Source organism: Triticum urartu, chromosome 7 (assembly GCF_003073215.2).
Source record: "Triticum urartu cultivar G1812 chromosome 7, Tu2.1, whole genome shotgun sequence".
Lineage (NCBI taxonomy): Eukaryota > Viridiplantae > Streptophyta > Magnoliopsida > Poales > Poaceae > Triticum > Triticum urartu.
Genome location: NC_053028.1, coordinates 734,779 through 804,757, shown reverse-complemented (window position 1 = coordinate 804,757; position 69,979 = coordinate 734,779). Strand labels below are relative to the sequence as shown.

Below are 69,979 nucleotides of genomic sequence, written 5' to 3'. Positions count from 1 at the left end.
TTCTCTCGGGACACCCGACATGTCAGAAGGATTCCATGCAAAGATGTCCCGGTTCTCACGGATGAACTCGATGAGCGCGCTTTCCTATTTTGGATCCAAGTTAGCACTGATAATGAACTGTTTGGATGAGTTGCCAGGCACAAAATCAACCATCTTGGTGTCATCAGCTGACTTGAATTTCAACACCGGTTCATGCTCCGTAGTTGGCTTCTTCAAAGACGTCATATCTGCCAGGTTAACAATATCTTTATAAAACTTCAACTCCTCTGTCGCACAAGCAGACTCAGCATAAGCGGCATCACCTTCTTCACATTCCAGGGCTATTTTCCGGCTTCCATGTACTGTGATGGTGCCTTTATAACCCGACATCTTGAGCTGCAGATACACATAACACGGTCGAGCCATGAACTTGGCATAAGCCGGCCGTCCAAACAGAGCATGATACATGCTTTTGATTTTAACCACCTCAAAAGTTAACTTCTCAGCTCTGGAATCATATTCATCCCCAAAGGCTACTTCCAGTTCAATCTTACAAACTGGGTATGCCGACTTACCTGGCACAACACCATGAAAAACAGTGTTGGATTGTTTAAGACTCTTATTAGTCAACCCCATCCAATGAAACGTCTCATAATAGAGGATGTTGATACTACTGCCTCCATCCATCAGCACCTTAGTGAACTTATATCCACCCACCTGAGGTGCCACCACTAAGGCCAAGTGACCCGGATTATCAATCCGGGGAGGGTGATCTTCCCTACTCCACACAATAGGTTGTTCTGACCACCTCAAATAACGTGGAATCGCCGGCTCAACAGCATTGACAGCCCTCTTATGAAGCTTCTGGTCCCTTTTGCATAAACTAGTGGTAAATACATGGTATTGCCCACTATTCAACTGCTTTGGATTACTCTGATACCCGGACTGTTGATGTTGTTGCTGCTGATTACTTTGGTCGGGTTGCTGATTATAACCACCCTGGTTACCCGGATGGCCCTGACCGTGAAAACTGCCTCCGCCTGAACCAGTGCCCGGGCCATGAAAGCTGCCTCCGCCTGAACCACCGCCAGGCCCGTGGCTACCATCAAAAATGTTGGAATTTTTAAATGCCTTCATGATCGTACAGTCCTTCCACAGATGGGTGGTTGGCTTCTCCTGGGTGCCATGTCTTGGACAAGGTTCATTCAGTAGTTGCTCGAGGGTGGAACCTGACCCGCCTGACCGAGGGGGTTGCCTACCCTTGCGTCATTGGTTGTTTCCCTATGCATTGGTGTTAGCCACAAACTCGTCAGCCTTACGTTTATTACCTCCTTGATTTGTCGGGTTATACTGGTGACCCTTGCCGTTGCCGTTCTTCCTTCACTTCCTTGTTTTTTCTTCATCAGACACGGATTCCTTGGTACTGTCAAAATCAGCATATTTGACCAGGGCCGCCATCAACTGGCCCATGTCATTGCAGTCACGCTTGAGCCGCCCCAGCTTCTGCTTCAGAGGTTCAAAACGGCAATTCTTCTCCAACATTAAGACTGCCGAGACGGCATCCATCTTATCAGATGAATGTATTATCTCCTTGACCCAGCACACCCAATGGGTCGTGGACTCACCTTCCTCTTGCTTACAATTAGTCGGGTCCACGATTGACATAGGTTGTTTACATGTGTCCTTGAAGTTCTGAATGAACCGGGCCTTTAATTCCGCCCATGAGCCGATGGAATTAGGGGGCAATCCTTTCAACCAAGTGCGAGCCATTCCATCCAACATCATAGTGAAATACTTAGCCATTGCTGCATCGCTGACTTCCAACAGTTCCATCGCCATCTCATAACTTTCAATCCAGGCCCCAGGCTGCAAGTCGGCCGTGTAATTAGGCACCTTACGAGGCCCCTTGAAGTCTTTTTGGCAAGCGCTCATTCCGTATAGCTGGCACCAGGCAAGGGACACCTCCTGTTCTTGTGGCTACTCCTGCCTCAATAGAGGTTGCCGGATAAGCCGGAAAAGCCTGATGAGCCGCCTGCTCAGCTGCCAGTTGAACCGCCCACTCAGCCTCTTGATGGATCCTCTCCTGATCCGCCAAGTTAAGGGCTCCACCCTGTGCCGGCTCATGCCTGTGCGGTTGGTTACGGCGTTGAGTGTTGCTCGACATAGCGGCTGAGTCCATATGCCTGCTATAGCTCGGGCTCCGGCTTGGGCGAGGGGTTGAATGGATTCTATCTCGACTGTAAGAGTATGCATCCTGCTGCGCCAGAGCCGTCTGAATAAGTTCTCTCACCCTTCGTGTTTCGATTGCTGTCGGAGAGTCGCCTTCCATTGGGAGAGCCGCCAAACGAGCCGACGCTGCAATGAGATTCTCCAAAGGATTGGAAAAGTGACCCGATGGTGTTGGTCTATAATGAGGCGGAGCGGTATTCATACGGGGTGGTTCCATGGCCCGCGGCTAAACCGGCGCCCTGGCCTCGGGTGTCGTGATCCAGTTTGCCTCCGGCGGGTTACTTGGACCAGCCCCGGGTGTGTGGAAAAGGTTCCTAGGATCGTACGTCAGAGGCAGACGCGACTGAGTTTTCTGGTGCCTTCTCCTCATGACCTCGTTTGACGCGTTCAGATCCACCGAGAGCCGGAAAGTCTCCGCTTGAAGCTGCTGAGCACGAGCGTCCAAAGCCGCCCGCTCCACGGCCATCCTGACCTCTTCTGCTGCTAAATTTTCCTTGGCATGTGCCATCTCTTCGCGTACCCGTGCCACCTCTGCGTCATGCTGAGCCTTATCCACCGACTCCACCACAACAGTCAACAAAGCCGTCAACTTATCCATGAGGTCCATTAGTATCTGAGCCGGGGCGCGCGCGGGGTCTCCTGACCCGGCCCCTGCCGACCTGGTGGTTACTGCTGCCGCAGCCGTAGAGTTCTGCCCGGGTTGAGTGCCAGCCATGAAAACTCCGGCTCGATTCGGCGGCTCAGAGAGGTCCGGAATACTGCTGCCATCGGAACAGCCCCCAAGCACGCCATCTTGTAGCTGATACAAAGATTCTGTCTCGCCTGAGGACGACTCGCCGTCGGAACAGATGGTCGTCTCACCGCTATCCACGGATCCTTCAGAAAACTCACCTCCATGGATGCAACCCACGAAGGCACGCTTTACGGCGGGTTGGGCCCGAGCGGATCTCACGCACTGCGTCGTCTCGAGGATGTTGGTGCAGACGTCCGGCTCAGGGCCCGATTCGCCGATCCGGCCGATGAAGACATGAATTCCGCCGAAGGGGACCCGGTACCCGTACTCAATTGAGCCGGCCTCGGGGCCCCAGCCTTCATCGTCGATGTAGAGCTTTCCGCGACGACTCTTGGTCATCCGGCCCACAGCATATCCCTTGAGCCCTTCGAAGTTGCCCTTCAAGAACTCAAATCCACCGTGCGCTGGCCCCACGGTGGGCGCCAACTGTCCTGAAATTGTCACGGCAGATGTCCTAGCAAAAGGACTTAGTCGTAGGGCCATTGCAACTAGGAAGCTTAAAGGGGTTAATCGGAACAAATGACATGAGAGGTTTTATACTAGTTCGGCCCCTTTACAATGAAGGTAAAAGCCTACGTTTAGTTGTGTTGGAATTGCTGGGGTTTCGATGACTAGGGAGCGAATACGCTTTGCCTGGCTTCGAGTTGTTTCTTTTCCTAAGAAGCCGCCGGGTCATCCCCTTGTATACACGGGTTGACGTCTGGCGGCCTATAGAGTCCCGGCCGGTTCATAAACGTGTCCGGCTTGATGACTTCTTTATATGTCTTTCTTTACAAGTCTTTCTTTACATACGTCGGTTTACAATATTGGGCCTTAAACCGCCTCTAAGCTTAGGCCTTCTACAAATCTTAATAAACTATCGCCTTGAATGTTACTGGGCTTCTTTTGTAACCCGCCATTAGAGTTGACCCGGCCCCTCCTGAACGGGTCTTACCTGGTAGCTATATTCCCAACACAAGGGTTAAAGAGCTAGCATGGGGGTTGGGGAAGTCGACCTGTTCTAGTCAGTAGTACGAAGTAGTGTATGTAGTAGTCAAAACATTTTCTCATAAAAGAAAGTGTCAAACATGTATGGGAGGAGATTTTTTTTCCCGCGAGCAGGGTCGGCAACTAATATTGAGTGGAGCAGAAGACATGACATCTGCCACTAGAGCATCCTTTTCATCAAACAACATTATGTATGTTCAAAACTTGCAGGGCATTGACTTTGACTTGATTATTAAATTTACAGAGGTTTGACGTTCATTTTCTACTATATAAGTAGAGGAGAGGAGCGTCAGTGCGTCACCATCGTGCTGGTCAAGGGATCCCAAATCAAACTCCCTGAATCTTAATGCTAGTGTTTCAGACCTTTGTATAGTGGTTTGGTTGGAGCCTTTTGCATTCCGTCGGTCATGCAAGTAATTGAACCTGATTGGAATGATTAGTCTATTCACCCAAGCTTCAGAGAACACACTGAATCTTAAAAGGGGTTGCAACAGGGAGGTGAGTAGCAGCAACAACAAGAGGCGTTGGTGAAAAGAACAGGAGCACCAAAGGTCTATGGATATGAAGCCGCCTTGTTGCAGAACAAGAGCAGCAAGGACGATGATCAATAGGAGCGGTAGTGTAAAAAATCGAGCCGCCTCGCCTCCATACTTCTGCTATGTCACTATGTGCTCTGCTGCGCCCCACATCACATGCAAATCTAATAAAAAAATAACAACAAATCAAGCCGTCTCGCTGTCCTAGGGAGCAAAACGAGCACAACGGGGAGCTTCCAGTCCTGGGCTGTCGTTGGTGCTGAATCCGAGGAGATGGGAGGGGGTTTCCAGTCCTGGGCGTACCTAGGCATCGACGTGGCCATCAAAGAGGTGCGACGAGAGGCGGAGCTAGCGCGTTGGCGTTGAGACCCAGCCCGTCGAGGTCGTGGCGCATGGTGAGCAGGCGCACAGGCATGTCAGCGAAGCGCGGGACTGTGGCGCAGGCGTCCTCCATCTCCCCGCTGCGGCCGGGTGGCCGGGTGGGTGAGCGCATCTCTTCAGGCTGGTGTGCCTTGCGGGCCAAATCCACGGCAAGGGAGATTCATGCGGTGGTGCGGGGATGAAGACGAGCGAAGGGGAGGAATAGCCACGCGATCGAGATCAGACGTCGCTCGGGTGGTTAGGTAGTTTTAGTAATCTGCCACACGGTTGTCATATATATATTTCGTACTTTAAAATATGTCTACATGCATCCGTATGTTGTAGTCCATTTAAAACGTTTAAAAAGATTTATATTTAAAAACAAAGGGAGTACATCAAACGGAAACGGGAGGAAATTTCCGTTGACTTGGATTGCTTTTCCGGCCAGAGAGAGAGACCAGCCAAGAGTCAAAAGGAGAATGGCCGGCATCCTTCTCCGGATTCACACGTGCATCCATCCTAGCTCAGTTGTAGCCAATCATCTCATACACATCAGTATCTTATCTAGTACTATTGTATCCTTTTTGACGCGATGGTGACTTTCTTTTTTCTTTTTTTGCTTTGTTGAAGGATGGTGACTATTGCCAGAATGCATGAGTAGGACGGAGCAACCAAGCCAACCGCCAACCGGCCCACGGATCCCTGCCGGCTGCCGCAAAAACTATGGACGGACCAAGTCGTTCTAACTTCTAAATCCAATCTTCTAAGCTAAACATCACATACGAGGATTGACTAGTAGCATGCATACGCCTCCATTTTGATTTGACTCTCCATGTGTAGAATAGTTATATATATATATGTTGTGCACGGCAAAAAATTTTTATGAAAAGGCCTAAGACCGTATATTAAGTATCACAAATTTTTACAAACACACCCTTATAGTACTGCGGTATGGCTGGGTTCAGGCTTGAATGAGATTGTAAAACTGGTGTTGTCTGCTTTGCTGCCTTAAGTAATAGAATCCCCTTCACCCCGCAGAAAAAACCTTATAAAAAATGAAAATCACGTCCATATCAGGACAGTGCATCCTAGCTATAACGGCCGTTGTTGTCGGATGTTGGAATGCCCTTAGCCTCCCGAGTAGTTGCGCAAATCAATATGATGTAGATGCAAAGCTGAAAGAGAAGCAATAATTCCTATAAAAAGGTTGAACTTTGATATGTTATACTAACCACAACGGCAAGAATTAGGAGGAGCCGATCGCCTCGTCCCTACGAGAGGTCGTGAAGTATGACATGCCAGCAATATGTCTAGTTGGCATTGCATGGGTTTACGTGATACTTGCTATGATACCCCCGCTATGAGAAGTTTTGGAAGTATGAATTGTTATGAATACATAAGCGTACAACTAGGAGATAATTAAGTTGGGATTGGTGGGGAGGGGGGCACTAGCCGCCCGCCCCCTCTCATATCTCTGCCATACTGTTTTCTAGAATATCTCCACTACTTTTAAAAGCTTGAGTTGTGTTGGATTCATATAACAACTATTCCGGCTGTTTGGTTACCCAATCAGGGTAAGAGGTGACGAATTAACAAATCGTTGCTCTCTGTCCAGGCTCTGAATGCCTAGGAAAAAACAGGCATTCGGCACCTCTGATACAAACACTGAACGCCTTCAATCTGGAGAATTTTAGCTAACCAGTTGCGGCTAAAATGGAAGATAATAAACAGTTAACTTCATGTCATTAGAGTAGTTACCTAGGGTTGGGTTAGAAGGTAAGATTCACTGACATTTTAGTGGAACGGAAGACATGACACCCTTTTCATCGAATGATATTACGCAGGTACAAAACTTGCATGGCAAGAAATATATTTTTTATAAAAAAAACTTTCAATCAATTTATCTTCAATTATGATAGCACAACGAACATTAAAAATAATAAAAATTACATCCAGATTTATAGACCATTTAATATTATGACCAGGAATAATAACCGAGCTTTGGACTTTGACTTGATTAACATCAAAAGGAAACGGGAGGAAACTTTAGTTAGTACACTTTACCTGCTTGGGTTTGACTTGGATTGTTGTTCCGGCCAGAGAGATAGATCAGCCAGAGTCAAAGGGAGAATGGTCGGCATCCTTCTCCGGATTCATTCCTGAATTCACACGTGTATCCATCCTAGCTCAGTTGCAGCCAATCATCTCATACACATCAATATCTTATCTACTAGTCATTTTGGACGCGATAGTGACTATTTTGTTTTTTGTTTTGTTGAAGTGTACGATTAAGGGTGGCAATTTTACCCATGGGTATGGGTACCCGCGGATACCGTCCCCGCATGGGTAGGGTATGGACACAATTTTATACCCATGGGTAGTACCCATACCTACCCGTTAAGTCATGGGTAGGGTATGGGTATAGCCTTTTACCCATGGATATATCCATACCCTACTCATTTATACTAACATGTGAGTTTTACCCGTGATTCACAAATGTACCTATGTTAAAATTGTGTCATGAGCTTATGAACCTATGTTAAAGTTGTCACCAATTGTCAATTTGAATTGAGATAATTATGATGTACTCATCTAACTGTTATTGAGTTGAGATCAATATTTTTTGTCAAATGTGCTATAGATGAATGTAAAATTGCGAATAAGTTGTGTATTATTTGATCTACCCGTTGGGTACCCAATGGGTATGGCTACCCATCGGATACGGGTACGGGTAAAGGTCCATACCCATGGGTACGGGTATGGGTAGAATTTTGTACCCATTGATTACACGGGTATGGGTATGATATTGCTCTACTCGCCCCATCCCCTACCCATATTGCCATCCTTATGTACGATGGTGACTATATTTCTAAGCAACCAAGCTACCCGCCAACCGGCCCACGGATCCCTGCCGGCTGCCGCAAAAACTATGGACGGACCAAGTCATTCTAAGGCCCTGTTTGGTTCGGCTGTGGATTTCTAAAAGCAACTGTGAAAAATCTGCTGTGGAAAAACAGCTGTGAAAAATCTGATGTGAAAAAGATGTAGGTCATTTGACAAACCAGCTGATACAGCTATTTCAGATTTTTGGCCCGCAGTGGAATCAGATTTTGGAAAGCACATCCTGAGCTGCTTTCGCTTTTGGTTCAGATTTTGGCAGCAGATTTCTGGAATCGGATTCTGCTGGGTTCGTCCTTTGGTTCAGATTCTGCTGCGCTGCAGCGGAATCTGTCGATAAAAGCTGAACCAAACAGGGCCTAAACATCGACTGCATGTCGCATACAAGGATTGACTAGTGGCATGCACCTCGTTTTGATCATAAATTTAGCAAACAAGACCGACTGCGACTATGAGATTAGTTTGTTGCTATTGCTTTCTTCATGACTTATACATGTTCCTATGACTATGAGATTATGCAACTCCCGTTTACCGGAGGAACATTTTGTGTGCCACCAAACATCACAACGTAACTGGGTGATTATAAAGGTGCTCTACAGGTTAATGATGTGATCCCGTTAATCAAATGACAACTCATGTCTATGGTTAGGAAACTTAACCATCTTTGATCAACGAGCTAGTCAAGTAGAGGCATACTAGTGACACTCTGTTTGTCTATGTATTTACACAAATATTGTGTTTCCGGTTAATACAATTCTAGCATGAATAATAAACATTTATCATGATATAAGGAAATAAATAATAACTTTATTATTGCCTCTAGGGCATATTTCCTTCACTCGGAGGGAAGCCGGCTGGAAGCGGTGGGGACGAGGGAGACAGAGGAAAGGAGTCCGACCTCAGATCTGACGAGGAGGGGAAGACCTCTGCGCCGCCGCTGCCACCCGCCGTCGTCTCACCCCCCGTGTGGTCGAGGCCATCGGCCAGAGAACACCCGCGACCGATGCCAGCCGAGATGGCGCCGCCGCCTCGCCAAGGAGGGCCGCCGCCCCAGATCTGAGGTCCTCCTCGAGGGAAGGAGCGACCGAGGCCTCGCCGGCGGCCGCGCGAGCGAATCCGGCGGCTTTCTCAGGTGGCGGCGAGGGAGGGAGTGGTAAGGGAGCGGCGGCGCGAGGGGGAAACCATAGACGCGGCCCGTGTCACCCGAAGCGGACGACGCGGGGGCCGAGGGGGAGTCACCTCTTCGGCTCCGAGAAGTTAATGGGAGTGGTTACAAGAAGCACATAATTTAAGGAGGACGTTACTAAAAATCTAACAAACAATCAGCATCATTTCCCTACAGGATCCAATGGCTTCTCTGCTACTAATCATATGGCCATGGACTAGTCTGATGAAACAGTAAGGATCAATAGTCTGATTCCTAGTGGTTCCCTTAACAGAATTGTGCATAGTTATGATGATCATCCAATGCATAATCAATATATAGGCATTACGTTTGTGATAAGAGAAAATTGCTTCTATACCATCGACAACCTCTGCAATGGCTTATTTGCCATCCAACAAAGCTTTAGTGCTTATATACCAAACACAAACAAAATCTATTGCTTATTTGCCATCGCCGTTAGTCTCCCGTTACCAAGTCTCTGTTTTCTTGTCAGTTTTCTTGCAAAATCCAATTTTACCCTCGCTGCAAATTAAAAAAAAAAGACAACTCGCCCCGCACCTGACTCTCCAAGACCACGACTCAACGCACGCACACCTGACCCTCCCCATCCCCACGCACGCAAGCGCAGCGGCAATGGCAGAACCGCCGCCGGCGCCACCATCGCCCCTGCCGCCGCTCCCTCAACCCCCGTTGTTGCCGCAGAATCTCGACGCCGCTGCGCCTCAAGGCTACTCGCCCACCGCATCTTCGACCCTATCCAGGCGACGCTTAATGGCGGAACCGCCGCCGGCGCTTCCCCAGCCCCTGCCGCATGGTCCCGCCGCCGCCGCGCCTCTATCCCTCTCGTCTACCGCGTCTTTGATGGCCTCCGCAAACGGGCTAGCAGCGGCAACCTCTCCCAGGGGCCATGTCACCCAGAACCCTAGGATTGGGGGTTCCGGCGAGGTGGAGAGTAGGGCAGTGGCGCCTACGGCCGATGCTCTTCCCAAGATCAACTCTTCTGTGGGCGCACTCGCAGCAGCCCCTCCGCCCCAGATTTCCATGCCCGACGAGGAGGAAGGCATGGCAGACGAATGCGGCTCAACCTCTCTCTCTGCTATTTGTGCTAGGTAATTTCTCGGGCTCTCTCTCTTTTTATGCAGTTTTTGGTAGGAGAATACACAATTGACATGGTTTGCATCATCCACAGGATGATCCAGTCTTGTACTTACACAATAGAGGTCAAGGTTTGTGGCAGTGAATCAAAAATCAATGGAGATTCAACTTTTAGTTGGCAGATTATTGAGGGTACTAGGACAAGTATGAAGGATTTGCTGGCTTGTATTGCTGGAACTTCTTCTTTTGCTTTATGCTCAGAGGATAATATAATTCTTGAGTATATTGATTCCATTAGTGGCAAAAATATCTCTGTGTCAGATGATGAAGAATGCATGAAAATGTTTGACTGTTTTGAGAAGAATAGGGGTGGTCATTTGATCATCAACTATTCTGAGAGAAGTGATAATGTTGATGTTCCATGTACTCCTTCGAACCAGACACCATCTATAGCACTACCTAGTCAACCAAGTAATGTCATGGATGAAGCTAGTGTATGCCTAACAGACACATATCTTAACAATCCCCATGAAGAATATGAACATGTTGGTGTAGATGAGGAGGACCAATACTCAATTAGCAGTGTTGGTTCCGATAGTGATGATGAGGTCGGAGAAAAAGATATACCAAATACTGATTATGTTGAGGATAGCAGCGATGATGAGGAATGGGTTGCGGAAGATGCTAGACCGGATGCTATTCCAGAAATTGCCTATGACAAAGAAAACCCGCCAATGCATGTTGGCGCAAAGTACCCCAACATTGAAGAGCTTAGGTTGGCAATTTCTACATACGCTGTGAAGAAAGAGTTCGAATTTAAGGTTGAAAAAAGTGAACCTACTCGATTCAGGGCTTATTGTCGCCGGGCGAACAAGACGGGCTGTAAATGGAGAATTCATGTTGGGAGGTTGGATGACCGAGAAACTATGGAGGTATTTTAGTTGCATAATTTTGTTCAATGATGTTTTGTTATGAAATGCAGTTGAATGACACTAGTTTTTCCCATTGTTTATTTAATGCAGGTCAAAGTTCATGTGCAGGAGCACACATGTTCTAGCACAAAGAAGAAAAAGAAGCAGAAAAATGCTTCAAAGGCATGGGTATGTGAGAAAGTCATGGACTGGGTAAAAGAGGATCCTAGTGTTCGGCCGATGGAATTACGCAGGAGGCTACATGACAAGTACAAGATCAAGGTACAATATACAAAAGTATTTCGTGGCAAAGGGCTAGCAATGGCTAAGTTGTTTGGTAATTGGGATGATTCTTTTGACAAGCTATATGCTTGGAAAGCTGAGGTTGAGAAGAGGTCTCCTGGAAGTATAGTTGCGATTGACCACATGGAGTATGACCAGAAAAAATATTTCATACGAATGTTTGTTGGGCTGAAGCCTTTGTGCGATGGGTTCTTGGCTGGCTGCAGACCTTACTTGGCGATAGATAGCACTCATTTGACAGGCAAGTATAGAGGCCAATTAGCTACTGCTTGTGCTATTGACGGGCACAATTGGTTGTACCCTGTAGTCTATGGAGTTATCGACTCGGAAACTACTGAAAGTTGGGTGTGGTTTATGGATAAGCTTCGTGATGCTATTGGCTCTCCCCCCGGTCTAGCTATATGTTCAGATGCAGGAAAAGGGATTGACACTGCAATCGAACAGGTATTTGGGTATGCTGAACATAGAGAATGCATGCGACACTTGGTTGTGAACTTCAAGAAAAAATTCCATGGTAAAGTTTTTGATGATCATTTGTGGCCAGCTGCTTATTCATGGACTCCTCGAGGGTTTGACTATCACATGGCAGCCATAGAGGAGAAAAAGGCTGTTGCAATAGCATACTTAAACAAGTACCACACCAGGCTATGGTCAAGGAGCAAATATTCAACCTCCTCAAAAGTGGATTATGTTACAAATAATTTGGCCGAGTGTTTCAACAACTGGATCCGCAAGCACAAAGGTTTAATGTTGTTTCAGCTCATGGACAAGATAAGGAGAAAGATTACGGTTAAGTTTGAGAAGAGGAGAAGGGTAGCTAGAAAATTTCAAGGTCGGCGTATACTTCCAAGTGTCATGAAGGAGTTGAATGACATAAGCAGGGGGCTGGACATTGAATATGAGAGAATAGATGACATGGTTGCAGAAGTGAGTGAGAGTGTTGTGCTAGGTGGCAAGCGCCACGTCACTGATCTAGCAAACAGGACATGCACATGCAGGGCATTTCAAGTCTCCGGGAAGCCTTGCAAACATGCAATTAGCTTTATTACTGGAATTAGGGGGGTCACAATAGAAGACTTCGTTGATGATTGTTACAGCGTTGCCAAGTTTGCTGCAGCTTATGCTCCTATTCTTCCTGGCCTAACTGACATGTCTCAATGGCCAAGTGTGAACAAAGAATTCTTCTTGAACCCCCCAATCCTTAGGAGGGCCCCTGGGAGGCCAAAGGTACAGAGGCACAAAAGTGGTGCTGAAAATAGCAAGGGAAAGGGAAAGAAAGGCCAGCACCAATGTCCAATTTGCAAAGCTTATGGACATAGATGGCAAAGCTGCAAAGATGCTGCTCCTGAAGCACTAGAAGCCTATGCAGAAGTAGCAAAGCAGAAAAGGTACTTTCTATTTCAATATGAGATTTATGTTCCACCTTACTCTTGTCTTAATTAAGCTATAATATGTGAAACTCATGTAGGGACAAAAGAAAGAAGAAACCCATTACAAAAGCTATTTGTACAACAACAGATCAAGCAACTGATGGTACACTACCTCTACTTCTGTGTCCAAGTGAAAATGAAACTGCACTAGCTCTACTTTCAAGTCCAAGTGATGCAATTGAAGGCGATGTTGCCAAGTCGACCTCATCGAAGACTACCTCTAAATCTAGAAGGTATGAAAACTGCACCAAATTTACTTATATTCTGTGAGTGTACCATTGTACGTAATCAACTTTTTTGATGTAGATCAAAGGTGATATCCGCTGCGCCTGACAGCCCTGCAATGGGAACTCGAAGCAAGAAGAGAGCTGCGCCTAACAACCAAGCAATGGCCAGTCGAAGCAAAAAAAAGTTGAAACTGTGAAATGCTCTAAAATCTTGCGTATTATTTCTGTATCGCAGCTCTTCATGTGTATGCTATTTTATTTAGAGACTTGCTTGTGTGAACAACATATTTTGGTTGTGGTATTTTGGTTCTGGACGATGCAAACTTGGTACTGATTGTGTGAGAATTAATATGGTGTTTCATGAATGTCTTCTAAATGATGTGAATTTTCTTGAGTATATTACTCTGTTGCTGGATTTTTTTATATCCTGGAATTGTTAGATAATCACTATAATTTTGCTGGAATGCTGAAAATAGAGGAGGAATGTTGTCAAATTTTTTTCTGGACATGTTCTACAGTTGTTTGCTTATTTGCCATTGAGGGCAAGATGGTCATTTTGGGCACTTAACGGATTGAGTTAACACTAGACTAACTGCTAGTGGTATATAGGCAATAGATTTTGTTTGTGTTTGGTATATAAGCACTGAAGCTTTGTTGGATGGCAAATAAGCCATTGCAGAGGTTGTCGATGGTATAGAAGCAATTTTCTCTTGTGATAAATAGACCGTAATCCAACTACATCTACTACTATTACTCCACCCCAAGGCCTCTATCCATCACGCATATGAAAGTATTAAGTTCATACAAATAGAGTAACACATTAAGCAAGATGACATTGTTACTATTGATGATCAAGACTGCAAAGGCATCGACTCCTTTGCTTGTTATTGGATAACTTCCTTTTTTATAAGTGCGCTTTGTACAAAAAAAGGTGACACGAGTGAATATGCAAGAATGTTGAGAGCTGTCTTGATGACACTAAATGTTCTAAAATATTTGGAGTCTTCAGGAGTTAGCAATGTGCTGTTTCTTTTTTGGTTTCTTGCTTTATATGTATATAAATGGAATGATAAGTTATGTACTTTGTCACTCACGTAAAGAATAAAGAATAACACATGTCAGTAGAGCATGTTTGATTCTTCGTTGCTGTTTACCGGTGCAACAAAGCACGCCTTTTGGTTCTAGTTAAGTACAATGTTAAGAGCTGTCTTGATGGTACTAAATGTTCTAAAATGATTGGTGTCTTTAGGAGTTAGCAATGTGCAGTTTCTTTTTTGGTTTCTTGCTTTGTATGTATATAAATAGAATGAGAAGTTATGTACTTTGTCACTCATGTAAAGAATGAAGATTAAACACATGTCAGTAGAGCATGTTTGAATCTTCGTTGCCGTTCGCACGCCTTTTGCTTCTAGTTAAGTAGCATGTTGGCTTTATTGTTTGCATGCATGGATACACCATTAGATATCTCTCTGCACAACATGACATTGCCAAATAATTTATTTAGGACAGTAAAATCAAACCATTTCCCAACCCTCTCATGCATCCTCACGCACGAGCCGTCGGATTTTGTGTTTGGAACGTCCATGCCCGTTCGATCTGAGTTTACATCGTGAATTGAGCCCGATGTCCTAATGGGTTGCTACTCCCATAGCATTTTTGGAATCAAGTGGTTAATATGAGTATGCGATTGTACCGTTGACCCGTTAAGCAGTTTTTTGGCGAGACCCCCACACCCATCAATCCTATTTGGTTTGTGTGGGATTCCGGACATCCGAACTGGTCTGTGGATATTTGGTGACTCCCGTTGGATTGATGACCAAACGGTCTTGCAGACTATTCGGTCCGGATTTTTAGGGGGGCAGAAATGGTGTGCCTTGTTGGAGTTTCCCTAACCCGCGATGCCATCTATGTATGTATCGGCGCATTGAATGCGGAGCCCAAGTGCGAGTGTCTCTCCCGCACAAGATGGGCAACCGTCGCGGGGTGGCCGGCTGTTATCTGAACACGTTCGCGCCCATACCGACGAGGCAAGCGACGATAAGGATGTTGGATAAGTTGTGCCGTTGCGGAATCGGTTGCCGAGGGTTGGTCCCATTGTCGGGCGGGAAAGAAAAACACAACAACACCTCTGCGATGCGGGGCCATAATGGGTGATGCTAGTCCTGATTTTCTGACTAGTTCTCGCCCGTCCATCATTATTTGACTATACACAGCAACATGATCTTTGTAAAACTGAATAACACAAGATAGTTTGGCAACCGTAAAACAGAACTTGAAGTTGGATGGAAAGGAGGATTGTTGATGGAGGAGGGTGGTACGAGGGGTGACTGGTTGAGCCAACGCGGCGTGGGTGGGGTTGTGAATGAATGAGCAAATAAACAAAACCACACGTGATGCACAACACAATAAGCAAAGGGAAATCGCAATAGTATCACTGCTGCCTGCCGGCCATCTACCTACCTCACCATACCATACCGGGAGGAAGAGAGGAGAGGAGACCACGCCGCACACTCCATTAATACCTCCCTCCCTACCTCCGTGCTCCGCCCAGACACCACACCACACACCACCGAAACCTCGTGCTTCTCGCCCCCAACCACCCGCGCGCCGGCAGCGAGAGCTAGGAGGACTAAGATGGCGGACGGCGGAGGGGAGCCGGACCAGCTGGCGGGGGAGAGGGCCACGGCGCAGTTCGACGTCGACGGCATGAAGGTCGCCTGGGCCGGCTCCCGCCACGCCGTCGAGGTCGCCGACCGCATGGCCCGACTCGTCGCATCCGACCCCGTGAGCAGCACCAACACCCCCCAATTCCGCCCATCTCCCTCCGTTCCCCTCCATGGACGGGCATGATAGATAGATCTCACTTCTCCAGATTGGATTCGACTAGATGCGTGCGCTGCTTCCCCCACCTACCCCCTCCCCAGCCCCGGGATGGGATACCAAGCAGCGACTAGTATTCAGTGCTACTACAATTATTCAGCAGTTCGTCACCCTGCCTGCTTTGTTAACCCCCTTCGATTTGACCTGTAGAGATTATGCAAAATAACATTGGACGGGTTGATCCAGTCCAGCCCACCGCGCTACCGGAGGCAGGATTCATTCAGTCACGCCGTGCCCGATCCCTTTCCTTTCTCCGACCCGATTCGGTTGCTTGGTCGTACTAGTATATTGAAGAGGGGACAAGCTCTGCAGCGCACAAGAATTCTCTGTCTCTCTGTAGCACCCCCTAGTTACTTATATTACCACGCAGCTAGTTTTAGCAAAACTACTGGCTGTCAACTTCACCCATGATCGCACACAGCTTTGGATGCTCCACCTCCCTGCCCCCCTGCTTGTGATTCGCACCAGGAATATGCTCAAGGGTTCCACTCATCCTCAACTTTTTAATTCAGTACCCCCTTCTGATTGGCGCTTCATGACTTACACCAAGTAGCTTTCATGAGCATGCTCATTCGGTTACCAGGATACGTATGCCGTGCTTCTCCTCTTGGAAGCTTGACAGTCCACTCATTGTATGGCCAGCCAATGGTCAGACACTGCCACAACTACCTATTAATTTCGGTTTTCCCAAAGACTGTTCTTAGCAAACGTTAACACTGAACCAAACTGTCGCCTAGTTTTGGATTATGCACTGTACGCGGGGTGGATGTTTCTACCAGGTTGTAGTATGTTTTGTTCACATGATGATAACGGCTAGCAGGATTGGTTTGCTTATATTGATGAATTCCTTTCCAGGTGTTCCGCAAGGATACCAGGACGATGCTCTCCAGGAAGGAGCTGTTCAAGGACACGCTCAAGAAGGCGGCGCACGCGTGGAAGCGCATTGTCGAGCTGCGTCTCACAGGTCCTGAGCATGCCCAACACCAACCCCCAAGCTTTCTCCAGCACTTATTTGTTCTATGTATGTATGTACTCTTGACTGATATACTTTCATGATCTTTTTTCTGGATTAACAGAGGAGGAAGCAAACTTACTGAGGCTGTACGTTGACCAACCTGGTTATGTTGATCTCCATTGGGTATGCTATTGATTCCTTACACCCTCATTCCTCAATGCATACAGTGTTCACACATTTGGCTGTTCTTCACCTGTGTTATGCATTATGTGCTGCGGATGTGCTCAAGCCTACAGATTGCTTCTCACATAGATGTAGAAATCCTTTGCCACTCCGGCCTTTCTAGAAGTAGTTTATTTTAGAAAAACATACCACATTGGTCAACAAATAGATTCTGTTTGTGCAGGCTTCATCCGCATTTTTGAATTCTGATAAGTTTATCCTCAGTGCGCTTCAAACATCTTTGATTTTATGGCTGCAACTAATATAATATAAATTATTTATGACTGCAGGGCATGTTTGTTCCTGCCATAAAAGGGCAAGGGACTGAGGAACAACAGAAGAAGTGGTTACCTATGGCGTACAAGTTCCAAATAATCGGATGCTATGCTCAGACTGAACTTGGTCATGGTTCAAATGTTCAGGGTCTTGAGACAACTGCCACATTTGATCCAAGTACCGATGAGTTTGTGATGCACAGCCCGACTCTGACCTCTAGCAAGGTAGACATTTTGTAAACCTGCTTATATAATTTACTTATTTATTTTAGGACTTGCCTCCTTAGTATATATTTTCTTAGCAATCCAAAATTCCCCAAGGGCCTCCTTTTGCATGGTTAATGATTTCCCCTCTCCAATGTGCAGTGGTGGCCTGGTGGCTTGGGAAAAGCCTCCACTCATGCAGTTGTCTATGCTCGTCTCATAACGGAAGGAAAAGACTATGGCATACATGGTAAAGCCTTGCATTTTATGGTGGCGCTTAAGTGGGCTTTTCCTTTGTGAACTGTAACTCATGGACATACATATTTCAGGCTTCATTGTGCAATTGCGAAGCTTAGATGACCACTCTCCACTCCCTGGCGTCACTCTTGGTGATATCGGTGGAAAATTTGGCAGCGGGGCATATAACAGCATGGATAATGGTGTTCTGCGCTTCGACCATGTGCGCATTCCAAGGGATCAAATGTTGATGAGGTTGGTCCGTTGGCATGCTTTTTGTTTTGCCGCTTTACGTGTTTGCCAAACATATCCTGTTTGTTTGATGTAATTCCTCCTAAAATATGCCATGGCTATTTCTTCTAGGCTTTCCCAAGTTACAAGGGAGGGAAAGTATGTGCACTCAGATGTACCAAAGCAGCTGCTATACGGGACAATGGTGTATGTCCGTCAGACAATTGTCGCAGATGCTTCCAAGGCTTTGTCTCGTGCTGTTTGCATTGCTGTAAGGTATAGTGCTATCCGGAAGCAGTTCGGTTCCCAAGATGGTGGCCCTGAGACTCAGGTACTACAGTCAGCCTTTCTGATTGTCATTCTCAAGTAATCTGTTACTCTGGCCAACACTCGGAACTAGAAGTAAAAGAAATTGGATAAATTGGCAAGACAACTTCCCACTACCAACAAGTGGCTAATGTATTTACACTGTATACAGGTCCTCAATTACAAGACTCAACAGAGCAGGCTCTTCCCTTTGCTGGCTTCAGCTTATGCATATAGATTTGTGGGTCAGTGGCTGAAGTGGCTATACACGGATGTCACACAGAAGCTGGAAGCTAAGGATTACTCAACGCTGCCAGAGGCTCATGCCTGTACTGCTGGGCTCAAGTCCGTGACAACATCTGCAACAGCTGTATGTATAACCAATTATAATCCAGTAAAATAACGCCTTTAACAATTGTTATACTTGTTAACTGGTTTATACTGATCGTGCAAATGGATGGAGCCTTCTGCTTTATCAGTTCATCTATATCTCATATTTTCTTATGGCATGTCAACCAAAAACTTAGCTCATAATTTCTCCATTCTTCCATTTAGCTTGGTTGGAGCTTGTAAAGTAACACACTGTCCAGTGGCAGCTTAGAAATATTTTGGATTCACATGCATAGTTTAGCATGCATTTCACGACTTATTGTTCTGTAATGGTAAAGCTAGTCTCTCTGTTATGCAGGATGCGATTGAAGAATGCCGAAAGCTCTGTGGCGGACATGGTTACCTGAACAGCAGCGGGCTTCCAGAACTGTTTGCGGTCTATGTTCCTGCCTGCACCTATGAAGGAGACAATGTCGTTTTGCTCTTGCAGGTTAGTGTGATGTTTCTTAGTTCCAATTCACTGCACCTGATCCGTTTCTTGGTTCAGTATTGGCCAGTAGTGTAATCACAACCTTTGGTGCTCTCTGCAGGTTGCAAGGTTCTTGATGAAGACCGTTGCTCAGGTGGCCACTGGGAAGCAACCTGTCGGCACCATAGCTTACATGGGCAACATACAGCACTTGATGCAATGCAAAAGCGCTGTAAATACAGGTACACAGCTAGATCTTCAGGCAGACTCGTTATTATAACATAACTTCTGCAACTGTATGAGACGTTTTGTCTGGAGCTTCTTTTCGGTGAAGCGATTGTCCCTGTGATTGATCGTCGTACTGATTCATGCATCAATGATTCTCCGCAGCCGAAGACTGGCTTAACCCTGCTGCCATAAAGGAGGTGTTTGAAGCCAGGGCCCTGAGGATGGCGGTGAACTGTGCCCAGAACATCAGCAAGGCGCCAAGCCAAGAAGAAGGTCGGTGTTGCACGTACTCATCAGTAATTAGAAACATGAATGCATGGGTGCTGTTGTAGCATCTCTCGGTGAATTACTTGGTTGCAGTCAGTGACAGAGATGATCTGGTGCCTTGCAGGTTTCTCCGAGCTGTCCCCTGATTTGCTCGAGGCTGCCGTGGCTCATGTCCAGCTGATCATTGTCACCAAGTGAGTAGTCGGTCTTACGCCGGATCTGCTGTATATCCAGTTCTCTGGAACAACCCAATCGTTCATTTCATTCATCTTCTGCCTCCCCCTATGCGTCGTAGGTTCATCGAGAAGCTGCAGGAGGACATCCCTGGCCCCGGGGTGAAGGAGCAGCTCCAGAAGCTGTGCAGCATCTATGCGCTCCACCTCCTGCACAAGCACCTGGGCGACTTCCTGTCGACGGGGTGCGTCACGGCCAGGCAGGGTGCGCTGGCCAACGAGCTGCTCGGGAAGCTCTATGCCCAGGTAAGGATCAAGGCCAAGCGATCGACTGTCTCTGCCTCCGTGTGGCAGCAACGCGTCAGACATACACAATTGATGAAGCTTTTCCACGGACTGAACTGGAGTGAACTGAATGTTGTGCAGGTGCGGCCTAACGCGGTGGCGCTGGTGGACGCGTTCGACTACACGGACCACTACCTGGGATCGGTGCTGGGGCGGTACGACGGGGACGTGTACCCGGCGCTGTACGAGGAGGCGTGGAAGGACCCCCTGAACGAGACGGTGGTGCCGGACGGGTACCAGGAGCACCTCCGGCCGCTGCTCAAGCAGCAGCTCAAGCTGTCCAGGCTATGAGACGATAGATCCTTCATCCCTGGATCATCCACGTTGGACTGTGGATGTGAAGCAGTAATAATTATCACAAGGAAAGAGGCGATTGGTTGTTGTTTGACTTGGCAAGGCAAGAGGGGCACACAGACAGACGCTGTTATTAGTTGAAAGAAGAATAAAAAGGATTGTACTCACTCCCTCCTGGGTAATTAGCAGCATTATATTGGGCGGTATTAGTACGGTTGCTGTGGTTGTCATTTTGGTTAATGCATGTTTAGCCAGTGCCAGTGTTATTGAGATACTTATCAGTAGCAAGTGTGTGGATGGATTCTTTTCTAGAATGTACAAGGAGGAAAATGGGGAGAATAATGGATGAAATGGTTTATCTTAAATTTCCTTGTTTTTTCTATCTAGGTGCATTCATGTTGCACACAGACACTGTTGTTAGTAGAAGAGAAGAATAAAAGATGATTGTACTCCCTCCTGGGTAATTAGCATTATATTGGGCAGCATTATTGAGATACTTATCAGTAGCAAGTGTGTGGATGGATTCTTTTCTAGTAGCATGTACAAGGATGAAAATGGGGAGAATAATGGATGAACATTTTTACAAATATGGAAATATTTTTTAAAATCATGAATATTTTTTATATTTACAAATATTTTCAAAAAACCGAGAACGGTTTTTAAACATTGTTTTTTGAATCGGCGAATAATTCTAGGATTTACAAACATTTTTTTTTAAATTGGTGGATTTTTTAATTCATGAAGATCTTTTTAAATGCATGCAAATTTTCTGAATCAGCAATCATTTTATGAACCAATAAACATGTTTGTAATTCAAAAACTATTTTTAAAATTTAGGACATATTTAAAAATTAATGAACATTTTTCGAATTAGCAAACATTTTGTTCAGTTTCATTAATATTTTTTTAATACACGGATTGTTTTCAAAATCATGGACAATTTTTAGAATATGCAAACATTTTTAGAATAAGACCCGGCATCTTTTGAATTCACAATCTTTTTATATTTTCCTGAATAATTTATTTCAAAATTCTATGTTTTTTTAGTTTCAAATGTTTTTTGAAGTTCCAAATTATTTAAAGTAGAAAAAACAAAAATGGAACAGAAAAGTTTTTTAAAAAAGAAACTAAAAAACAGGTGCCCGCGCATGGGCCGGCCCAAATGGGTGCACTGTGTTATCTCCAGCGCGGCAGAGTGCAGTATAGTAGGTTCCTATGCTTTGGCCGGCCCAGGCATGGGGCTCGCTGCAAAACATTTTTTTTCTTACTTATAGGTGGCATTGCTGGATAATATTTTGCAACTTTTGAGGCAATTTTAATGATGCGTCACCAGAAGCAATAACCCATTTATTATTACTAGCAAAAAAGCCCATGTGTTGCAACGGAAGAAAAAAAATAACACATGCCTCTAACCCAATAATCATGACTTAAGATTTGAATAGGTCGACGTTATTTATTTCAACATGACATGAGTGCCTACACAATCACAGCGCGTTTGAATGTGGCAATCCTAATCTCGGCACAAGATCAAAGATTTGATTTTCTTTGCCCCTTGCGAGGTTTTTCCATCACGTGCATATGTTGTTATGGTTTCTTTCGTCTCCAATCTAGTTTTGCTGAGTTGTTCATTTTCTATCTGGATCTGCGCAAAATAACAGGTGCCGATGCCGCTGCTGCGCGAGGTAATTATAAGGTTGTGCCACGCCCCTATATAAATATAGGTACCTTCTCTCTCGAGAGGGGAGATCGATTCATTCACACCCACTAACACATCTGCACCCACTCTCCTGAGAAACCACCATACACCCAGCCAGCTGAACCGCCAGTCGACTTCATCTGCTTGGACCAACTCCGACGCTATATTGGATCGAGTTGTAGTGGGAGGCCAACCTGAGAAGAGAGAGGGGAAAAGATAGGGGATGACAGGTGGGTTCCACGAAGTCAACTGTTCACTAGGGTGCGATGACTGGTGGGCCCTAAGTCCACGTTAACTGCTCTGTCAGGCGGTGTGAAAATTTGGCGCCACGTCATCCTTACTTGTGGGTCCTTTTTCACGTAAATTCATCAGGTCTGACGAGTGTCAAACGCCATGAGAAGTTCAACAACAGTTGCACGAGGAAAGTGAGAAGCTGACAAGAGCAAGGTTAGGTTCAAGACCAAGAAATACACTAGTCTACACTCAGCACTGCTTGATTGACTTTCTCCGAGTACACTCTAGTTTTTATTATTCTTTGCAAATTTGCGCTGTTTTAGACCGCCACAAAGCATGCAATTAATTGAATCCAAATCTCTTCTCTGAAGCTGGATGCACATGTTGCTTGCAAGAATAATTGGATATATATTTTTTCAAAGCACGGATTCGATGTCGCAGTCGAGACGTTTGGACTTGTGCTTGATCATCCGGAGCCTGGATCCTGCCCGCACCACCTCAACGCCGGACTCCATCCCGAATTCTGCCATGATGTCGAACCTCCTATGGATGCAGAACCTGCCGTCCCCGAGGTACGCCACGCTGTTGATCCCCGTGAGCCACTCTGGCAGCGGTTCATCTATGTCAAGCCACGCGTGCCGCAACACCGGAGCTCCGTTCATCTTGAGGCCGGAGGCAATATCCATGGCGCAGAAGCGGTAGGGATCGTGGAGCTCGATTCCGAACAGGAGGTCGTCACCGAGCTCGGGGACGTGCACACCCTGGGAGAAGAAGGGCAGCCTCCAGTCGCCGGCCTTGGTCCACTCGCCGGTGCCCGTGTCGAAGCGGTAGGTGCCGACGGTGTCACGAACGGTACAATAGGAGACGTAGATGGTGCCGCCGCCGCCGTCCTTGCCGTGGAGCAGCGCGTGGCACCCGACGAAAGAGTCGTGGTGGACGGGCGGCGGAGGGAGCGGGCGCCAGTGCCAGGCGTGGTCTTCCTTGCCGGCGTAGGGGCTCGGGTTAGGGTTGGGGTTGTCGTAGACGAGGGCCTCGAACCTGCTGGGAGTGGGACTGCGGCTGTGGAAGACGTGATCCAGGATGTAGAGCGTGCCGGCGCGGGCGAGGTCGCCGGCGCCACGGGCGACGGAGAAAGAGATGGGGCGGCGGCAGCCCTTGGGGCCAATGAGGCCGGGCATCATCTCGACGGTGTCGGCGTCGGCGTCGTAGAGCGCGGTGTGGCCGGAGTCGTCGATGCAGAGGACGTTTCCCTCGCCGCCGCCGCCGCCGCCGCCGTAGAAGGGCATGTAGTTGAGCCTCGTGAAGGACGGGCGCGAAGATGGCTTGAGCCTGAGTTTCGACGGGGGTAATCGCAAGACGTCCTCCGCCGCCGCCGCCGCCGCCGTGTTGTTCTCCTTCTTCTTGTTGCTGGCGGCGGCATGGTGCTGTGCTTCCGCGGCTGATGGGTAGAAGAGATTGGTCTTGAGCTTGATGCGACTGAATAAATAGCTATCCGCCGTCACCACGTTCACAAACCGCCGGGCCTTCATCTTCTTCCTTCACACAATCTCCAGAAAGAAGCCATGCATGGGATCGTACGGGATCTAGCAATTGCTAGTTAGGTCTAGCCGGCCCTAATATTTGTTCTTGATCTTTTTTGAGGAGGCCGTAATAAATAATCTGAGTTATTTATAGGACGGTTGTAGTGTGTTCTCTCTCTCTTTTTTTTTTTGATGGTATAGTGTGTTCTCTCTTGCACCGTAGCATATGGGCCGGCCCGTGGATGTACAACTAATAATTGCAACGAGAATTACATAACGAGGGTCTTCCCTCAAAAAAGGAAAAAAGGTCTTCGTATAGACGAAACCCTAGCCTCAAAATATATGGTAATCAGGTCTATATTCATACCATTAGATGTTCGCAGAATCATGCAAATTCCTGCTAATCTTCAAGCCTTTGAAGACTTCATCGCGTGGCATCCAGATCGATATCGTCAAAATGCATGATGGGGCTCTTTCACAGTTCGGTCAGCGTATCATGTTCAGTAGATACAAAAATACAGGGCCCATGCAAACACTATGGCGCAGCCAAGAGGGTCCCAAATCCCGGCTATATGGAGTTCTTTATGGAAATTACAAATCCCACGTAAAGTCCGAATTTTTTGTTGGAGGGTCCTGCATGGAATTATCCCTCTAAAAGCTATACTTACTAATAGACATATTGGATCTAATGGAGCTTGTCCAATCTGTCATCAAGCTGCTGAGGATGTTCGGCACCTCCTGTTCGAATGTACGCATGCCAAGGAGTTGTGGAGCAAGCTGGGAATGCTCGATACTATTAATGAAGCTATCATCATTGACCGTTCAGGCTCGGCCATCATGGAATATCTATTGCTACTACAGGCAATATCGTCACATTAAAAACCACAATTGGATATGAAGCAGATTCTTGCTGTAGTGTGTTGGCACTTATGGTGGATCAGAAGGCAAATTACTCATGATGAAGCTACTCCACCCCCTACAAGATGGCCCGTTTCTGTTTTAGCAATTGCGAGTAATTACCAATGTTCGTGTGTGCGGAAGCCTGAAGGAGGAGAACATAAATGGGTCAGACCCTGAGCCAAAATTCATCAAACTTAATGTTGACGCAGCATATCATGAAGATGAGGGTGCGGGTTCTACTTTTGCACTGCTAAGGGATGGACATGGTAATCTGTTGGCGACTCAATGTGTCTATGCCCCCTATGCTGCAAACGTGGTAACTATGGAGGCAATGGCGATGTGCGATGGATTAATTCTTGCAAACAACTTGGGACTTCACCGTGTAGAAGCGGAGTCAGATTTTCTCATCGTTGTAGATTTCTGCAGTGGTGAGTCACGTTGGTGGGATGCTGCTTCAACAATTTTCGCGGAATGTGTGGATATTAGTGTTTCTATTGGGAAGGTTAAGTTTAAACTTTTTTTTGGTCCGCTAATCAAGCGGCTCATGAGCTAGCTCAGTATTGCTTTTGTAATAAAATTTCGAGTAGCTGGTCTGAGGAGCCCCCGGGTTGCCTCACAGCGAAATTAGTGGACGATGTACTGATTATTTGATCTTAATAAAGCTAGCCATGATGGTCTTCTCTCAAAAAATGTCAGGCTACTGGAGATTATAACAGAAAGATAGTTGTGGGTCTACGGTAACTGAAGGCAAAACAAGGATAGATGAACAAAGATTGCTAGGGATCTGAACAGAAGAGAGACTGGAAATTTCAGTGGCTTCCGAAATATTCTGTAAGCTAATATAAGAGTGTTTAGATAACTAAAGTAGTGATCTAAATGCTTTTATATTAGTTTACGGAGGGAGTAGATTTCACGCAAACAAAAATGTTGGAGTTGGAAAACAACAAAGAAGATGTCCCTCGTGCACACTTGAAAGTGCAACTATCCCTGGGTGGTTTTGGTAATAATTAACAACATATAGCTCATTGAACTAATGCCATTTCAAGATAAATATTTCAGGAAAGTTTAATGATTGGCATGACATGGATTAGGATTGTGGACCTCTCAAAATGCTAAGGACAAAAGATTGGCTCATGCTCTAAAGTCCAAGACTCTACATTTTCTATTTTAGTGATCCAAGATCACAATGAGTCTATAGGAAAGCCAATATTATTAAAAGGGGATGATGTGTTACTTAATGGCTTGCTTGCTCAAAATGCTTAGTGATATGCTCCAAAAGCCCTCAACCACTTTCTCATATCCACATATGTCCCAAACCAAAAGTCAAACTCGGCCCCACCGATTTGATCCATCCGGCGCCACCGAGTTCATTTGACATAGCCACTGCCAGAAACCCTAGTAACTTCGGTCTCACCGATAGGGATCTCGGTCTCACCGAGATGGGGTTACAAACTCTCTGTTTCCCTTCGTAACATTTCGGTCTAACCGAGATGAGCGATCGATCCCACCGAGTCTGCAATGCAAACTCTCTGTTTCTTTTTTGTAACGCTTCGGTCCCACCGAAACGAGCGAATCGGTCCCACCGAGTTTGCCTGACCAACTCTCTGGTTAGCTTATTACCAAAGTCGGTCCAACCGAGTTTGTGTAATCGGTCCAACCGAGATTACGTTATGCCCTAACCCTAATGATATCGGCCCCACCGAGTTGACATGTCGGTCCCACCGAAATTGCCTAACGGTCACATTATGTACTGAATCGGTCCGACCGAGTTTTCTGATTCGGTCCCACCGAGTTTGGTATATTGTGTGTAATGGTTAGATTTTGTGTGGAGGCTATATATACCCCTCCACCCTCTCCTCATTCATGAGGGAAGCCATCAGAACGTGCCTACATTTCCACTACCCATTTTTTGAGAGAGAGCCACGTACTCATGTGTTGAGACCAAGATATTCCAATCCAACCATATGAATCTTGATCTCTAGCCTTCCCCAAGTTGCTTTCCACTCAAATCATCTTTCTACCAAATCCAATCCTATGAGAGTGAGTTGATTGTTGGGGAGACTATCATTTGAAGCACAAGAGCAAGGAGTTCATCATCAACACACCATCTATTACCTTTTGGAAAGTGGTGTCTCCTAGATTGGTTAGGTGTCACTTGGGAGCCTCCGACAAGATTGTGGAGTGAACCAATGAGTTTGTAAGGGCAAGGAGATCGCCTACTTCGTGAAGATCTATCCTAGTGAGGCAAGTACTTCGTGGGAGATGGCCATGGTGGGATAGACAAGGTTGCTTCTTCATGGACGCTTCGTGGGTGGAGCCCTCCGTGGACTCGCGCAGCCGTTACCCTTCGTGGGTTGAAGTCTTCATCAACGTGGATGTAGGATAGCACCACCTATCGGAACCACGCCAAAAACATCCGTGTCTCCAATTGTGTTTGCACACTCCAATCCCATCCCTTTACATTCTTGCAAGTTGCATGCTTTACTTTCCGCTGCTCATATACTCTTTGCATGCTTGCTTGAATTGTGTTAGATTGCTTGACTTGTGCTAAGAACTAAAAGTTGTTAAAATCTGCCAAGAACTAAAATTGGGAAAATGTTAAATTTTTATTTGGTCAAGTAGTCTAATCACCCCCCTCCCTCTAGACATACTTTCGATCCTACAACACTCCCCAGCTCCTGCGACGCGTCGCTCCGGCGCCCGCAGCCACCCACCACGTCGCCGCCAGCTGCGGCCTCCTCAGCCTCGCCGGTTTCCCTCCCCAAGGTTCGCTAGCGAGGAGCTGGTGCGGTCGCTCTTTCCGCAGCTCTCCTAGGCGTCGCCAGATCCAGCCTTGCCGCTCAGGTTGGCTGCTGGATCCAGCTCCCCCTTCGTCCCGGATTCGCAGCCGGTGGAGAATTCCTGTGAATTTGCTGCTGCCCCGGTCATGTCGGCTTCCACTCCCAGGGTCACCTTCGCCATCAATGCGACGCTGCTGGGTCTGCTCCTCTGATGTGATCTGAGTTCATCAATGTTAGATCAAAACTTGAGTGTTCTTAGTTGGAATGTGCGAGGCTCAAAATGTCCTGATCGTCGCGCAACCATCTACGAGACTGTCAATGCTACTCCCTATCATATCATTTGTTTTCAAGAAACCAAGCTCGAGCAGGTCGACCCTTTCACTGCTTCCTACCTAGGAGGACACAGATTGAAGAACTTCGCACATCGTCCGACAACAGGCACCCGCGGCGGCATTCTACTTCTCTGGGATGAGAACTTTGTCTCCGTCCAGGACGTGTCTTTCGGTGCCTTTTTCCTCTCTGCCAAAGTCACCATCGCTTCATCAAGCACTTCATCCAAGCTAACATCTGTGTATGGCCCGACTCGAAGCAACCTGTAACGACCCGAACCTGATAAGATTCGATGTCTCTATGCTTACCGTGCTAGTCCCTGGATCAACTCGCTAGCACACACATGAATATCAAATAACAAGTGCATCATTTACTATAACGTATGATCCAGAATTTATAATGTATTACAAACTCATAGTACATAACTATCTTTACTCAATAATAACAGCGGAAATGTAGCATAAGCAAATGAGTCCCGTCAATGCCCACTGGCGAAAATGCTGAGTGAAGACTCGCGACCCTACTGTATCTCACTGGTCATCTGAAAATCCTGCAACATGATAAGTTGCAGCCACAAAGGGTCAATACATTGAATGTATTGACAAATTACACATAATGATAAAACAAACCTACATCCACAAGCAAAGTATGACAAACAAAACACTCAAGTTGGTTTCGCGTAAAACTACCTTCACCTACCTCCACGACATAGGCAAGGTGCACACAACACAGATGATAAAGATCTTCAAGATGTCTCAAGTGCGCTCAGCCCTGGCGCATTCTCTAGGGACAATAGAGCGCTCAGCCAGTGACGCATTCACGTGAGAAAAAGTCCCGACAACTCAAGTGCGCTCAGTCATGGCGCATTCTCTAGGGACAATAGAGCGCTCAGCCATCGACGCATTCACCTGAGCAAAAGTCCCAAGCCTACAGCTATAAAGACTCACCACTTCCACGCGTCACTCGACACATACCCACGTCTACCATAGCAAGTTGATCACACAACACAATCAATATCAGAATATGACAACAGAGAACATACAAATCAAACCAAGCACATGTCATAGCATAAAAATCACACATGCATAGTAGAATATAGGATGAGAAAAATCAAAAGTGCAAACTTGCCTTGAATGATGTTGAAGTACTCTAACGATTAATTCTGATTCGCTTCGCACTCTGGACAATCTATATGATTAACGAAGGCATCGATAAATAAACCGTACTCACGTAACAATCACAATAAAGCCAACAACAAAAAATTCAAATAAAAACTTAACTAGCAGAACATACCAGTAGGTATATATTATCTAAATGCTAGTAGGATCACAATGCAAAAAGAATCAACTAATTTGGATCAACAGTTTGAAAGATATGGCCTCCGGAAGTTTGAATTCAAATTTAAACAAACTCAAATTTGAATAGCTCAAAAATGTGAAGTTGATATGAAATCTAAAAACAAAAATTGTGCCGAAACAGCTTTCCTGGAAGAACTGCTGCGGCTGCTGTGGATGTGCCACGTGGCAAGCTGTGAGTGGTCGTAGGGTGTTTGCTGTTAGTCTTAAGCAAAGAACGGTCGCTATTTAGAGGAAAACAGTTCGGATTTAAGAAAAAAATAGATCTAATCTTGGCCCTCGGAGAGAGATCGGACGGTGCGTGTTGACTCACCGGAGAACAGAGCAAGGTGGTCACCGGACTTGAGGAAGATGACGGCCCGAGCGGCTCGAGGTTGTTGCCGGCGGCCGTTCCGGTGGCCCTTGGAGTCAGTGAAGGGGGCGGAGAGGTACCGATCGACGAGGGGGTCGAGGTGGTCCTGGTGATCGTCGGGGACGGTGGGTTGAAGCAGGTCGAAGCGGGGTGTCCGTTGTTGGTGGCGGTGGTGATCTTCGGGTCGGGGTTGCGGGCGTCGTCCTGGTGCTCCCCTGCGTGCTTTAGAAGGTAAGGGGCGGAGAGCTAGAAGAAGGAAAAAAACAAAAGGGCTCCGGAATGGCTGCGGATGTGTGAGGAAATGGGCCGGCCTGTTAGCGGCTACTGCGCTGCTGTGTAGCGCGCGTGAGCGAGGGACAGCTGGGCCGCTGTGCACCGAGGCCTGATGCACAGTAAACCTAGGAAGTAATATTTATATTTATATACTACATACAGAACATACATTTGACTAAAATCAAATACCTAGTGACTTCCTAAAAATACCACATCATACACTAAAACATGATTACTACTATATAAAACAGTGAACATTTTTAAAACACAACTGCATTTTTGGAAAATAATTTTATGCAACAAAAGCACATAAAGAGCAATATAATAACAACTATAAACTAAATTTAAGTTTCTATAAAGACAAAATAATTTAGGTAGACACCAGAATATATTCTTAGTGTTTCCAAACATAATTAATAGGGGAGAAGTCATATTATCTCCACTCCAAATATATTGCCTTGAGTTGGAAAACACTTTAAATATTCAGAAAATTAAATAAGCATAGAAATCATGATGAAAAGAATGATCCTATTAACATTCCAGATTTTAAAATTTTGGGATGTTACACAACCTCAAAGACACATTCTTCCAGGAGCTGACTCAGGAGAAGCCCCCCCAGTGGAGACAAATGGTTGGTCACCGGTGACTTTAACCAAATATATAGAGCTAGAGACAAAAACCGTGCAAATGTTGATCGGAGTCGAATTGTCCATTTCCGCAATGCGCTCAATGCGTGTGAACTTAAAGAGATACACCTTCAAAACCGAAAATTTACTTGGAGCAATGAGCGAAATGATCCAACTATGAGCAAGCTCGACTCGTTCTTCTACAATGAGGATTGGGACATCGAATTTGGCACACATCTTTTGCGTGCCCTTTCATCTTCTTTCTCTCACCATTGCCCACTTCTCCTTGCCAATGATAAAGGGCCGCCGAGAAACAAGTGCTTCCTCTTTGAAAACTTTTGGACCAAAATGTCTGCTCCAAGATATCGTCCGAGGAGTTTGGGGCAGAGAGGTGAAGCATGTGGACCCCTACCACATTCTCTTCCACAAGATGAAAATGACGAGCCAAGCGCTTAAAAAATGGAGCAAGACGATTTTCGCGCATTCAAAGATGCAAGTCCACATGGCTCTGGAGGTAATTCTCCGTCTGGATGAGGCCCAAGAATCCCGACCTCTCAGTGCTGATGAGCGTGATCTTCGTAGGAGGCTCAAGCGCAAGGTGATTAGTCTGTCTATGCTTGAGCGTGCCCGGAAAAGGCGGAAAAGGCAATGTTCGAGAATCGCCAACCTCAAAGATGGAGATGCCAACACCCACTTTTTTCATCCGTGTCAATCATAGAAGAAGAAAGAACTTCATTCACCGCCTCAAGCACAATAGTGGATGGGTCACCGATCATGATCACAAGAAGTCTGTCATCTAAAACCACTTCCTGGAGGTAACAAAAAGGGGTCCACCTTGCAACATTGACATTAATTGGAGTACTATTCCGGTCCCTGCATGTGACCTCTCGAATCTTGGGGCTGCCTTCACTGAGGAAGAGGTTAAGAGGGCAATCTGGGATCTCCAAAGTGACAAAGCGCCAGGGCAGGATGGCTTCACCGGTGCCTTCTTCAAGGACTGTTGGGAGATCATCAAAGGAGACATTATGGTCGCGGTCAACCACTTCTCCAACCTGCACACTGCCAACCTCCATTGACTCAACTCGGTGAACATCGCCCTCATCCCTAAGAAGGATGGTGCGGAGTGCATCTCAGATTTTTGGCCCATTAGTCTCATCCACGCCATTGCTAAGATTTATCGCTAAGATGATGGCCACACATCTTGCCCCGTACATGCAAAGCCTCCCAAAGCGCTTTTATAAAGAAGAGAAGTAGCCATGATAATTTCATATATGTCAGAAACTTGGTGAGGAAGCTTCACCGCCGAAAACCCCCAACTTTGCTCTTCAAGCTCGACATCAATAAAGCTTTTGATTTGGTGTGATGGGACTTCCTCCTTGATCTTCTGCGACACCTCGGCTTCCCAAGCAGATTTCGGGAGTGGGTTTCAGCCCTCCTTTTCACGGCCACATTGAGAGTCTTGATCAATGGAGTGATGGGTGACCTGCTGAAGCATGGTCGTGGCCTACGACATGGAGACCCCCTGTCTCCCCTTTTGTTCGTCCCGGCGATTGACCCTCTACACCACCTCCTAAACAAGGCCACTGCTCAGGGACACCTCCAACCGCTTTGTGGAAGAGCCACAGCCATCCGTGCATCGCTATATGCCGACGATGCGGCCATATTTGTCAAGCCCATTAAAGAAGACGTTCAATTCCTTGCATCCACCCTAGCCTCCTTTGGGGAGGTCACCGGCCTCGTCACTAACTGCACCAAAAGCCTTGTGGCCCCTATTCGTTGCGACGATGTTGATCTTGATGATATTCTCCATGCTTCCCCGGCTGTTCGCACCTCGTTCCCAATGAGATACCTTGGACTGCCGTTGTCTGTTAAGCGTCTCAAGCGGATTCATTTTCAGCACCACGAGGATAGGGTGGCCCGCAAGCTCCCCCCTTGGCAAAGCAGACATGTCGCCATTGCGGGTCGGGCCGTTCTTGTTAAGGCAGTCCTCACTGCTATTGCCATATATCACCTTACGCCTCTCGACATCCCGGTGGATGTTCTGAAGAAATTTGATAGTCTACGACGCGCCTATCTTTGGGTGGGCACAAATACAGTTTCTGGTGAAAAATGCAAAATAACTGGGACCTTATTTGCAAGCCGAAGAAGAACGGTGGCCTGGGCGTGTTAAATTTGGGCAAATTTGCTAAGGCTCTCCGGCTCAGGTGGCTTTGGTTGGAGTGAAAGGAGCCCACACAACCATGGATTGGTATGGGCATGCCATGCACGGATGGTGATTGGGCCTTTTTTGCGGCTGCCACCCGCGTCACCATGGGCAATGGACAAACGGCAAAATTTTGGAACTCCTCTTGGCTACAGGGCTTGAGACCCCATGACATCGCACCTTGTATCTTTGACCTCTCCCGAAAGAAAAATTGCTCCGTCCAGCAAGCTCTACACAACAATCTGTGGATCTCTAACATCGACATTTCCAATGGCCTTTCCCTTGGTCACATCCAAGAGTTTGCAAATCTTTGGGGAAAGCTGAGTTCTGTAACCCTTGAGGAGGGGAGGGAGGATTCAATTGTATGGAAGTTCACTAAAAATGGTATGTACTCTGCCTCTTCGGCATACAAGGCACAGTTTGAAGGGCTTACTACTTCGTATCTGGTGCAATCAGTCTGGAAGGTGTGGGCTCCCCCATGGTGCAATTTTTTTGCTTGGCTCGTTCTGCAAAATAGGATCTGGACGTCTGATCGCTTAATTAGGCGGGGTTGGCCCAATTGTGGTGTATGCCCTCATGCAAACAATGTCGATTCACTCTTCGGGTGTGGAATGATATTATTCCGTGGCTTGGAATGCACCACGTCAACACGGCCACTTGGACGACGACGGTCTCGGTGAGAGACTGGTGGACCAGCACCATACGCATTCGGGTTGGATCTCCCAAGGCGTTGGCCTCTCTGATGATGCTCATCTCATGGTAGATTTGGACCGAACGCAATGCTAGAGTCTTCCATAACACGGCTGTCCCTTCGATGGTTCTCATTTCCAAGATTAAAGAGGAGGTGTCTCTTTGGACTTTGGCCGGTGCGAAGCAGTTGGGTATTGTAATGCCGCGAGAGTAGTTCTCTCTTGTTTTGCCGCTTTGCGGCTTTGTTCTAAAACTTTTTCCTTATTCAATGAAATGGCAAATCTGTTGCCTTGTTTTAAAAATAAAATGTTGGAGTTGGCAGAGACCATCATCCTTGTCTGGCGAGCCTTGTCGGAGTTGGAAATAGCCGCGCCATCCGTCGCGTGGGCTTTTGCATTTTTCTTTGAGCATCAGTACAGACACAAACGCTCATATACACACGCATACACTCACCTCTATGATGGGAATTTCTTTCAACACAAAATATCCACATCTGAAAAATCATCACACGTACTCGTATATATCCTGAAACAAGATGGATAAAAATACAGAAGATTGTAAGAATATTTCTGGCTAATCAATAAAGCTCACGGTTCCTTAAAAAAAAAACTCACCCGCAAAAAAAAACTCACATATGCAAGGGAGTTTGGGGTTTAATTACAGATCCAGCACGCATAATAAACATCCAAACGTTCATCGGGTAGAAAACAACAGTGCACTGCCGCGCGCGTTGAATTTCCAGTCGCATCGATGTCTCCATGGCACACATTAGTTTCAGGATACATATCGATAGGCAGGCATGTAATCTTGAGCTCGGTCGAGCAGCATGCCCATGGGCGACAGAACATACGTAGATATCCATAATAATTTTTTTAACAAAAAAATCAGATATATTATAAAAATTCATTGGGAGTACAAAACACCTCAAACATAATAAAAATTACATCGAGGTCCATGGACCACCGAACAATCATTGCCGCCGTCAGAATGAGCCGCCGAGATATCGGAGCCGGCCTGACGTTGTCGATGACAGTTAGAAAGTCTGTGTGCATGTGCCCCTACGGACCAACGCCCTGGAAACGCAATCGTCCCCGTTGAATCCTTGAATAGATCCGAAGAACACCACACCAAATATCGCCGGTACGTACGCACGACGAGAAACCCTAACCTCGCCGCTTCGAGGAGCTGGCAGGAATCTACGTCGGAGCTTCGTCTAATCCGTCCCAACGAACGAACTTGAAAAGGATCGAAGTCCGGAAGACTGACTCGAAGAAGAAGCGCCGCCATTCGTCCAAACGCCGCCTCTGGTCTGGCGGCCCTCTAATCTGATTTACCTTGCACCTATATGAGTATTTCATGAAAGCAAGCTGCACTACTAGAATCTGTGCCTTTACCGAGTGCCCCAAAAAAATCGACAAAGGCCCCAAAAAAACGGGTAACAATTTTGACGAGTATTGTACTCGGCATACACCCTTCCGGAAAATCAATTTTTGCCGAGTACCATTCATCAGGCGCTCGGCAAAGTTTTCACCGAGTATCAAACCTGGTGCACGGCAGAAAAAAGCAACTGGACGGAACGGAGCCAACGGTGCTGTTTTTGCCAAGTTCTCTGGCGTGTGCGCTCCATGCGAAAGGATTGCAGTTTTCAAAGTTTTATTCTTTATCTTTCTTCTTTTTTCCAAAACGGAGTCAAAATGGTCGGCATGTCTATTCATAGCAAGAGGTTAGGTCTTTCAAAACTATAAGTCGTTCTTCCATATAGTTTTGCTAATTTTTAGGGCAGAGCTATCACACACTTACTGTTCAAATTTGATTTACTTCAGTGAAATCAACATAAATTCATTTAAATGTAAGAAAGCATCTAGAAATGTTGAAAATCCACAAAACTAGGGAATTATCCCATCAAATAGGGTCTACTTTTTGTGAAAATGGGAGTCCTGCCATTTTGCATCCTGTTTTTTGTACCTGCATGCTTCACACAAACTACCTGTTTTGGACATTTAGAAAATGATAAACAAATTTTCTGTACAAAAAAAAGTTGAAAACTCTATTTGGAAACATTGTTTGTAATGTCAATATGCACCTATGTGTCTAATTCGGGCACATTCATAATAAACTATGCAACGAATATGACATCACCTTGGCCATTTGACTAGAAAACCATGAATGTCCTTACACGATAACAGGTTTTTTTTTCTTTCAAATTTGTCATGTTGAAAGTTTGGTATTTTTCCTCGGAACTACTAGACATAAAAGGACTCCGCATGGGGAGGATTGCGTTTTTCAAACTTGTACTCTTTTCCTTTCATTTTTTTTCTTCCAAAACATGGTCGAAAGCAAGGGGTAGAATCTTTCGAAACTCTAAGTGGTCCTTCCGTACATTGAATACCAAAAGTAAAAAAAAGAAAAAGGAAAGGCAACGCTAAAATAGATGAATGTAATTACATCACTAGTTGGAGGTGGTTTGTGACAAAAAAGAAGGAAAAAAAAGAGATCAGGTTGGATGGATTTGGCGGTTAAATCAACAACATAAAACTCCTCCCGCCCCAATCCCATCCCCCTTCTTATCCTCTCCTTCCTTGTCGCCATGGCCGCGGCCACCGGCATGGCCACCACCGTCGCCATGGCTCCCCTCCTCTCCCCCGCCGCCGCCTCCAGTCACTCGCGCATCCCCTCCGCCCTCGCCACCCCCGCTCCTCCGCCCACCCGCCGCGCACGCCCGCGCCCACGCCGTCTCCTCGTGTCTGCTCCGGCGGCCCACTCGGGCTCCGACGGGGCGCCGCCGTCCACGCTCTCCTCCACCGCCTCCTCCCCCTCCGGCAACGGAAACAAGGGGGCCGGCGCGCTCACCTTCCAGCAGGCCATCCAGCGGCTCCAGGAGTACTGGGCCTCCGTCGGATGCGCCGTCATGCAGTGCAGCAACACCGAGGTACCCCCAAATTTATCCCCTTTCTCTTCTCGTCTTCCCCGCTAGCTACCTGGATAGCTTCACCGGCAACATCAATGGCTGATGGATATGATGATGGTGCTTGATTTGCTGAATCAATCAATGGACCAGGTCGGCGCCGGGACGATGAACCCCCTCACGTTCCTCCGGGTGCTGGGCCCCGAGCCGTGGAACGTCGCGTGAGTACCCTGCATCCACAGCCATCCTCCCCATCTCATCCAACCAAATTCTATGCACATTTGCAAATGCAGTGCGATTCACACAACCGAGTTACTACTGAATACTACTCTAGTAGCAGATGCTTGCAGTTCAGACAATGCATTGGCCCCCATTTCTGATTTTGTTAACGTGGCTCTCCCTGTTGAATTGAAGCTATGTGGAGCCGAGCGTGAGGCCCGACGACAGCCGCTACGGGGACAACCCCAACAGGCTCCAGCGCCACACCCAGTTCCAGGTTACTTCACAACAATGTTCCTTCTTCTTTTGCTTGCTCAGACTGAGACCAATTACTGATTCCTGACCATGCCCTTTGACCAACAACAATAGGTGATTCTCAAGCCTGACCCAGGGAACTCGCAGGATCTCTTCCTGCACAGCCTTTCAGCGTTAGGTATCATCATTACTTCTTCTGAATCTCACATGGCTTAATTCAGCTCTATCCGAAGCAGCATTATCTTTTATTTATTTTCTCAACAAAGGAAGCCAGTGGTTGCTTATAACTGGTGCTTCCTTTAATCTCAGGCATCAATGTTCGTGAACACGACATCCGTTTCGTCGAGGACAACTGGGAGAGCCCTGTAAAGTTCTACCCCTCCTCCCCCCCTTTTTTTTATGGTTCTCCTCATTACTCTTTATGCATGCCGTGCTTTAATCAAATTCCAATAGAACATTACATATGCAGCATACCCACTTTGCCATATTAACCATTTGTTGAAATCAAGCGTTCTGCAGTGCGTTATTTTATTGATTGGTGTTTCTTCCCATCACTGGCAGGTTCTTGGAGCCTGGGGGCTGGGCTGGGAGGTTTGGATGGACGGCATGGAAATCACGCAGTTCACATATTTTCAGCAGGTAAAGCTAACCAGATATGTACAAATCATGTGGCAAACTGGCAGCAAAACAAATCTGCACAAATTATGTCCTTCTCTTTAAGGTTGCTGCATATATCCTGCTTGAAGTACCGAAATCCCTTCTAATCTTGGATTTTATTTTATCTTGTTAAAATTTCATCACTGTAGTCTGGAAGCCTCCCCTTGCTGCCAGTTTCTGTCGAAATAACATATGGACTTGAACGTATCCTCATGTCACTTCAGGTAAGTCCAGTAGTGTGGTTGCACATTTTACAACATACGTGTAGAGTGTTAGTACAGTTCAGTTTTTTTTCCCTGGATCTTGCCTCCTTTATCTGTACGCTCATGTGAAAATCCAATTTCTTTCTGACATCATAAAAAATAAATCTATAGAGCAACCAAATTTCTCTTTTAAGCCCCTCAGTTTTTTACCTCTACTAAGATATTTTCCAACTTACTCTGCTAGGCCATATGCACATTGAAAGAGCTGACCTTACTTTGTTTTAGATGTTCTGACAGGGAGTAGATCATTTCAAAAAGATTCAGTACACCGAAGGAATTACATATGGGGAACTATTCCTTGAGAATGAGTATGTTTCCTCTCCACAGTTTTGGAACTATACATGCTCTGTTTCATTATTCCTGTTCTCATTTTCCCCCTTACCTGTCGTTCTTGTTGTTCCTGTTGAATTAGATGAGTTGACAAGTATCATTGCTCCAGTCTATTACGGATGGGCTTAGATTTCAGGACCTCATTTCTGATTAACTTGTGCAGGAAAGAGATGAGTGCATACTATTTAGAGCATGCAAATGTTGATCACATGCAAAAGCACTTTGATGATTTTGAGGAAGAGGCTCGATCTCTGTTATCACTTGGGCTGCCAATTCCCGCGTATGTTTGACTGATATATTCTTCCTCTTCTTCTGCACTATCTGTGAACTATTAAGAATTGATAAGGTTGTCTTTGATTTGCAATGGATTAGGCATGACCAGGTTCTGAAGGCCTCTCATGCTTTTAATATTCTAGATTCTAGAGGCTTTGTTGGTGTAACTGAGCGTGCAAGGTATTTTGGTCGCATGCGGAGGTATTTCCTTGTTTTCTTTCTCTGCTTTCTCATCATTGATCCTGGAATTTTTTTATCACTACAATAAAATTTACTTATTACCTAACGAACCTCATTGATATGCGCTTGTCTCGGGTTAGCTGCATCCATATTATATTTTTCTTGTTCTAGTGTTTCACCATTCTTTATTCTTGGCTGGTGTTTATCCAGTAATTTCCCTTTTTTAGCTTTTGCATTTAAATCAAAATATAATTCTAATGCTGACTCTTTTTGCGCAGTCTTGCTCGTCAATGTTCTCAGCTTTGGTTGAAAACACGAGAGGAAATTGGTTATCCACTGGGCACTTACCAAGAGGCTAATCTTGTATACCCCCATGTCTCTGAAAAGCTCAGCAGAAAGGTATTTAGTTTGTATTTGCTATGTATTGCTGATTGTGTTATTGTTTAACATATAATGTTGTGAATGTACATGTCCCGACTTCAAACAAACACACCTTCTGACCTTGGACTTTGGTTTCTGTTATTTAGGAAGTGCTGGGGCAGGCACAGGCGTTTGTTCTTGAAATAGGAACAGAAGAGTTGCCGCCCCATGATGTGGTAGAAGCAACTGAACAAGTAAGTTTCTATTTCAACATTGTTTTGCATCCTAGTGTAAAACAACACAGTTATACTTGCTGAATATTTAAGTTATGATTCTGTCCTTTTGATCTTCTCCAGCTTGAGAAATATCTAGTTCAAATACTAGGGAAGCGTAGACTGAGCCATGGGAAGGTGCACTCATATGGGACACCACGGAGATTAGCGGTATACCTACCATCTTGACTCTTCTATCTTACATCTAATTTCTCAACCAGCTTTCAATGGATTAGCGGTATATCCAGGGGCAGATTGTTTGAACTTCTGATGCTTTGAGACAAAAATAAGCTTGATGAAATATGATATCTTGTGAAAAGTGCATGATGGAGAAACATGAAATCAGTCAGTAGGGTTAGCTGTCCTTTCCTTAGTAGCAACTAAACTGTAGACATAGTTATAAATATATCTATATTTTTTGTGTTGTTTGGAAATTAATAGAAAATTTATATGCTTTAAGAACACGGCATCTCTTAGAGATATCTTGGTAGACATCTTTTACTAAATATGTTTGTTTTGTGCTGCTATACAAGTTTCAGCTTTATTTTGCAGGTTGTTGTTGAAAATCTAAGTCTGAAGCAAATGGAGGAAGAGGTTGAGTTACGCGGTCCGCCAGTTACAAAGGCATTTGACCAAGAGGGAAAACCCACTAAGGTTAGCTATCCAACGAGAAGCTGGACCTATCCCTGGTATCCTTCTGTTGCGTATTCCTTGGGTTTCTCTGGTTATCTGCCCTGTTTTTAATATTTCTCCATTCTATCTAGGCTGAGTAGGGATAATGTTTTGGAAGTCTTTTTCTCTGTTCTAATTCAGGAATATTTTTTTCTGTTCATTTTCAGGCTGCTGAGGGGTTTTGTCGGAAAAATAATGTTCCCTTAGATTCCTTATACAGAAAAGTTGACGGTATGCAACTCATGCTTTTGCCTTCAGAAAGTTGGTTGCTCACTTCGAGTTCTATATTTTGTTTTTCTGAATTTTTCATTTCTGTGGCATATTAGCATTTGTGTGTAGTTTATTGGGAAGGGATTTCTAGATTTCATCTTTCTTATTTCTGCTTGATCTACCTTGGAACCGATGATCCAAAGGTCCTTCGTTGTTCCCATGAGGGATTTCTAGCACAATGTTAGGTTCAACTCTCAATTCTTATTCTGCATAAACTATTTCGTACCAAACAACTGGGGTACTATTTTTATTAGATTAATCCAATTCACCAACACAAATTGTAGGCCTTGTAACTTCACTCTACTTAATGAAAAGATGTGCAAACACGCTTGTTGCATTCTCTAAAAACAGCATGTTCACTCTGATTTACTGTATGGCTACATTGAGACTCTCCACTGAACTACATGTTTGAATCGTTTCCTGTTCTATGAAGAGGTCTGAACTTTGTTGAGCTTATTCTTTTCCAGGTAAAACAGAGTATATATATGCCTGTGTCAAAGAGCCTGCACGATACGCTGATGAGGTTAGTTTTTATCCTTCATATTTTTTACAGAATTATATCAGGAAATGCAGTAAGTAGGGCCTTTGGTTGTTGATAAAAGCATATGATTCCTTGACATTTCATTCACCAACAGCATTTGCAAGAGAATTTAAAATTTGTTCCTTGGTTCTGGGGGGTTAGAGGAATGAGCTTTTGGGTGGTGGGAATGAGAATGATTACCTGTCTGAATTTCTCTGTGGTACCTGCCTGTATTTCTTGTCAAGAAATCGGCCTGATTATGTTGACTTGTTTAACAACTTTTGGAAAATTTTCTAGATTAAGCAAATTATAGGTACTCCATCACCCTACATTATTTATGATTTGTCAAGGAGCAAACTCCACAGTTCACAATAAACTTAGTGACATGTCCTGTGCTGCCGCATTAGTATTTTGTCGGATGAGAAACTATAATTGGCTATTTATGATTGGTGATAATTTAAATCTGGTGCTCAGCACGCTGTGCGGTGCAGTGTTCAGCATCTAGCACGCTAGAATGCATACTGTACTTCCTGGCTTCCATTTTCTCTGCCCCTGTTCAACAACTGTAGCATGTGAATTGCAGGTCCTATCTGAAGATTTACCTACTATTATATCTGGTATTTCATTCCCCAAGTCAATGCGCTGGAACTCAAATGTACGTGTAGATCACATTACAGGTTTAATTTTTTCGCATACTATTTAAGTTTCTATTCTGTAACATTTTGGGGGTCATTTCACTTGCAGATTGTGTTTAGTCGCCCTGTACGCTGGATCATGGCACTTCATGGAGATCTTGTGGTGCCATTTTCTTTTGCTGGCATCTCAAGGTAATATTTTGGTGTGTGATACACTTAATTTATATTTTTGAAGTGTGATGATATGCAAAAAACCTTGATGGAAGAAAAGCCCTGAGTCTTTTGTTATATTTTTTTTCATATGAAGTTTATAACCACCATGATTTCCTATGGAACAGCGGGAGCCAGTCATGTGGCCTTCGTAACTCCTCTTTGGCGAATTTTAAGGTACAGATTGGCTTATCATGTGTATAGTTTATTTTGTACTCCAGTTCTGACTTCTATTTTGACATAAATATTGCTGTGTAAACTGTCAAGTATCATATCAAGTTACCCACATTGTATTGCCAAGATCGATATTGAAAGGCTGTAGTTCCATTTCCCTTGACCTCGATAATTCAATTCAATGAAATGCCCCTTATCGAAAAAAAGTTGCATTTCCCTTTTCAGGGTAATAATATCTGTCTGGCTCTTGTAGCAGACAAAAACCATGTTAATTACAGTAAAATCTTATCAGTTACTAATGTTCTTGACAGAATCGTCCTCTTTATTGAGAAAAAAATGCCATCTTATTTTCTGTAGAGGGATTTCACTCTTTGGTGTGCGACAGATTGACAGTCGTGCTTGCTATATCCAATGTTCAGGTGGAAACCGCAGAATCATATTTGCACACGGTGGAAAAAGCTGGCATCGTGATTGATATGCAGGTTAGATAAGAAGATTTAAGGCTTTCACACACTGTTGTATAAGGTTGGAACGAATGTCCTTTTGGGGGTTTTCATAGCAGAAAGTTATAATTTTCTCCACAATCTGTCTCACTTGAGAATATTTCTGCCTTGGGCTAGCCTGTTTAACCTACAGAAAACAGGGAAATACAGAATTACCCCATTAATACTTTTAGTTAATTAGTATTTCAGGTTTCATTGTGCCTCAGTTTTTATATAATACTACTGCAGGAGCGCAAAGCAAAAATCTTAAGTGACTCTAGTATACTGGCTAAAGGAGTTGATGGGGATTTCATTGCACCTGATAGCTTGCTGCAGGAGGTAGATTTTTTTTTTTGCATATTTTTTTGGTTGAAACTGGAAGTTATCCTGAAACATTTGAAACCACAACTCAGGTTGTCAATCTTGTCGAGGCGCCTGTGCCCATTCTTGGTCGATATGATGATTCCTTCCTAGAACTTCCGAAAGATGTATTAACAACGGTATGCTCAGATTTGGATAGCGATGCCTATAAACTACACTAAATTCTGTTGGTTCTGATGATAATATGCATGTTTTCAAATGAAAATTACTGATCTGAAAGGAATTCTCTCATAATATGCATGTTTTCTAATGGAAATCATAACTACAGGTTATGCAGAAACACCAGAGGTATTTTCCTGTAACCTCCAAGTCTACAGGCGATCTGCTACCATATTTTATTACCGTGAGATGATTTCTGCACTTCTATATACTTTACAGTTGGTTAGTGATTAGTCTTTGTTCTAATTCAGCATTTGTTGTTAGGTTGCTAATGGTTCTATTAGTGAAGAAGTGGTCCGTAAAGGCAATGAAGCTGTACTCAGGTTATGCAAAGGCCCAATGAAGATTTTCTGAATCATTATTTTACTGTGCAAATTTTCATTTTAGAGCCAAAGTTTTGGCATGAACAAATAGTAGCACAGTCAAGTTACTAGCACTATTTTTGAATTGTTTTTCATCTTGGCCTCTGCCTTTTTTTTATTCGCAAAGAGAACTTTAGACAAATATACATTCTGAATTGGCATACAAATACAGGGCAAGGTATGAGGATGCTAAGTTCTTTTACAAGATGGATACACAAAAGAATTTGTCTGAATTCCGAGGCCAGCTGAAGAGCATTCTCTTTCATGTGAGTTGTGCTGAAATTTCCTTGGATTCTTGTGTTCTGCTTATTCTTATTTTATCTGCACCACATTGAATAGGAAAAACTTGGTACAATGCTCGACAAAATGGCGCGTGTTGAAAATGTTGTTGCAGAGTTGACCCGTGTTCTCGGGATAAATGAAGGGATGATCCCAGTTGTCAAAGATGCAGCTGCATTGGCTATGTCAGATCTTTCCACTTCAATTGTTACGGAATTTACTTCACTTGCTGGAATTATGGCACGCCATTATGCTTTAAGGGATGGTCTTCCAGAAGAGGTACTTTTGTTGCCAACTCTTAAGAGGGAAAGTTAAGCCGGTCCTCAACTTTGGCTGAGCAAATTTTCGTGTCAAAGATTGCAGAAGCACTGTTTGAGATAACACTTCCAAGGTTCTCTGGCGATGTTTTACCAAAAACAGAAGTTGGCATAGTCCTTGCGGTTGCTGATAGGTACTTCCTACACATATATTGACATCGTTAAACAGATGCTAAACTGAAAATAAAATAAAATGTTGCTATATTCGAGTCATAGCCCACTATTTAGAACTATGATATTCGGAGAACCTTGCTTCTGCTAATGATTTTTTTTCACAGATTGGACAGCCTAGTGGGTCTGTTTGGAGCTGGATGTCAGCCAAGTTCTTCGAACGATCCATTTGGACTGAGAAGGATCTCTTATGGATTGGTAAGGGGAGCTAAAACTGTAAATATCATTACATATATAATATTTTTTATACAGGTACAAGTATTAGTTGATAATATATTTTATACAGGTTCAAATATTGGTTGAGAATAAGAAGAACTTTGACCTCACAAAGGCCTTGACCTTGGTGGCACAGGTGCAGCCTATAAGAATAGACAATGACGTTATAAATGAGGTCAGTATATATTTCAGATCATCACTATGTTACTATGTTCATATGAGTACATGGTTTTTGACAACTCTGATCAAATTTATTCTTAGGTAGTGCAATTTGTAACACGGAGACTGGAACAACTTTTGGTATGTATCTCCTTGACCTGTAATGACAATAGAGTTATTACTTATTACACATAAGGCTGTTCTTCTCCGAGATTCTTGTATTCTACCCTCTTGGGATGTACTGAGAAAGAAATATAAGATACCCCCTCTGTTCCATACTACACTAGAACTTTGCGTAATTCTTGTTGTGGTTTTAGTTCAGATGAAGTACATAGACTATATGTGAGTAAATTTCATGTCTTTTGAAATGACTCGTTTGTTCCTCATTTTTCATCAGGTGGATGAGGGAATTAACTATGAAATAGTTCGGTCGGTGCTTATGGAGCGTGCGAACTGCCCTTATCTGGCATCACAAACGGCAGCTGAAGTAAGAAATTATAGTTTTCAAGTTTTATGTGCTTAGCACCTCTGCTGAAATTTGTGGAAGCATCCTGGGTTTGTGGTGATGGTCTTGCTATGTGGAAACTTGCAGATGGAAGCATTTTCAAGAACTGAAGATTTCCCAAAAATTGTTGAGGCGTATTCCAGGCCAGTTCGAATTATACGTGGGAAGCAAATCGAGTCTGCTTGGGAGGTACTGGCTGTTTTTACGTAGACACGTGCCATCACAATTGAGTAACAAACTCAGAGCGCAGCTTGAATTAGGAGCTAAGCTTGCTGCTGTAGCATCTACTGACGACTTGCCTCACCATGAATGCAAATATGCAGGTTGACACAAGCGTATTCGAGAAGGACGAAGAAAAAGCCTTGTGGAGCGCCTATTTGGAGGCTGTCGACAAGATCCATCCTGGTAACAGAAGACTATATTCATTTCTCAAAGCGACATGTATCAGGTCCACACAGTTCATACAGCTCACCTCTGCGCTATTCTGTTCACCGCTCTTGCAGGTGTTGACGTCAAAACCTTCGTCGAGGCCTCCCTGCTTCTGATACAGCCTTTGGAAGATTTCTTCAACAATGTTTTTGTCATGGCGGTGAGAGTAGAAACTCTTTGTTTTCCAGATCTATTGTGATTCATATCATTTTACCGTTTGACGGTGTGTAGATGCACATGTGACTTTGCTGATTAACCTTTGTTTGTATCTCGTGATGGCGGCCATTGGACAGGAAGATGAGAAGATCCGCAACAACCGGCTGGCACTGCTACAAAAGGTTGCGAGTTTGACGAAGGGGATAGCCGACCTCTCGGCTTTACCAGGGTTTTAGTTAGCCTTGAAGCGAGCTGAGAGTGTGCGTCCCATTTTTGAGCTGGTGTCATTAAGTTGGAGCCATTTTTTTGTACTTTTGTTACTGGTCATTCATCTGGTGGAAACTTACTGGGAGAAGAATGAGAATGTAACTACAAGGGATCGTCTTTGATTGGAGGGTATCAGTTATGAGGTGTAACTACAAGACGAACCAATAGACAAAATGAGGTGTTGTTTATGCTAGTTGTTAAATGCATTTTCTTCTTCTGTGTTGTGTTGCTGACATTATCTGGGGTTGTCTTTGATTGGAGGATGGTGACCCAGAGAAAATTTATTTGGCATTCATTTAGATCTTACCAATTTCAAGCAGATCAGGCGGGCGCTCCTTGATGTTGAGATTTGTTAGTCGATGTATAACTTTGTTTGAAGAAGATTGAAATGTTTGCAGCTAGCCTTCCTTCCTTTTGTCTGTTGGTTCCTGGTCACTTTGGTTAATCTTGTAGCAAAAAATATCAGTTAGCTTTTGCCGGGTTGTTGTAGTTGTACTATAATCCGGGTCAGTAACATACGTAGTTGTTTTAGTAAGGGCACCTATGTATGTATGTTTGTACTCCTATGTATTAAACCAAAATGTTGCTGAATTCTTCCGGCAACAATGTCTGTGATGTGACTTGCTTTTTACCCGTGTATGATATGGTTGCGTTAAGTAAACTGAACCGAAGCCACTAGCTAATGTCAGACGGAACACGAGTATTGCAAGTGCAGTAAAAGAAGGAAAAACATGTTCAGCCTTTCCTTTATTTTCGGTTGAAGGTTACGACTCTCAAGAAATAAACAATTTCATCTAAAAGAATAAACAATTTGAAAGAAAAATCATGATTTCACACTCCTAGAGCAAATTAATCTATACCAAACTACGAGTAAATACATTTCAGAACAGCTGACTGAATATCATCGGGTCCAAATTGCTTTTTATTCAGAGTTTGAAAAATCTTGAACAAAAAAATAGGGCAAGCTAGAGACTGAATTCGATGTTCGAAAAGTAACTGAGAGCTCTGTTTTACTGAACAAATAAAGCTGGGTGATGGAGATGAAGACCGTAGAAAGCATCAAAACATTATTGGAACACAAATTACAACTGGAAATAACATCTAGTGACTAAAAACTCGGATGTTTCTGCAGGCACTTTCTCTGGAACTGGTTCATGTCTTCTCTTTTTGTATCATCAGCGGAGTGCTCCCAGGAAATTCAGACTGAGAATGAGGCACAGTCAGGACTGCATGGAAATAGGAACAGAAACTCCGTGTCATTCAAATCATGGAGCAAACTGGATAAAGAAAAAATTATACAAAGCGAGTACAAGGTAAGTAACTTACTCATATCTTGCATGCATCCAACCATTGTTCAGTTGACCGACTCAGCAACCCATCACGGGGCACATAATCCGGTACCCCCCATATGGCCGTGTGGCAAACAAATTCCACACAGGCGGTTGCCCATCTGGGGTCCATGAATGAAGCTCAACCACCTTTTCATCAGTAGAATTGTTTGGACGCCCAATAACAATCAGGCGGTCACCACACGCTCGGAAACCCATGTGCCAGCCATTGTCCTTCGACCGTACAGGCAATTTTCCAAGAGTGATCCACTTATTGTCCACCTTATCATACTGCTTCAAATAATTATTCTCGCTGTAATCAGCGCCATAAAGCTCATTCTTCACAACTGCAAGGAGCAGAGGAGCTCCTGGGTTTGTCTGTTTGAGTCCCTGAGACATGTTGTCGATGAGCCTCCATGACCGCCGGTTCAAGTCATACTCCTCACCGCATGTCAATACCTCGTCGCTACTGGTACGACCACCGATCACATAGAACTTGCCATCCATGAACGCACCAGAGCATTTCCACCTAGCCCTATTCATGCTGGGAAGGGGTGTCCAAGTATGTGTCTCGGAGTCATACATCTCTGCGGAGCTCAATACATTAGTAAGAGAAGAATCAACGCCTCCCGCGACATACGCCTTTTCACCGACAGTCGCTGACCCAAACAAGTCGCGCGGGGTGTTCATCGCATCAGGCAGCCATGTCCATGAATTGGTAAGGATGCTATATCTCAAGGCATCCCTTCCGTCCACAAACACAAGCAGCTCGGTTCCTACAGCGAGCGACTCCCAGATGAATTTGCATTCAGCCGGTGGCATGTTGGGCACTTGGATCCAGCGCCCAGTGGACGGGTCATAAGCCTCCCACTCCGGAGGATTATTACCGCAAGAGAGGTAGAGCCAGTGCTCTGCGACCCCATTCTTGCGACGCAGGCGGTAGATGTCCCCGTTGTGAACCACGGAATTGAAATCACGGTTGAGGGAGGCGATGGCGCCATATTCCCACCTGGAGAGGCGGTGGAGGCAATAGATGAAGAGGTCACGACCTATCACACCAATGGTATTGCTCCACGAGACCACATCCTGCTGATCTCCACCATGTGCACCTGACAAAAGCCAACAATTCATCCATCGTTTTGCTAATTTCTACGAGCAAATTTATCACCTGATTATTTACAACTCGTGTTGAATAGCATACCTGGAGGATGCAGGAGCAAAGAGGAAGACTCCGATGATATCCTGCAGATTACAACAGCCATTAGATAGCTTCTTCAGAGCATGAATAGTCAAATTAATCAGGTTAAATTGAATGACTAAAGAGTTGCGACCATGTGAACCAGAATCAGGTTACCTTTTATCATCATGGGAACCAGAATCCACCAGTTGCACGTCAATTATAGGATTGCTCGGATGATTGTTAACTATCCCGATCCTTGACACATACTTCAGATCAGCATCTGCGCCCCCAAATTTTATGGAGACCTCTCTAAGGCCTGCCATATGCTCGATGCTGATTAATGCATCACCGTGTCGATATTGTTTCCACTGCTCAGACTTTGAAAAAAGATCAAGTCGTTGGTCCATTTGGGGGATGGCATTGAAAAGGAGCCTGAGCCTCCAGAGATTAGGCATTGCGTCCGCCTCAAATTTTAGCCAAGCTATTCCACTCATGAACCTCAGCTTGAAGTACTTGAGAGCTGTGAATCCAGCAGCTGTGCCAAAGATTATCTTCATATTAGGTGATGTCTTCACATACATCGACAGAGCAGTGAGGGCAGGCAACCCTCTAAGAATATCAACTTCTTCTACGGACAATACATCCACTGCAATCTTCAGAATGCATAGGTTGCTAAGTTGGATCCTCCACAAATGCATTTTGCAAAATACGACGGGGCTATGTGGTGAGACCTCAAATCTCTTGATATGGTGGTTAGGTTTATCTAACCACCACCAAACTTTTGCCTTTGAAGTGTCACCATAGCTAACAGAGGATCCGTGAGCCACCAGTTTTACAGTTTTCAGGCTGCCATGCTCATACATTAAATAATCCAGAGCATCCATGTTTCTCATCAGATTGCCGGAATCAGAAGAAGGCGGTGTAGAAATGCAAACTTCCTGCAGGTGGTTTGGCTTGCAAAGGCTTAGATCGTCACCGACAGACCAATCCAGCAGATTTGTGTGAGGAGGAAGACTGAGGTGCAACAAGCGTGTGAGATATATAATGTCCCATGGAACATAAGTTCCTCTTGGTGTATCCATAACATCCAGTGTTTCCAAACACTGCAGCCCTCTCATACGGTTCGGAAGTTTTATGCTGACATCACAAACAATCTTCAGATATACAAGATGGAACAGTTCGGATATCCCAGTGAGGTCTATAGCCAGGTCTTGGTCGCCATTATGATGGCCAGATAGCTGAAGGTTCAGAACACGAACAAGCTCGAACTCTCCAATGCAAGGCATGCACTCTGGTAATCCAAAAACTCCAAGTGAACGTACTTGTGATTTTTTGATGTTTGTTGGTATCTTGGCATAATTTGCATCACCAAGTTGGAGAGACAGTCGACGGACCTTATGAGAAAGTGCCAAAATCTTCCGATTGTGATCTACTACCACAATGAAATTCTCTTCTGCAAACTTGTGCACAATAAGATCATGCACCACGGCATGAACTGTGCAGGATGCCACCTCATTGTTGAAGTTGATAGACACAGGTTGGATGAATCTTCTATCAACAAGTTCATCAAAATACATCCCTGCAACTTCTTCCATATTCTGCCCTTCACTTGCAGCAAGAAACCCTTCAGCCACCCATTGCCTGACCAGGTCATGTTTGAAGATTGTGGAGCCCTCTGGATACATACCAAGATGGAGCAGGCAAGTCTTGAGGTAATGAGGAAGGCTGTTGTAGCTGAGGTTCAGTACTTGTCTCGTTCTTTCTGAAGTTGAATTTGATGACAAACAAGAGACTAACGAATCTTGTATGTGCGTCAATAAATCCACTGATACAGAAGGCTGGTTTGCTAGCAGACTTGCTATGCTGATGGTGGCTAGTGGCAAACCACCACATATTTCTACAATTTGGCTTGAAACTTGTTTGAATTCTTCAGGACAGTCACTTTCAGAGCCAAAAATCCTGCCAAAGAATAGCTTCCTTGAGTGATCATCATCCAATGGTTTCATCTCAAATACTTGTTCTGGGTGATCACAGCCACATGCTAATGCAACATATTCAATCTGTGTAGTTGTTATTATTCTGCTGCCTTGACTACCCTTGGGAAAAAGCTGATTAATAACATCCCATGCTGATGTATCCCACAAATCATCAACAACAACTAGATACCTGCATATCAAAAATGAATTTATGCGTCAAGCTAACGGCAACAACACTTAGATATGCTAGAATAGAATCAATTTTTTGTCCATGCGTGTCTAAGACTTATGGTATCAACCTGAAATTAAATGTTACTGCCAGCATCAAGTTAGTGCTGACATATCATCAAGAGTAAAAGTAATGTCGCTAGTTGACATAGCATCGTTGACTCGACAAGCATGTACTGAAGCTTTTCTAGCTCACTGTAAAGCTTGTATGAAAAACATCCTTTCATGCCTTTTTTTTGTGAAAAATAAAGAGCAACCGTAGGGATTTAATGTAAAACATGCGATTCTGGACATTCACGGATACAACTAGTACATACTATTTGCATGTGGAAAATAAGTACCTCTTGTCATGTAGATAGTTCCTGATATTATCAGCAGTAACGCGAAGTTCATCAGAAGCGTCTTGGCTTGCTTGGGGCTGCTTCTGCTGGATTTGTGATAGCATGTCACGGAAAAGCCTCTTCATATCGGGCTTTTTGGACACCCGGATGAAAGCCCGACATTGGAATTGCCTCCCAATTTTATTGTACAACACTTTGGCAAGCATTGTTTTACCAAGACATCCAGACCCGTGAATAGACACCACCTTGAGCTGCTGATTCCCATCATTAGCCAGCTGGGAGTTGATAAACATGCTCATCCAACCATCAATTACTAGGCCGGACAAAGTTTTCTCACAAGGGGGTGGCGGCAGTGGCATCATAGGCCCAACAGACGAAAATCTACGCGCCATCGAGGTGCTACAATGGTGGAGTTGGTACCTCTCATACCGTCCTACCACCTCCTGGGCATAGATCCTGAATTCTGATACCTTTTCAACCATCTGCTGGTACCACTTGAGCCTCCTGGGAGCACGAATGACATCAATATAGATGATTTTAGAGATAACACGTCTTGACACATCAGGAGCTGTGTACTCAATCTGTTTCTGCCACTTGAGCCTCTTGGGAATCTTAACATGACTCATCTTGCGGTCAGATTTGTAGCCAAGAGACTCAGTGGGCACAAAGTTGTCAATACAATCTAGGATGTCATAAGATAACTCCCGTGCCTCTTTCATCCAGCACTTGGCCGCCAGGGGAGGGTCCTCCACCTCTAACAGATCTTCAAGGTATGTGCCTATTTCTTCAAGATCATCTTTTAAGAGCTGTGACCTAGCATTGACCCCCTTGGTCAGCTTGCATCCATGAGGACCTAACATCATGTCAAGCTTCTTAAGAAGGAGTCGCATGGCACCCAGAGAAACACTTATACCGGCATCCATCTCTCTGCCTCTACCTCCCATTGAAACAACTAAAGAGAAACATAGACGAGAAAGAACAATTTAATTTACACAACGGATGTTGCATGTAATATATAACTACCAGTACATGTCACACCCACATCTATTTCTATTCACATAACTGACATTCAGAAAAGCCAAATTATATCAATTTTGTACTTTGTACTTCATTCATCATATCCACCAACACATTTAAATTGCGGAACAAACAAATTTCTTATAGACATTTTTTTGAGAAAGGATGGACTTTATTAACTCAAAATGAAGCAAAACGTACTCATCATATCCACCAGCACTTGGCGATGCTTGAGGCTCTGATGCCACGTGTTGTTGCCTATGGCGATCACCGGAGTTTGACAGAGAGTAAACTAGCGAGAGAGACAAGGTTTGTGCAGTGCAAAACGTACTGCTATTCTACTTTCTTGTCAGTTACCTTGATGAAGGCATCGTTCTGTAACTACTGTCGACCCACTCGTGCTGCTCCGGGGGAAACCCTATGATCTGGTGTTCCAGATCGGACGATGGCGGCACTGCGGTGTCGTTTCTCTCTTGGGAGCATCGTTTGTGGAGCAGCGCTGGAAGTCAGAGGCAGGAGGTGGAGCGGCTTCGTCTTGCACGGAGTTTCGGTGGAGATGTCAAGTCATGCCTGACCGACAGGTGCTACGCTTTGTCATGCTTGGTCGGCAGGTGCTACGCACGACAGATCTTCCAAGGACTTCAAGCTGTGTCGGCTGGTGGTACTTGGCAACATGGCGCTGAGGTGTATCAGTGGCGACCGCGACGTGCTCAGCTGTTTGCGCGCAGGGAGGAGGTGCCGTTGGGCGCCGTGGTGGCGTCGACGATAGCTAGACCGAGCAAGGTTGATGCATCAGTACAGTTCTGAAGATGGAGCGGTGGTAGTTGGCGGCGGCGGCCCCTGAGAGCACGCCGGACCAGTGTGTGCCCCAGACCCGGCAAGTGGCTAGGTTGGGGTCTCAGGTCTTAGATGTTAGGCTTGGCTGCGATATCTGTTTGGTATTAGGCCCAGGCTATCTGCGCCCCTTCATCAACTGGATAGGTGTAGCGACAGTCTGTTGCTTAGACGGTGGCTTTAGTCTTACTGTTGCATCACTTTGTAAGGTCTTGTGAGAATAATTAATAAAATGGGCGTATGCATCACCCAGATGCAGAGGCCGGGGTTCATCCTCCTTTTCTAAAAAGAAGGAAGAGGCCGAGTGCAACGGCTGGCCCATGTGTGTGCGTGTACTATTTGAGCAGTGTATGTTTCAGTTGAGGCAGAGAATACAAGAGGAGAAAACGTTTGTGTGCACGGCAATCACTACTTGTGTCCCTCTGTTCGTATGTGAGGTGTGAGAGGCAGCTAGAGGAAGAAGAAGGAGCTGCTCCAACAATCAAGGCTGCTCACCGTTTATTCACCTAACGAACTAACAGAAGAAATCAGCCGTTTATTTTGCTATAACCGGAAAACGCTGTCTGAAGAAATTAACAGCAGCAGGGTTTTCCCCTCTTTAGAAAGAACACGAGTTATGTCAGCATCAATAGCAGCAGCTCAGCAAGTTTAGTCTCGGGGTTTTTCTTTTCTTTTCTTTTTGTAGGAGCTAGCAGTAGAGGGATAGGAATTAGGAAGGAGAGAAAGGAAGTGTCACCTTGGGTTGGATAAAAAAGGACAACCCTATCCTTCTCCTTCTCCTCCTCCTCCTCAATAATGCCATGATCCACCATCTTGTTGCTGCACTTTGGGCAGGCCGCGGAGCCGACCCTCCTGTGGGCTTCGCACAGGTACGCACGGTACGGCCTTGGGGCGTCGTCGAGGAGAGGCCACAGCCCGCCGGCCTGGTGCAGCTGCCTGACCTGGTCAGGGCCGCCGACGAGCCGGCCGCCCACGAGGAGCTGCGGGAGGGAGAAGGCACAGCCCCGAGCCGCGAGCAACGACTTGAGCTCGCAGCGGTGCGCTTTGCTCCTGGACACGTCGCGCACGTCCACGGCCAGGCCGTAGCCGCGCAGCAGGGCGCGCAAGGCGTAGCTTTCGGCAGATGTGCGCGCTCTGCGGCGCGACGCTGAAGCTGACGCCGTGTAGAGAACCACCTCCGGTTGCAGCTCCTCCTTGCCATGTGGCCGGGACGACGAGCTGCCGCCAGGGTCATACATGTCCGGTGGCCTCCTCACCGAAAAGAGAGAGTGTGGCTAGTAGCGTTGTGGCGAGAGGAAAGCGGAAGCAGATGGAGACGGGGACAAGTGATGCCTCCTCATGTCATGTGGGTCCACTTTGCATTGACGCGAAACATACACTTAGTTTTACCGTCGTATACCGCGTGGGACACGTGGTTAGCAAAATAAAAAATTCATATAGTTTTAGGCCAACTCCAGCGTGCGACCCCATCCGGACGTCCGATTTGCCCGGATTCTGTCCGTTTGGGTAAGACAATGGGGTCATATTCGGACCTGTTCTGGGATGCGGTGGCCATGCACCCAACGCACAAACGCATTTCTGCCGCATCCTGTCCGCATGCATTTTATCTTTTAAGAATAAAATTTCATTGATTTTTGATACATCAAAGTACATCACCAAATTTTGACTAGAATATCAAGCTCAAATAAAACAAGAACCACAAGAAGATATTTTAGAAGATATCCCACTTTCATAACTGCTCCCTTGAGTTGGATTAGTGCCTTCTCGAAGCACTCATTGTTGATCTGCGGAGGCTTGATCTTGCATGCTTCTTTCTTCTTCCAGTCTAAAGAAGTAGATGTTGCTTCCTCAAATCTAGTCTTATCTCGAGCCTCTATTCTACCAACATATGCACTAGTCTCATCTCTAGCATCTATTCTAGGTAAAAGTGCACTAACATCTATTAAATTGCGCACTATCAATAGATCAATGTATTCTTCTTCCCAATACCAAAAATTGCATCCGGTCTACACAATAAAAATTTCAGTTAGTACAACTAGTCGAATCCGAGAGCACAACCGAAGCTAAAGCAGCACATACCCCATCGTTCGAGCACTTGACGAAAACCCATCTGGGATGTTTCGGCGTTGTAGACACGCGGCGCAAGACCTTATTCGGGCAGTCGTCGCACTTTATGAGTGGCAACGGTGAGCCGACGAGTCTTTGAGCCAGCACCGAGCCCGGCCGACGGCCGTTCGCGTATCTGTCGGCGAATCACCGACGGTGCAGATCCGAGCGGCTAGAGGCGGACTCCGTACTTGCATGCAGCCTTGCGGTGTGGTCGTGCCCCTTCGGCCCGGTGCCCGGCCAGTCCATGGCACGACGCGACCTCCGGTAGCTGGGCGAGCTCATGCCCAACTGGATCCTCTCCAAATCCGACCGCTGGGAGGGCAAGGTAGCTGTGGTTGGGTAGCTCGGGGGCTGCGAGAACGCTTAGGGCGATCCGCGCGTCCGAGCGGCGCAGTGGCAGTGGCAGCGGCAAGGGAGGAAGGGTGGCTGTGGTTTGGGGCGCTCAATGATGGGAGTGGGATGGGGTAGAAAAGGGTGGCCTCTGCCACAGACGGACGGGCTAGGGGAGGACAGGCGCGCGCGTCCAGGCCGTCTGCGCGCTGTCCGTTTCTCCCCAAAAACGACCCAAACTTGGGCAGGGCATCGGTCAAAAGTGGACAGAAAACGCACGAAAATCCGTTTACGCCCGCGCGCTGGGCTGTCTGGTATGTGCGTTTTAGCCCAAACGGACTCGCCTGAACAAGATGGGATCGTGCGCTGGAGGTGGCCGACCCATAAGTTTTTCACACCACAACTCAAACAGCAGCTTCACAAATTCAAAACTTCATCCTCCACAGCAACCGGCCGGCCACTAGCAAAGCCTTGTCGAACGCCGACCTGTAAATTTACTTCATCCTCCAGAGCAACCGGCCGGCCACTAGCAAAGCCTTGTCGAACGCCGACCTGTAAATTTTCTCTCACATCCAATCATGGATTGGTCTATCCGTCCATGAAAACACGAGGCCCTCGTCCAACCATAGCCGCGTATATTTCAACCCGCATTTAAATCAACCGGACGAGTTTCATGCGAACACGACGGATTTCATTAAAATTCAGAGATAATTTACATAAAATGATCGATATTTCAACCGCTTAACTATAAAAAAATTAATTAAATCCTATACCGGACGACCACCTCGTACGCGTGGCCGCCCTTCCCTGCTGCACCAATGTCGCCGTCCGTCGTTGTCGTTGTCATCCCTCTAGCTTCGGTACGTCGCCGGAGGGCCGCGACATCCTTGTCCGGCAGCTGCTTGCCGCTCGCGTAGGAGCCTCTCTTCCTCCTGCTACGCTATGCGGAGGGCCGCTGTAACCACTGTCGATGTGGCCTTCGAAGCCCTGGTGGCGGCCTTGCCGCGACCGACGTTCGCGGAGCAGTCGCTAAGCGACCACTCCTCGCCGATCTTGGCGAGCTCGCTATCAAGGCGGCGACGGCGCCTAGCGGCCGTCTCCATGGTGGTCATGGAGCGGTCGAGTGCCCACGCGGCGGCGAGGTCCAGGTCATTCTGGACCCAATTCGGCGCCACGTCGCTCTTGGCGAATGTGGACAGGCCTCGGACACCATGGCCCGAGAGCCGGAGGCGCCAGCGTAACCGCCTCCTCCGGGGTATGGGAGGATGCGGCCCCGCGCCTTCGCGATCACCGGCGGAAGCTCCACCTTGATGTCGCGGTGTTGGAGGCGTGGCGATGCGGCGTACAGCGGTGGGGACGCAGGTTCGTCCTTGACACGGCGTCCAATCTGGATGCCGTGGTTGCGCGGGGGTGAGACGGGCTCGTCCTTCATCGGACGGAGCGGCTAGTTGCATGGTGGGGACGTTGGCTCCACCCTCATGCGCACCGGCGATGGTGGCGACAACCTCATCCAATGGAGCGAACACTCCATCGGCAGCTCAATCTGATGGACGAAGAACACCGGGGCCGTCACTGCGATGGCTGCTTCAGCCGCTGCTCCGACTACTGCTGCAGGGTCTGGTCCTCCTGCTAGCCAGAGGAGATGAGGATAACCTCCTAGGCGAAGGAGCCAGCTGCCGTGGACGGCGGCGACGCCAAGAACCACCGGAGGAAGAGCTTCCGCCGATGCCGCCTGCCGGCACGGAGCACCATGACTTCGGCTCGCTTCTGGGATCAAAGAGGAGAAAGGGCTCGGCGAGGTGGGTGACAGGGAGGCGGAGGAGTCCGGCGGTGCTGGGGGAGGGGGGGTTGCGGCTTTGTGCTTCGCCGGAGCACGACTTATAAAGCCGCAGCCAGGCCATGCACGGGAGCGGTCAGCCAGCTTCAAGCCGGTGTAGCGGCCGATGTCTGTTCGTCAGGAAGCTCCATCCGCATTGAAGCGGCAGCTCTCGAGAGGTCGCGTCGGTCAGCACCGCCTTTTGTTCCTCCGGCCCTCCGGTCACATCGCGACATCAATGTCTACCTATGATTGCTCTGGACCGGCATCAATACGGCGCGTTAAGCGGCACGTGTATCAGAAGGAAAGTGTGGGAGGGGCGTGTCGGGTTTTTTGGTGGGCCATGGCGGTCAGAAGCGGTCTTGGGAGCGGTCCAGAGTCCCGCAAAGCCCCGCCCCCCCACACAAACACGTTTGTCTCCGGTTTACGGGAGAAATCGCATCCAGACCACAGCAGAGACCGTTTCAGGCCCTCATTGGATGGCTTCCGCCGTCCGAACTGCGTGATCCGAATGCATGCGGGGGTTTGCGGGTCCGCCTTGAAGATGCCCATACCGATATCATGCAGACATGAGTGATGCCAATAAAATATGAAGACTTAATATATTCTAAATTACAAAAAATATTAATACTATCTGAGTTGGTGACTGTTCCTTCACCCTCAAAATTAGTGGTTACCTCTTAGAGGAAGTACAATAGCAGGCTTATAACACACTTTACATGACACTTTTGGCTATGTGAAGGAAAGAATTATGTAAAAGTAAAGGAAGTCGACTCTCATGCAAGAGTCTTGCTATATAATTACTTCTAAACAAATGCAATAAATGTGAACAAAGGGAAAGCGAGAAGGTGAAAAAAAATACCAATTCAATAGCCAATCTTATAGCAAACCCGAATGGATTGCTAACTTTTGATAACATGGCAGTCTTATAAAGCCAGCTGCTGGCTATATTATTAACCTTACTCTTTTTTGAAATGCGGTCCCTTAGGGCCTGATTCATTAAAAAAAGTAGAATAGAGTTGCCCGGTTAATTAACGGAATCCTTGGCGAAAACCGTTACAACACGCCCACAACAAAGGGCATCCGGTGGACCTAGCACCAACAAGGCCACACACACCGCCGAGAAGAGGACACCGTCGAGGTTGCTTGCCTTGTTATCGTCATCACCTCTCCCCGAGAAGGCGACTCTGACTTTGCCGCTGACTACCCACCAAGACCCCTTCGAACGAACGGCGCCTGAGAGCCTCTGGCCAGAGCCAAACAATCGACCGCAGACGTCGAGGACCGGCAGCTCCGATTTTGCTGGTGCGCATCGCAGGAGAAAGTTGCAAGCCTCGCACCGACCTAGTCCAGCACTGAAACCACCCTCATGGAGTCATCATTGCCGTGGGGCCCCACCACACACAGCTCCGATTTCTCTGTCACAGTGAGAAACCAACATAGGCGCACCCGTTGACGAACCAGACCGTCGACATCAAAAGGACAAGCCACGACCCAGCTCCGCACACCACTGTTGTCGTTGCCGCACGAGTCGCAATGTCAACCACTCGCATCACCAGTTGGGCACCTGCCAACCGTGATGCCGTGCACGTCCAGCCCAAGGGAAGCACGAAAAAGGATCACCAGTCTTCAAAGTAATGCCCCCAAGAAGGAAACGCCATCGAAATGACGTCATTGCCCGACCCAGCTGGGTCTAGGCTTTCACCCGAAGAACTTGATCCGGAAGTAGATGACGCACATGAACACGATGGTGCCTCCAAGGAGGATCGCGACGCCCACAGGCACCGCCGCCGCTGGTCGGCAAGCACCGGCAAGGCTTTCGCCTGTAGCAGCGCAGACCATCACCTCCACGCAGTCGACCATGGCCGACTGCACCTCCGCTGACCCGCAAACACCTGACATAGCGGCCGCACCACCACCATGCATGGCCACCTCTTTCTTCGAAGCCTGAGAGAACCAGCGGATCTGGCACCAAGCTGGCACAGCCACCCTCCATCGTGGAAGAGCTGGATCCGGTCGCAGCCGCCCAGATCTGGCGAGCTACAGCCGTTGGACCACCGAGTGAGCCGCCAGAAGCCAGCCCGATGCCGAATACGAGGAGGACGCCGAGATCTGTCGGAGAAAAAGGGAGGCGCCACCCACACCCGACTCGCCGGAGAGAAGCGCCGGTGGAAACCCACTGAGCCCATGCTAACAAATAGAGCAGGCAAGGGGCCCGAGCCTCCCCCTCTGAGATCCGTCACAGCCAAGCAAGGAGCGCTCTCCACCGCCGTTGTCGGCCACGCGGGCTTAGCCCGGCGGCATCCTCCGGCGACGACGGCGGGAAGGGAAGGGACGAGGAAGGGGACCGGCGGCGCAGTTGGTGGCTTCCGCCCTTGTCGCCAGAGAGTAACCTTGCTCTGAAGTTGCCACGTAAATACTAAGTGAGATGCGTCTTTAGTCCATTAACTCAATCTGAATGCACAATTTTTGACCAATAACTTGAGAAATAACCAGATTTAGACCATGAACTCTTTTATTTGATCAATGTCGATTCAGAAGAGAAAACACCATCGATGTGGCTGCCACGTTGGCGTACCTTAGACTGGTCGCAACCTAATTAATATTTGTGGTTTTTCTTTTGTAAGAATGCCAACTTTTTTTAGGTGAACAACGCACTCCAGCAGATCCCTTTTCCCCAATAATTTTTTGGTCATCACAAAAAAAATACCCCGAACTTAAAAGTACCCTTCTGGACCCGAGCTCATATGCACCATCGTGAACAGTAAAATTTTAAAAATTGTAAAACAATCAAAATAGTCTGAAATTTTCTGGAGACAAACTTTGATGAACTTTGAACATGCGTGCACAATTTCATGAAGAAACAACATTCCAAAAATGCTGCGTAAAAAACAAAAGTTGATGCTTCAAAAAGTCTGTTTCTGAGAGAGAGAGAGAGAAGAGAGAGAGAGAGAAGAGAGAGAGAGAGAGAAGAGAGAGAGAGAGAGATAGAGATCATTAACAAGTATTGGCAACATGCAAAAGCAGCCCCCAGAAATATTATTCGGAGATCCCCACAACCACTCATCGGAGTAGTTTTAGGCTCTCTTTGATTTGCAGGATTTTCATAGGAATAGAAAAACACAGGATTTGAGTGGCATGTCCATTTGAATCCTATAGGATTGGCACAGAGTATTTGATGTCACGGAAAAAACAAAAGAATTGTAAAAAAAGGTTTGAGTGGATGCTTGATTTCCAATAAAATGTAGTACATTTGATTCCATAGGAAAAAAGTCCTATTGGATTCAATCCTTTAAATCAAAGGACAACCGCTAAAAAAAATCCAAAGGATTCTACACTCCAAAAATCATATGTAATTTCCTTGAATTAAATGAGCCCTTATTTGGAGAAGTGCTAGAGATGCTCTAGGAAACGTCCGAAATAGTTCCTGGAGCAGCGGCCACTGGGTTGAGTGGATGCTATCCTTTTCTTTTTCTCGGAGTGTGAGTTTTAAGCCATCTAATCTACTGATTGGTGTGAGCAGTCTAAACACACTAATGTACTGTAGTACTTTAAGTGCTATACTACCAGTGACTAGTGATAAAAGTGTTAAAGCGGTGGCGGGTGGGGTGGTAGAACAGTGATAAACATGTAGAAAGATGCTCGTTGCCTCCTTGCCGACGACTCGTCGCGACCCGACCCGACCCGACCACTGTTACCCCGTGATGGAGGTATTTTACTGCTACTCCACGCGAGCTTGTTTGTTTGATTGATGATGCAGAAACCAAGAGGAAAAAGTACAAAGCTGCTTTTGACTCGTCTGCGCAGGTGATGATGCTTGGCTCCTGCACTCATCCGCGTGCCACAAACGGAGGGACGAATGCTGCATCCCCTCAAGAAAACAAAGAAACAAGACAACCTCCGTGCCGTGCCACATGACACCCAATTGGACCCCATGGCAAGCCGACCCAAGTGGGTAGGGTCTCAAACCGCCTGCATATATCCCGCGCGCGGTCTGGGCAACGGAAGCTATCCAACACGGCGGTTCTTTCGCAGAGTGGTTTAGATGCATTTTTCCCACAAATCAGAGAAAGTATGGGCGTGGAAGGTTGTGGAATTGTGAGCTTTATGAGTCATTGACAATGATGACGAGTTGGGAGCTTTATGAGTCATTGACAATGATGCCCTTCGCGGTGAACTCTTGGTGAATGACCTCGCAGACGTAGTATCCACATAAATCATTTTCGGATTGCTGTTCCATGCACTTTACGAGAATATAGTTCAATCAAAATGATAATCAACCATGATAATGATATTGAAACTAGAATCAACGAGAGATGCGCGGAACTAGCTAGCTAGTACTACTTACTTTGGGTTGTGTAATTCGCAGCTCCGGTCTCCATTGACCATTAACCTGCCTGATGAATTTTTTCCAAACCCTGCCCGATAAAGAAAATGGTTACTTGATATCAGGAAATGAACGAGGGTTGCCGATATAGTGCGATAATGATTGAACTTACTTCTGGAGTATTTTGATCATGTCCGCAAACTTCATAAAATCTTTACGTCTTGAGTCCAAGACAGATACTGCTCCCTCGTCAAGCATAATGCTTAGCAGAATAAAGTGGAACCTACGCGCGCGCATAGCTTGTCAATTACACTTAACCTCGAGTAAGCGAAACAGAATATGCAGAAGACAGTAACACTCACTTGAAGTTTTAGGGAAAGAGTATTTTCCTTTTGTTTTGGTGACAAAGGAACGACCTTAGCAAGATATCCTCAGTCTCCCTTGCCCTGTTCTTTACCATAAATTCATTTACGACATTTGGGTTAATGAACCCAATGTCATAGCAGGTCTGTTTTGTTTTGAATTCGATGATCTTCAATCTGCATAATATAGTGAGGATATAATTATATACATGCAATGAACGAGTTAATCGCTAGAGACTTAATTACAAAAATAATACTTACAGACAATAACAAGACAATAACAAGCGACAAGACTTTTGTCGAGGGCTTTTTGATTGTATAACTAAAAGAATCAGTCAAATTCAACGTAGAAAAATTCGACTCCAATGAATTCGTGATCATCATTAATTCCCACCAAGATACTGCCATGTCCACTCTTGCAGGAATCCATGTACAATCTATGCAATCTTCACATCATCGTTTATAGATTCCATTCATCATCATCAGTTCTGACGAGACGCTTCCCGGGCTTGTATTTAAATTTGTCTTCCTCAGCGGATTCGAACAGTACATCATCGCTTAGGTAGTTACCAGGATTGAAACCAGGAGCAACGACCGCTACCCCGGGGTATCAGTAAACACCTTGAGCGGGGGACACGATTGCTTTTCCTGTTCGCCGAGCTGAGGGATTGTTTTCCCAATTCTTGCACCACTACTGCTACTTCTCGACCGACTCATAGCTTCGTCATATTTCTTTGCAATAATGTGGTCAAAGTTTGATAGCGGCGGGGGCGGAGACGGTCGCCGAAGGGCATCCGGAGTGCGGTTCGCTTTCACCGGATCTATTGTCTCCTTCGGAGGTGGAGGTTTCATTGCAAAAAAGTCCCTCACTTCGGCATGAGAGATGTCCTCGATTTCCTTCTCGGTCCTCTCGTATGGTAACTTTTCTAGAGGCTTGAGAGATGGACCATATCTGAATGGCCTTCCGCTTCTGGCTGTATTGCTAGCCGCCAGAGCGGCGGTGTCTGTCTTCCGTCGTTGCTTATGAGGCAGAGAAGGAGGCGGAGTGCTCCGACGCGCCGGAGGAGCCGGAGTGGTGGCGTCTGTCTTCCGCCGTTGCTGACGAGGCGGAGGAGGAGGCGGACTGCTCCGACGCGTTGGAGGAGGCGAAGGAGGAAGCGGAGTGCCCTCACGTGCCGGAGGAGCCGGAGAAGGAGGCGGAGTGCCTCGATCACTCGCCGGAGGAGGAGGAGGCGGAGTGCGCTCACTCGCCAGAGGAGGAGGAGGAGGCGGAGGCGTCCAGTTTGGAAGCTTGATATACTCCTTCCGCCATAGACACGTAGTCCTGAGAGCATAACCCAGCTGATCCTCCCCTTCACCTATAGGGTAGTCAAGCTGGAGCTCCGCAAATCTCTCCATTACTTCATCCATCGCCACAACAACAAAGCCATGTGGAATCGAACGACAGTGAAAAGTTCCGTCAGGTTGAGGAGGTGCAACAGAGCCGACAGCCGCCTTCAAGTACAGGTTCTGACATTTCGTCATAAGCTGGCAATGTTGAGCCTCCGTGATAGCATCCACGGGGTAGCTAGGAGCCGTGAAGTCAGGCTGCTGAAAGAGCTCCGTGGAAGCCACACTGCTTCTCCGCTGAGATGGTGGGGTAGCTTCTGGGGTAGCTTCGTGTCGCTGAGATGGTTCGTCGGCTGCTCGCTGGCTCTCAACTTGTTCCTCTAGCTTTCGTAATCTTGCATTGAGCTTCTGCACTTCGCTCAGCTCCTGTTTCCACTTCCTCTCCCGACTTCTGTAATTGCCCGCGCCGAAAAATGCTACCACCCACGGAACGGAGCCTGGCATGCCTTGTGTTCCTCTAGGGTGCTCAGGATTCCCAAGGGCCTCAGTCAGCTCGTCATTCTCTTTGTCGGGAATGAACGTCCCTGCCCGCGCTGCGGCGATATGCTTCTGAATCTTCTTGATGGGTATTGCAAGTTTCTCGTCCGTCCAATGGCACTTCCCATTGTCAGGGTCCAAATTTCCCCCAACCCCGAAGAACCAAGTCCTTGCACGGTCTGGCCAGTTCAATGTCTCTGGTTCGACCCCTTTAGCAATCAGGTCATTCTCAGCTTTGTTCCACAACGGCCGGGCTTTGAGGCCGCCTGACCCCGTGCGATGGTGATATTGCTTCTTTGCAGCTTTTATCTTGTTTATCTCTGACATTTTCTTACTCTTGTCCAATGTCTTGTAGGCCATTGATACGTCTCCAACGTATCTATAATTTTTGATTGTTCAATGCTATTATATTATCTGTTTCAGATGTTTATGTGCTTTATTAAACACTTTTATATTATTTTTGGGACTAACTTATTAACCCAGAGCCCAGTGCCAGTTTCTGTTTTTCTCCTTGTGTTAGTGTTTCGCAGAAAAGGAATATCGAACGGAGTCCAAACGGAATGAAACCTTCGGGAAACTATTTTTGGAATGGAAGCAATCCAGGGAACTTGGAGTGCACGTCAGGGAGTCAACGAGGAGGGCACGAGGCAGGGGGCGCGCCCACCCACCCTGGGCGCGCCCTCCACCCTCGTGGCCCCCTGACATATTTCTTCCTCCTATATATATCAATATACCATAAAAACCATCGGGGACAGAATAGATCAGGAGTTCCGCCGCCGCAAGCCTCTGTAGCCACCAAAACCCAATCGAGACCCTGTTCCGGCACCCTGCCGGAGGGGGGATCCCTCACCGGTGGCCATCTTCATCATCCCGGCGCTCTCCATGACGAGTAGGGAGTAGTTCACCCTCGGGGCTGAAGGTATGTACCAGTAGCTATGTGTTTGATCTCTCTCTCTCTCTCTCTCTCGTGTTCTTGATTTGGCACGATCTTGATGTATCGCGAGCTTTGCTATTATAGTTGGATCTTATGATGTTTCTCCCCCTCTACTCTCTTGTAATGGATTGAGTTTTTCCTTTGAAGTTATCTTATCGGATTGTGTCTTGAAGGATTTGAGAACACTTGATGTGTGTCTTGCGTGGGATACTCGTGGTGACAATGGGGTATTCTATTGATTCACTTGATGTATATTTTGATGATCAACTTGCGGGTTCCGACCATGAACCTATGCATAGGGGTTGGCACACGTTTTTGTCTTGACTCTCCGGTAGAAACTTTGGGGCACTCTTTGAGGTTCCATGTGTTGGTTGAATAGATGAATCTGAGATTGTGTGATGCATATCGTATAATCATACCCACGGATACTTGAGGTGACATTGGAGTATCTAGGTGACATTAGGGTTTTGATTGATTTGTGTCTTAATGTGTTATTCTAGTAGGAACTCTTGAATAGATCGATCCGAAAGAATAACTTTGAGGTGGTTTCATACCCTACCATAATCTCTTTGTTAGTTCTCCGCTATTAGTGACTTTGGAGTGATTCTTTGTTGCATGTTTAGGGATTGTTATATGATCAAACTATGTTATTATTGTTGAGAGAACTTGCACTAGTGAAAGTATGAACCCTAGGCCTTGTTTCCTAGCATTGCAATACCGTTTACGCTCACTTTTATTACTTGTTACCTTGCTGTTTTTATAATTTCAGATTACAAAAACCTTTATCTACTATCCATATTGCACTTGTATCACCATCTCTTCGCCGAACTAGTGCACCTATACAATTTACCATTGTATTGGGTGTGTTGGGGACACAAGAGACTCTTTGTTATTTGGTTGCAGGGTTGCTTGAGAGAGACCATCTTCATCCTACGCCTCCCACGGATTGATAAACCTTAGGTCATCCACTTGAGGGAAATTTGCTACCGTCCTACAAACCTCTGCACTTGGAGGCCCAACAACGTCTACAAGAAGAAGGTTGTGTAGTAGACATCAGCCACAAATGCGGGCCAGTGATTTTTTATCTTCTCAAATCGGCCGATGAATTCTGGAGTCTTCCCTTTGTCGACAAACGTTGATTTCAAATCATTCTTCCATCTCCTGAAGAGATCTGCCATCTTCTTAAGAGCACACGCCTTGACCAGTGACTCTATAACTGGCTTATTCAGATCCTCCTCTGCCGGTAGGGTGAAATTTGCCTTCAGGAGGTCCAAAGATCATCTTTCTGTCTATTGGTGACATACAAAACTTGAGGGTCTTCGTTCTTAGGCTTATTCCATAGCTAGATGCTGATCGGGATGATGTCCCTAACAATAGCTCCGCATTGAGCAAAAAATGCATCCTTGGTCCGGCTGGGTTCAATCGGTTGGCTATCGTCCGCGATTGCTGTAATCGTGAACCTTTCATCCTGGCTGTGATGCCCAGATAATTAGGCTACAGTAAAACTCTCCTAATGATGCCAAGTCATCTTTGATTACTGTTGCTAAACTTCCGTTAGTTCAAACCGATTCAAAAATCAATTCAAAAAAATTGGTAAACAACAAAAGATTTTAAAAGTTGAAACAAAAATGTTCGGACGGTGCCATATTTTGCTTAAGTAAATATGGTGTAATAAACACATTTTTATAAAATGCCTAGATAAATTAAAATGATTTAAAACAGAAAAGAAAATAAATAAAAAGAAAAGAAATTACAAAAAACAGAAAACAAACTAACACAAAAAAAGAACAGCAGTCACCCCCACTGGGCTTCGGCCCAGCAGGCCGGCCCATTCGGCCACAGGCCCAGCCGGCCGAACCCACCCCCACTCACTTAACCCCCCCGAAACCCTAACCGTTCGCCCCACTCGCTCCCCCCACTCCCCCTCGATTGGATCTAGATCGGGAGGAGAACCCGATCCCCTCGCCCCTCCACCCCCGACGTCGGCGCCCGGAGCGCTCCATCGCCGGCCTGCCTCCTCCACGCCGACGTCGTCCCCGTCCTCCTCCACAACGGACCTCCCCGAACCTCCCCACGCCCATTGCCCCGATCCCTACACCCCGCGGTGAGCCCCGCCGCCGCGCTCGTCTCCGCCGCCCCCTACTACTCTACTGCTGCCGCGCAAGCTCGCCTTCGCCGTGTCTGCGTGCGTGCCCGCATGCTGCTCCTGCCCCTGCTCCCGTAGCTGATGCTCCTGCTGCCTGCTGCTTGCGGCTGCGCTACTGCCTGTGGCTCCTCTTGCAGTCGTGCGCGCCGCCTCGCTTCGTCCCGCTGCCGCACTCGCCCAGCCAGCGCCGCCAGCGTAACCCCGCGTGCCGACCGGCCTCGCCTGCACCTCCTTGCGCCGCACCTTGCGCGCCCGCTCGCGTTGGCCTCGTCCGCTGCCAGCCATGGCGCCCCGACCTCCTGTCGCTCGGTCCGATGGCCGCCCCGCGCCGGCCACCGCTCGCCGGGCCTCGCCCCGCATCGCCCATCTCCGGCCTCCGCTGGCCCCAGCCTCGCCCCGCCGTGGCCATGGCCGTCGACCGGGTCTACCCCGACGGGCGCCCCACCCGCGCCTGTTAAGCCACCCGTTCACTGCCAAATGGGGCCCACGCCCTTAGAACGTTAAAAAAAAGAAACAAAATTAATAATAATAAAATAATTAATTAATTAATTAATTAGAGAAATAATTAACTTTATTAATTTTGATTAATTAAATTAAGCAACTAATTAAACTAATTGCACATTAGTTACCTAATTAACCTGATCTGTTAATTAGTTAGTTAAGTAGTCAATGATAGTGGGGCCCACCCCCTAAATAATACTAATTTGGTTAATCAATATGTCTAATTAAAATGTGTCACTGACCAGTGGGACCCACTGGTCAGGTTGACCAGTCAACCCTGTTGACTGCTGACGTCAGCATGACATCATGCTGATGTCATAAATCCATTTTCGAATTAATTTAAATAATTAATTACATTCCAGAAATTAATAAAATCTTTAGAAAATCATATCTTTTAATCCGTAACTAGGATTAAATTATTTTCAACATGAAAGTTGCTCAGAACGACGAGACGAACCCGGATACGCAGCCCGTTCGTCCGCCATGCATACCTAACATATCCAACTCGCAACTTTCCCCCTCCGGCTCCTCTGCCCGAAAACGCGAAACACCGGGGATACTTTCCGGATGTTTTTCCCCGTCACCGGTATCACCTCATACCGCGTTAGGGCACCCCTAGCACCGATACTTGTCATGTCATGCATCGCTATGCATCTGTTTGCATTATATTCATTGTTTCTTCCCCCTCTTCTCTCGCTAGACACCGAGACCGACGCCGCTGCTACCCAGTACGACTACGGTGTTGATGACCCCTCTCTCTTGCCAGAGCAATCAGGCAAGCCCCCCCTTGATCACCAGATATCGCCTACTCTACTCTCTACTGCTTGCATTAGAGTAGTGTAACATGTTACTGCTTTCCGTTATCCTATCCTGATGCATAGCTTGTCCTTGCTAGTACTGTTGTTACCTTTACCTGCAATCCTACATGCCTAGTATAGGATGCTAGTATTCCATCTATGGCCCTACACTCTTGTCTGTCTGCCATGCTATGCTATCGGGCCGTGATCACTCGGGAGGTGATCACGGGTATATACTATATACTTTATACATGATACATGTGGTGACTAAAGACGGGTCGGCTCGTAGGAGTACCCGCGAGTGGATCTTTGTGGCGGAGCGACAGGGCAGGTTGAGACCACCTAGGAGAGAGGTGGGCCTGGCCCTGTTCGGCGTTCGCGGATACTTAACACGCTTAACGAGATCTTGGTATTTGATCTGAGTTGGGTCGTTTACCTTATACGCACTAACCGCCACGTGGGACAAGATATGGGCAACTGACGTCGTGGTATCAGCCGAAGCACTTCGTGACGTCAGCAACTGAGCGGCGCACGCCGAATTGGAACGTAAGCCTGCTCTTGTATTAAGGGGGCTAGTTCTGCTTCCGGCCGCGTTCGCAACGTGCAGGTGTGCTAAGGGCGATGGGCCCAGACCCCTATGCGCTTAGGTTTAGACCGGCGTGCTGACCTCTCTGTTGTGCCTAGGTGGGGCTGCGACGTGTTGATCTTCCGCGGCCGGGCATGAGCCAGGAAAGTGTGTCCGGCCAAATGGGATCGAGCGTGTCGGGTAATGTGGTGCACCCCTGCAGGGAAGTTTATCTATTCGAATAGCCGTGATCTTCGGTAACAGGACGACTTGGAGTTGTACCTTGACCTTATGACAACTAGAACCGGATACTTAATAAAACATACCCTTCCAAGTGCCAGATACAACCCGGTGGTCGCTCTCTAACAGGGCAACGAGGAGGGGATCGCCGGGTAGGATTATGCTATGCGATGCTACTTGGAGGACTTCAGTCTACTCTCTTCTACATGCTGCAAGACGGAGTCTGCCAGAAGCGTAGTCTTCGATAGGATTAGCTATCCCCCTCTTATTCTGGCATTCTACAGTTCAGTCCACCGATATGGCCCTTTACACATATACGCATGCATATGTAGTGTAGCTCCTTGCTTGCGAGTACTTTGGATGAGTACTCACGGTTGCTTTCTCCTTCTTTCCCCCTATCCCTTCTACCTGGTTGTCACAACCAGATGTTGGAGCCCAGGATCCAGACGCCACCGTCGACGACTCCTACTACACTGGAGGTGCCTACTACTACGTGCAACCCGCTGACGACGACCAGGAGTAGTTAGGAGGATCCCAGGCAGGAGGCCTGCGCCTCTTTCGATCTGTATCCCAGTTTGTGCTAGCCATCTTATGGCAACTTGTTTAACTTATGTCTGTACTCAGATATTGTTGCTTCCGCTGACTCGTCTATGATCGAGCACTTGTATTCGAGCCCTCGAGGCCCCTGGCTTGTATTATGATGCTTGTATGACTTATTTATGTTTTAGAGTTGTGTTGTGATATCTTCCCGTGAGTCCCTGATCTTGATCGTACACATTGCGTGCATGATTAGTGTACGATTGAATCGGGAGCGTCACACTAGAGCAATCTTTTCTTCGGGCCTCGTCTCGTTACCGAAGTTTTGCTTGATCCAGAGGACTTTGCAACAACTCCCTCCTCCATTCGGTCACCGGAGCCGTCATTACGGTCTCCTTCTTCCACCTGCATTTGATCACCGGAGACATCATGATCATGTCTTTCCTCCTCCATTGTTCGATCACCGGAGGCTTCATCCTCTCCTTGCAGACCATCGGTGTCGTTGAGAAACGACACATCACGTCCGTCGCGGATTATGTCCCCCAACAACTCTTCTTGTGCTAAGTCTCTTTGATCCATAGTTTCTACAAATATTACAACATGACATTTAATAGCAAACATAAGAGATGGATATATTAGTGGCAAACATAGACCTAGCTAGCTAATCACAACAAGGAATATTAATTAGTGGCCTCGACAACGCTCTTTTAACTTAGTAAATTTGGGTGTCCTCGACGCTTCTAGGGTTTGGGGTGGCCTCGGCAACGCTTCTAGGGTTTTATATGAACAAAAAAAAGTACCACGTGACATGTCCGGCGACCGGACCGGACCACCTCTCTCATGAATGTCCGATGTCAGGACCGCCTCTCTCATGAATGTCGAACAAGGGATTCTCTTAACCTTTAACGGATTTAACAAAATGGCGCCATTCTAGATGTGCAAAAAATGGTTTTTGCTGATCTCATCTACCCTTCTATATGTCACGTTGTCTAGTGTCAAAGTATTCAAGAAAAGCATGGCTTCATCATTAGCCGAAAGTAACAGCCGCATAATGGTATGAAGCTCTCCAAAATTATTTTGGAATGGAGTTCCGGATAGGATAATTAGTTTTTTGGTATGAAGTTCAACAAAAGCCTTCCGAATATCGCTATTTGGAAGGCCTTTGCTGAAATTCGTACC

The 69,979-nt window shown here is 46.4% G+C and overlaps 5 protein-coding genes across 6 annotated transcripts; 4 read left to right on the top strand and 1 right to left on the bottom strand.

Moving 5' to 3' along the window:
* Window positions 1-10,521: 10,521 nt before the first annotated feature.
* Window positions 10,522-11,717, top strand: LOC125523813. The gene is made up of 3 exons (XM_048688883.1): window positions 10,522-10,974; window positions 11,065-11,647; window positions 11,701-11,717. The coding sequence occupies exons 1-3, from the start codon at window positions 10,522-10,524 to the stop codon at window positions 11,715-11,717; spliced, it is 1,053 nt and encodes a 350-aa protein (XP_048544840.1).
* On the top strand, window positions 11,636-13,278 carry LOC125523866. The gene is made up of 3 exons (XM_048688929.1): window positions 11,636-12,644; window positions 12,725-12,919; window positions 12,993-13,278. Exons 1-3 carry the CDS (start codon window positions 11,731-11,733, stop codon window positions 13,108-13,110), a joined length of 1,227 nt encoding a protein of 408 aa, XP_048544886.1. The 5' UTR covers window positions 11,636-11,730; the 3' UTR covers window positions 13,111-13,278.
* Window positions 13,279-15,348: 2,070 nt separating this feature from the next.
* On the top strand, window positions 15,349-20,694 carry LOC125519927 (peroxisomal acyl-coenzyme A oxidase 1-like). Its single transcript, XM_048684702.1, has 14 exons — window positions 15,349-15,697; window positions 16,649-16,757; window positions 16,870-16,931; window positions 17,261-17,470; window positions 17,612-17,699; window positions 17,779-17,941; window positions 18,050-18,248; window positions 18,396-18,593; window positions 18,912-19,043; window positions 19,144-19,264; window positions 19,413-19,523; window positions 19,642-19,711; window positions 19,813-19,996; window positions 20,117-20,694. Exons 1-14 carry the CDS (start codon window positions 15,548-15,550, stop codon window positions 20,324-20,326), a joined length of 2,007 nt encoding a protein of 668 aa, XP_048540659.1. The 5' UTR covers window positions 15,349-15,547; the 3' UTR covers window positions 20,327-20,694.
* A 15,143-nt stretch (window positions 20,695-35,837) lies between these two features.
* Window positions 35,838-45,583, top strand: LOC125521184 (glycine--tRNA ligase, chloroplastic/mitochondrial 2). Its single transcript, XM_048686236.1, has 35 exons — window positions 35,838-36,217; window positions 36,347-36,414; window positions 36,608-36,689; window positions 36,782-36,845; window positions 36,977-37,032; window positions 37,229-37,306; window positions 37,474-37,548; window positions 37,825-37,895; window positions 38,081-38,197; window positions 38,290-38,391; window positions 38,649-38,769; window positions 38,898-38,984; window positions 39,087-39,173; window positions 39,555-39,656; window positions 39,842-39,905; window positions 40,412-40,467; window positions 41,048-41,119; window positions 41,209-41,291; window positions 41,438-41,486; window positions 41,903-41,965; window positions 42,215-42,304; window positions 42,379-42,465; window positions 42,615-42,689; window positions 42,770-42,828; window positions 43,040-43,133; window positions 43,207-43,425; window positions 43,503-43,597; window positions 43,742-43,832; window positions 43,921-44,025; window positions 44,112-44,150; window positions 44,407-44,496; window positions 44,602-44,703; window positions 44,838-44,919; window positions 45,018-45,103; window positions 45,237-45,583. Exons 1-35 carry the CDS (start codon window positions 35,876-35,878, stop codon window positions 45,333-45,335), a joined length of 3,252 nt encoding a protein of 1,083 aa, XP_048542193.1. The 5' UTR covers window positions 35,838-35,875; the 3' UTR covers window positions 45,336-45,583.
* A 684-nt stretch (window positions 45,584-46,267) lies between these two features.
* On the bottom strand, window positions 46,268-53,576 carry LOC125521183 (disease resistance protein RGA5-like). Of its 2 annotated transcripts, none has more exons than XM_048686234.1 (6): window positions 53,007-53,576; window positions 50,420-51,371; window positions 48,049-50,040; window positions 47,896-47,936; window positions 46,693-47,803; window positions 46,268-46,592 (listed from the first exon to the last, which is right to left on the bottom strand). In XM_048686234.1, exons 1-5 carry the CDS (start codon window positions 53,506-53,508, stop codon window positions 46,734-46,736), a joined length of 4,557 nt encoding a protein of 1,518 aa, XP_048542191.1. In that variant the 5' UTR covers window positions 53,509-53,576; the 3' UTR covers window positions 46,268-46,592; window positions 46,693-46,733. The 2 variants fall into 2 exon arrangements, with proteins under 2 accessions (XP_048542191.1, XP_048542192.1); XM_048686235.1 differs by having other exon boundaries at window positions 50,420-51,272.
* Window positions 53,577-69,979: the final 16,403 nt, after the last annotated feature.

What these genes read in the sequence shown, in the direction of transcription:
- LOC125523813 (XM_048688883.1), top strand. Translation starts at nt 10,522, where the DNA reads ATGGATGAAGCTAGTGTATGCCTAACAGACACATATCTTAACAATCCC. An exon ending in ATGACCGAGAAACTATGGAG is followed by an intron (nt 10,975 to 11,064) that starts GTATTTTAGTTG and finishes TATTTAATGCAG; the next exon opens with GTCAAAGTTCATGTGCAGGA.
- LOC125523866 (XM_048688929.1), top strand. Translation starts at nt 11,731, where the DNA reads ATGCGACACTTGGTTGTGAACTTCAAGAAAAAATTCCATGGTAAAGTT. An exon ending in GAAGTAGCAAAGCAGAAAAG is followed by an intron (nt 12,645 to 12,724) that starts GTACTTTCTATT and finishes AAACTCATGTAG; the next exon opens with GGACAAAAGAAAGAAGAAAC. An exon ending in ACTACCTCTAAATCTAGAAG is followed by an intron (nt 12,920 to 12,992) that starts GTATGAAAACTG and finishes TTTTTGATGTAG; the next exon opens with ATCAAAGGTGATATCCGCTG.
- LOC125519927 (XM_048684702.1), top strand. Translation starts at nt 15,548, where the DNA reads ATGGCGGACGGCGGAGGGGAGCCGGACCAGCTGGCGGGGGAGAGGGCC. An exon ending in GACTCGTCGCATCCGACCCC is followed by an intron (nt 15,698 to 16,648) that starts GTGAGCAGCACC and finishes ATTCCTTTCCAG; the next exon opens with GTGTTCCGCAAGGATACCAG. An exon ending in GTTATGTTGATCTCCATTGG is followed by an intron (nt 16,932 to 17,260) that starts GTATGCTATTGA and finishes TTATGACTGCAG; the next exon opens with GGCATGTTTGTTCCTGCCAT.
- LOC125521184 (XM_048686236.1), top strand. Translation starts at nt 35,876, where the DNA reads ATGGCCGCGGCCACCGGCATGGCCACCACCGTCGCCATGGCTCCCCTC. An exon ending in GCATCGTGATTGATATGCAG is followed by an intron (nt 41,966 to 42,214) that starts GTTAGATAAGAA and finishes ATACTACTGCAG; the next exon opens with GAGCGCAAAGCAAAAATCTT. An exon ending in TGCTACCATATTTTATTACC is followed by an intron (nt 42,690 to 42,769) that starts GTGAGATGATTT and finishes ATTTGTTGTTAG; the next exon opens with GTTGCTAATGGTTCTATTAG.
- LOC125521183 (XM_048686234.1), bottom strand. Translation starts at nt 53,508, where the DNA reads ATGTATGACCCTGGCGGCAGCTCGTCGTCCCGGCCACATGGCAAGGAG. An exon ending in CCTTTTTTATCCAACCCAAG is followed by an intron (nt 51,372 to 53,006) that starts GTGACACTTCCT and finishes GTTTCTCTTTAG; the next exon opens with TTGTTTCAATGGGAGGTAGA. An exon ending in GGTTCCCATGATGATAAAAG is followed by an intron (nt 47,937 to 48,048) that starts GTAACCTGATTC and finishes TGTAATCTGCAG; the next exon opens with GATATCATCGGAGTCTTCCT.